The sequence below is a fragment of the Pelodiscus sinensis genome, chromosome 17, assembly GCF_049634645.1.
Source record: "Pelodiscus sinensis isolate JC-2024 chromosome 17, ASM4963464v1, whole genome shotgun sequence".
Taxonomy (NCBI): Eukaryota; Metazoa; Chordata; order Testudines; family Trionychidae; genus Pelodiscus; species Pelodiscus sinensis.
Window position 1 is genome coordinate 27,760,956 of NC_134727.1, and position 72,089 is coordinate 27,833,044.

Here is a 72,089-nt window from a genome sequence, read left to right on the forward strand (position 1 = left end):
ACTACTCATTTTTCTAACACAGTAGGTATTATTTTCCTCCTGGCTACTTATCAAAAGCTTTTCCTTCCTAAATGGCCATTTCACAGCAGCAGAAAAATAGCTTCTTCACACTTACAAATGGCTGCTTGAGTTAAATCTTCAAATTGCCTGCCTCATTATTTAATTCCTTTTTAAGATGTGGCCTTTTTTTAAAAAATGTATCTACTTGCCCATGGGGGGACAGGAGTGGGTAAAGTTAATACTTGTGAGCAGTACCAAAGAAGGTGGGAGTCTCTTGCCTAGTCATAAACCAGGTACAGCTTGGGCACCAGAAGTAGGAAATTCACACTGTCACATGAATGAAACTCAACCCTTCCATGGAAACAAAGTTGTCTCAGTGGGTGAGAAAACAGATTAGCCTCCATGGGACCAACAAAGTTACAACTATGCTGCAGAGTCTCCATGGCTCATTTATTCCTTGGCCTTCTCCAGCTGACCCTTACAGACCATTCTCCAAAATAGTTCATAGAGCATCTAATGCCCAACTCATCCTGTTCTTAGGATTCACCTTTGTTTAAAAAATAAAAAATAAAAGAACAGAAAAAAGTAACAATGCATAGGCCTGCTCAAACTGCATCACACAGTATATCTTACAGTGTCAACTTTTATCTGAAGGACCCCCAATGTTCGGTCCCAACCTACAACAGCTCCTAGAGTTCTTCCCTCAGGAGATTCACTCTCCACATTTATATGTGGGTGGGGCAAGAAGCCACCCACTTCCATTAGTCAGGTGGCTTCTGCTTGTAAGGAGGATCACCACCTGCTAACCAGCTGAAGAGAGCATGAGTCACACAAACACTTCCAGCCTGGGTGTAATCTCTGTCATTGCAGACTAGGCAAATCTAATATGGAATAGATGAGGAACAAGAGATAAACACGGAATCCTACAATGCTGTTTTCAGAGTAGAGCTGCATTTTCAGCTACCATGTTCCCAGTGACACTTCAGATATGTTATGCAACCAAGCAAAACCAATCAATAATCACTGGAGGACTGAGAGCTTAATTAAATGTTAGCAACATGCACACAAGTGAATAGTCCACTTCCATTTTAATACAAGTTGCAAACACTTTTGCAACAAGCTACCGTACATGCAGGAGTATTAGGTTCTCCTCTTTGCTGGAGACGGACGTGCAACTGAAAAATGCAACTGATGTATCACAGGAAACAATCTCTGGTACCAGAAGTAATGTAGCAAACCCAGAGACACTATCACAATCCAGTGATTAGGAAAAGAAGCCTGCCTTGTAACCGATTTCTGTTACTGCTGTTCAGAAAAAAAATGAAGATCACTTACCTGTTACCAGAGTTCCTTGATATGGACTTGGCCTAATCACTCAGAGGCTAGACTAGCAGTTTGTAATAGAGCATTCCAGACTGTAGTGAGGACAAGAGGGCTAGAAGAGGGTGATGAAAGGACCTGAAGAAGCAGAGGGTACCCTGCTTCCTTTGGTAGCCTTGCCCTCGATGCTCAGGAATGCAAAGGAGAGCAGAAGAAAAGGTTCAAGAGAGCTCTACTGGCACTGCTAAGGAGGTTTCACCATCTGAGCTACATCCATTGTGGTGTCATGAATGGGAACATGCAAATGACGCTCAAAGAACAAATGAGCTTTGAAGTAGTTTGCCTGCTACATGGGACCAACACACACAAAAGGGGCTTCTCTTGTAGCCCTGACATCTTCTCTGAATTTGTGAAACCCCACAACTTCCCATTCTCATTCCCTTCCCTTTTTGTTTTCAATGGAGAATTATCTGCTTTTCCCCAACCTCCTCCCCACAACTCTCCCAGTGGACATGTAACCCACACACCTAGTGTAGTTAACTGCCCCAAGTAGTGGCACTTAGATGCTTACAGTGAGAGTGAAGAAGGGGGGGAAACTCTACAGCTCAAGCTGTAGAGGCTCCTACACTGAGCTCCAGTGTGCCTAAGTTCAAATCTGCCCAGTGGTGATTACAGTCACATCTCTGGATACCCCTTACATAAGCAGCTCATTTTTTTTTTATTCCTTTCCTCCCCTCAATTAGTTAACAGTTTTTAAAACTGTCATTGCATTTGCATAGCACCTGGAGCCTTAAGAAATTGTAAAAATAAGAATGAATGATACATAACAAGCACCCTGGGAAGGGAAGTAATTTGGGATAGCTTTTGCAAAAATTGCTAAGTGACCTATGCACTATGGCCTAGATTCACTTAGGTGCCTACCCACAGATGCCAAAGTTTCGACTAGCTGGAATCCATAAAGCCACCTATACAAGATGGTCAGTACCCTAAAACAATGGGAACCCTCCTGGCCTTCAGATGGAATTTTCAAAGTACACAGGGTGGGAATACCTCTCACCCATAGGTCCATAATTCTGCAGGTGTGCTGCAAGCACACTGAGAGGTGAACTGTCCAGAAGGGCCTGATCCTAAGAGCTGCTGTCAGACCATGCAGACAGACCAAAAAGGATACATCTGCACTGCCACAGGGAGCACGAGTAGTAGAAAAACAGTCACTAGGTCTCTCAAGCTAGAGCACTAAAATAGTAGCATAGATGGAGTAGCAAGGGTAGTGGCTTAGGCTAGCAGCTTGCATATAAATCTGCCCCAACACCTTTGGTACATGCTGTGACAATTGGGACGAGTCTTCATTTATGCTACCCCTCAGCTATACTGCTATTTTTAGTGCACTAACTCAAGCCGAGCTAGTATGTGTGTCTACCCAAGCTGGAAAAAACACTCCTAGCTGCAATGTAGAGCTACCTCAGGAGGCAGAGAGGCAGCACAGCAGCCACAAAACAGCCAAAGGGTGAGTAGGCTGGGAATCCAGACAAAATACATGTGCAAGAGGCCTTCTAGCTGAAACTTGAAGACAGTGTCCACATCAAGGCTAGGGTTGCCAGGTGTCTGGTTTTGAACCGGACAGTCCAGTATTTGAGTTTTCTGTTGAGGAAACAAATTGAGAAAATATAAAATGTCCAGTTTTTTCTAAATAAGATGTAATGTAGATTGTTATATAATGTCAAGTGTGTCCAGTATTTTTGTTGAAACCATCTGGAAACCCTAATGAAGGCTGAGTGCCCTCTCTCCTTTCCGCCCCTCCCCCCCGCCCAAAATTTCTATGTAGCCTCTCCTCTAAGGTGTCACATAAGCCCCCTTTTCCTTTACTTGTCTCTGCTTGCTGTATTCAATATTTAGAGTGGTTTCTCCTGGCTCATGTAGGTCAGGTCCTCGTCTCCTTTTCTTGGCAGGCAGTGACTCCTCCCTGTGCCAGATAAAAGAGGTGCTACTGTCCACTGAGAAATCAATAGCATCACTGCTAGATGGCAAGGAAAAAGCCCAGTATACTGCTATCAGTAAGGGAAAATAAAACTAACTCCAGCAAAAGGATCATTCCAAAAGTAACAGCTGGAAAGGGTTAAGTAATAATTTATAAGAATTAACAAAACTAATTCCCTACATCTCCTAACACCTTCAAACTCTTTGAGCCTCAGTTCCCTCCCTAGCATCTTCTTAAGGCAGATGGCATGGTCAATGTTGCATGTTCAGAGGCAGAATACTGCAACACTGAGACACTGCCCACAAACATTCATTGTTAGAGAATATCCACAATAACTGTAATTCCATGCTCTTAGCAGAATTATTTGATAGAAAGTGAGAATCACCATTTTGACCAACCCAGGAAAATTTTAAAAAAATATTCCCATAATTAATGTAATGTGAACTCAAAACAATCTTGTAACATCTTTAGTACACCTGTGCATCTGAATTAAAATGCTTAATTGATTTCCATCCATGGCTAATATCATTTCAGCATTGTTTACAGAATTTTTATAAAGTTTGCTGATTAGCTCAGGCTTCAATTTATTCTATAATAAATTAACCATGATTGCTCTCCTACCAGAATAACATGACCTTGATATATTAATTTTAAGATAGATAAGGAATTGCCAAGATAAATTATTAACACCAAAAATTACTTAACTGGGCAATAGACCTTGTAATTAAAAATAAGTTTAAGGAGGCTGCTAAGTGATTTTGATAATGATTTAAGGACCAATTATAGAAAAGATCTCACTCTTCCCTTCCTAATTAAATATTGCAAACCACGCAAAGAGGAAGATTTGAAATTAACCATTTTTATTATATTGAGGGCATTTGCATACTAATTACACCAGAAAGGTTTGATGGAAAATGATATAATGGGATCCTTAAAGAATGTCATTTTACAAGAAAAAATGCAATCTAAAGGTTGTTCCAACTTCTGCTACTTTGTAATTGCCCAGTAGAAGAATTGCAAGAGTAGAAAGAGTTGCCAGAGTGCACTCATCTTCCAGATGTTCCTTTTATACCTACCCCTCAGGGACGAATGTAGATCCAAGTACACCAGTCATGCATTTCACCCATACTACAAAGAAAAGCAACACTTCCAGAAATGGAAGACTAATCCACTGATAGAAATCGATGCCTGAACTTGTGGATTCTCAGTATGAGATGCTTTCATGGGTTTTAGTGGGTGCTTCTGAAAATCAAGCCCAATGTACCTCAGTTGGGCACCAAAAACAGGATGCAACAAATTGCTGGTCTACGTTTTGTCCCACTCGGCCCACAACTTGTCTAATGTCACCCAGGAACTCTACTGCATATCTGGAAATTGACCCAATCTGTAGGGCCACAAATTAATCTTTCTTCCTCACAGTCTGTGTCCCCCTAACAATTTTTGCTATGCTTTATCTTACTGAAAGCATTGTTAATTTTTTTCCATCTTACTGCAACTGAGTTTCCTAAAACTCAACCCATCCCATTAATAAGTGATTGTCATTTCATCCTGCATACAGCTGAACAGGAGCCAAAAACAGGTGACTCAGCTGATCACACTAATAATGAAAATTAAACTACATATACTTTCATATATGTGATTTCCTATCAGCATAATGTATCATTTAATTAAAAAAAATCAAACCATTCATGAGAACCTATTTAAATAGACCATCAACTCATCTTGAAAAGTTTAACCAGGAAACTTCTGGAATTTTATTCCTTTTATCTGAATCCTGATTCACTTAAAATAAAGTTTCCTTACTTCAGAGGAAGAATTCGTTAAGACCTCCTGTACGTAAGATTTTTTTAATATAAATTTGCTACCATTTGACCTCAGTGCTTTTATGAATTTGATAGTCTGTTACTCAATTTCCAACTGGCAAATTAAATTAACACAAAGTAACAGTTCCCACCTGCTTATTTCATGAACAATGGTTTGATGATTTCACACAGAGTGATACACACCCTACTCTTACAGTGGTGAGTTGAATTGAAAATATTTTTTTTTATTATTGCTATGTTATGAGACCATCAATTTAACTGGTAAACATCAGACAGGTGTGACCTTATCCATTTAAAGCACTGTTTCCCAAATTATGGGCTGGGACCCAAATGTGGGTCACCATTACATTTCAAAAGGGTCACCAGGTGGCTCTTAAGGAGCCATTCACACATTTTTTGAATTGCCTTGGGTTACCAAGTCTTCCTAAATTGTCAAAATGGGTCCCCATCTGGCAACTGCTACATTTAAGTATCAGTCCAGGCAATATTGTGTCACAGAAAACCCCTTAATGTGCAGAGGGCTTTGTCTACATTTCCAATCTTTTTACCTCTTCAATTGTTTAAAAAAAATAAACAGAACCAGGATAAGAAAGCACCGCAACAAGTACTGCAGAATGGACAGTCAATGTCTAGTTTAAGTTAAAAGAAATTGTTCTCAAATTATTTATTCCATTTTCCTGCTTAAAACTGTTGCCTTGGACACAGTTACAATCCGATGGAATATTCTTGCTGCCTTGGAAATTCAACAGAATTCTCTTTTCCAAAGAAAAAGTTTTGGGAAACCAACTAACACAGTTGGTGCCAGTTATTAGCTATCAGTTAGGAAGTGAGAGTGAGGGCAATCCACTAACTGGTTTGTAATTTGTAGGATACCAGTATTACTTGATCTTAATTTGAATTAGTTTTTATTATGCCTGACAGCCACACAAAGCAGCAAAAGCTTTCTGCCACACTGCAGCAGCTGTCTAATCTTATATTTTCAAACCTCTCTCTTGGGACAGCAGACAGAAGCATTTGTCAATTTTATGAGTATTCACCCTGGTACATAATGCATTAAAATTCTGAAAATGAATGTCTCTAGTGATTGCCCAAAGTAAAACCTACCAGTATGTTATTTAAAGAACTTCAATCATTTCACATCCATGTTAATTTCTTGTGACTTTAAATCATACAAATAAGTACCCCTGAAGTACCATATACAGGAGCCTTATTTAATTTTTTCTTTAAATATTTGCACAGTTAAAACAAGATGAAAATGATCTATTACAGGCTCAGCTATATTAAAGGAAAGGAGCAGCACCTTTTGTCAATACATATTCCTATCTCTGGGTTAGAAGAGCCAGCCCGAGTTGTTCACAGAATGCTTTGTCAGTCTGAATGTCAGCCTTTGTCATAGATACTTTATAAGCCAATGTATTTTGTCAACTGCATAGAATAGGGAATGGGTTATATTTGTGAACTGAATTGAAGATGTCAAAGTCAGACACCTCAGGACTTCACTCCCCCTCTCATCCAACTTTAGAGGATCAATAAATACAAGATATTCTGTTTCTGATTTGAGGCCTATTCCTTCAAGAGAATTTTCAGAGGTGGAGACTGCAGAAGTGGATAGTAAGATTGAGGGACAAGTCTTATTGTCGAGTTCAATAAAACCAATAGAATTCCATTAAATAAACTTTACATAAATAATTTAAATAATCTCCTATGATGGGAAAGCTAGGGAATGTGCCTTTTACATTAATCATGGAAGTGCCTTTCCCATATATAATGCATGCACGCAATACGTAGAGTATGAACAAACATTACATACATATGAAAACACCACAAAAGCAAGGAAAACAAAAGGATAAGGCATCTAACAGTCCAGACATTCTACTTTTCCACTCAGGCACACACATCCCTCACCACTGCAACGGTCACCGTCACACAATTTTACCCTTCCCCAACTCCACAGGGATAGCAGCTTTCTGGAAATCTATAAACAGATTCAATGAGATGTGAAAAGTATGAGGAATTAGCAGTAACAATTCAGAATGCTAGCAAATAAACAACTAGGCAATAGCTAGCACCACAGAGTCTTGGTGGTCATGATGCACATGAATGGAATATCAGTATAGAAGTTACAACTTGCTCAGGAAAGACAGGCAGGGGGAAAAAAGGGAGGCGTTGCTTTATATATTAAAAATGGATACAGTTTGACTGAGGTTGACACAAATAGGACACAGACTTGTTGAACATCTGAGTAAAGATAAAAAAAGAGGCGATAAAGGAGTGGTAAAGGCTTTTTTAAACTAAATCATCCAAAGCACAGGACTTGATTGTGAAGTGGGGACTTTGACTACACAGATATCTGTTGGAAAACACAGATTATGCATCAAGTTATTGGAGACACATTTATTTCAGAAGATGGAGAAAGCGCTTGGAGAGGCTGTTCTAGATTTAATTTTGACAAATAGGGAGGAAGTGGTTGAGAATTTGAAAGAGAAAGGCAACTTGAGTGAAACTGATCATGAAATGAGTTCATGATTCATGGGAATGGTAGGAGGGGGAAAATCGCACACACACACACACACACACACACGTACATAAAAGGTGAAATTTTAAAAAGACCAAAGCATAAAACGAGCTCAAACTAGCTAGAGACATAAAGGGTAACAAGAAAAAATTCTCTGGATACAAAGGAAAACAAAGGACAGGGTAGAACTGTTACTTAATGAAGGGAGGAACAATAACAGAAAATAGGGAAATAGCAGAGTTGCTTAATGACTGTTTCAGTTTTCACCAAAAAGTTTGGTGGCTACTGGATGCCTATCAGTGAAAAATTGAGTACGATCAAAAGCGAGGGGAAAAGAACAAGTTAAAAGTTACTTTAAAAAAATTTATCAGGGTTGTTTACAACTGGAATAAATTACCTAGGGAGGTTGTGGAATCTCCCCCAATGGAGCAAGTTAGAAAAAATACCTATTAGGGATGGTCTAGATCAGTGGTTCCCAAACTTTTCGGCATCATGCCCCTTTTTGATTTTTGAAAAACCCTTAGACCCCCCAAAGAGCAAAACTTGAGCAAAAAAAGGGAACTGACTGGGGCAGCAAAACTTGATGGGGAGGGGGACTGGGTCCCCCCCCCCTCGAATTTTTTCATGCCCCCCAGGTTGGGAATCCATGGTCTAGATCAGTGCTAACTGGCCACTCTGGTGTGTTCATTTACCTCTATAGCTGTGGAGCTGGTAAATAAAACACACCAGAACAGCGAGTTAGCAGGTTTCTCAGAGTGATTTTGTAGACCACTCTGAGAAACTCATCTAGATGGTGCTTGGTCCTACCTTGAGTACAGGGGACTGGAACTTGACCTCTTGAAGTCCTTTCCAATCCTATTATTCTAGCGCCTCACCGCCCCCGATTTGAGGGCAAGAGTACTGAAGTACTTATCACAATGTGAGAGGCAGCCCTATTTGATATCAACCAGCAATTAAATTAAAAAGGCAGCTGTCAAAGGAAAAACCAAATAGGAAATGAAACAATGGCAAAGAGACCTGGGATAAACCTCTCAAAGGACTGAGAATAGCATCTATGGATTAAGTTGCAGCTAGCTAGCTGACTCCATCGAGGCTAAAATGGTTTACTCTTCTCAAGGCTAAGCCTCATATCAAAAGCTTCAGGGGGTAGTCGAGTTAGTCTGTACAGAAAAAAAACAAAAAACCAATAAATGGTCTGGTAGCACTTTATAAACTAATAAAACATGTAGATGGTATCATGAGCTTTCATGGGAGTGGGCTGTGCCCACAAAAAGCTCATGATGTCATCTACATGTTTTGTTACCCTAATATCAAAGGGATCCCTAAAGCTTAACTATGGGGCCTTCAGGAAGGAGAATGGGTTAGCTGTCAGCCTACAGACACCCCAAAGCTGACTCAAGATATGTCCACTCTACAGAGAGACTATATTGGCATAGCTATGGTTCTGTAGCTACACTGGTATAAATCCTACGCTATAGACAATTTACACCTCGAAGAAAAAGTTGTTCTGTCAGAACACCACCTTGAGCAACATCAGCTAGGCTGACAAGCAGTCTCCCAGAGTTTTGTCTACACTGAGGATTACTGGCAATACCTACGTCACTCAGAGGTGAGAATTTTCAAACCCCTGAAAGATTTGCCTGTTTGGGTAGAGCATTATCTCTCCCAGCCCAGAGATGAGAAGAAATTGGACTAAACTGAGTTACATGGCGGGAGAGGCTAAGCTAGAGAGATTTAGATAGGGAAAAGTGAATGGGACTCTTGCATTAACTTATTTTCCTAAATGCTGTGCTCTCTTTGACAGCAAAGTGTAACTTTGTTATAAAGATACTCTTGAGTCACTTCAAATGTCATACAGGTTGGACTTTCCTGATCCAGAATCCGAGTAGTCCCATACTAGGGAGTTTTCCAGACCAGCAAAGGTCAAGGCTCCCCTGCTGGCCATCAGCCCTACTCCCGGGCACCAGCCCTGGCCACTCCCAGCTGCGCTGGCCCCACTGCTGCCAGCCTCAGCTGGGGCTGCATTCCCCCCATTGTCAGCCTGGGCTGCGCGCACAGCCCTGCAGCGACTCGTCAGAGCTGCACTTCTGACCCTAGCTGCCCCTACTCCCAACTGGGCTCTCTGGTCCAGCAATGCACGTGGTACCTGCCGGACCAGGAATGTTGCTGGACCAGAGAGTACCAGGCTTTAGAGTTTCAACCTATACCCCAAAGTGAACAGTCTTACTGGTGCCAAATGCTGTTTAGTCCTTCCTGTTAATGTGGCTGGGAAAACAAGAGTGCTGAAGTCTTGAGATCCAGTTTAACAGTGGGTGGACTGCATAATTCCACAGAGTGAAGGATGCCAGGCTATCCCAACAGAGGTGCTCCTTGGAAGAGCTGAAAGGGTGTTTAAGGCACAGTTTACACTGGAACAGTGACAGATGCACACATCTGATCCTTCACACTTGAAGGATCTTTGATTTAATCAGTAACTCAAAGACACTGTAAATCGTGGTCTGTCAGCTAACCATTGTGCATAAAAATTGATTTAGAATGACTACTAACATTTTTTGTTTAATTAACAAGCCACCTCAGAGAATCCAGGTTCACTATGAGTACATTTTTGGCTTTCAATGTCTTAAGCTAGAAAGGAACAATTATGAAGTTCAGAATATTTTGGGAATGGGAAGAGCTTTTTAATTAACAGAACTTTCAGACTGACCAAATTTTCTTGAAAGTCATTAGAAGACTAGAGTTTTACTGAATTTGTGTGCTGAACATTTGGGACATACACTACATTTTGCACATAAAACAGAGGTGGTACACTCATACTTTAAACATGAAACTGAAAACAAATCTTAACTCCACAATGGAATAGAAAATAGTATTGTCAACTGTTATTGTTTTAATCATTTACATTTCAAGCCACCATTCTTAAGGACAAGGTGTCTCATTCTCTCCAGAAAGGATTTGCTAGAATACTGACAAAAGAATGCATATCTTGTAATACAGTATTGTTTTTTCAGCCCTTCTCAGCAAGAAATTAATTATAGGAGGCTTAATTAAAGCTACAGTTTATCAATGAAGCTGAAATTGTACTCCATAGAATTGAAAACTCAAATGGAAGGAGAAAGTACTGCATCCATAAACTCCACAAAGTTATAAACAAAACGAGAGATTTGGTTATCGTTTCAATACAAATTTATTACATTGGTGTTATGGCTTGGACCCTTTCCTCCCACTTCTCCCTCCCCCAATAGTCTATACAGTAGGGTAAAAATGGATTAAAAATAACCCACCTGACCATTTTTCTAATTTGTTATTTTTACATTCCTACTGTAAAAAAAATTAAGTGATCCTGTGCAAGGTGACATGAATTGAAAACCTGACTCCTTTACTAAACCGGGTTGAGATGAATAGTAGCAAAGGTGCTGGTAAGTGCAAATAGCTTGTCACATTATACAAGGCCTATTTAATGAGAGAGTATTCTACACAGGGTGAATCCACAAGAATGGCAAAAACAGTTGTTTTGAGACTCAAAAAATAGTTTGCAATGCGCTGTTCAATCCTAAATAGAAAACAAATAGCATATTCCAATAAAAATGAATAGTTTAACATGAAAATATTAAAGAACTGATCAAATTATGAAGACAGAAGCTATATTCTCCCCATTTATTTTAAAAACATTATTCAAAATATTATGAGATACAAGTCCAAATATGATAAAAATTACTGCAAGAAAACAGTTCTGGCATATTGTTTATGCTTCACTTTCTTATGGTTATTCAAAAGAAAGCATGTAACTAAGAATTCAGAAGTTGAACTATTTCACTAATATCATGCCATCACAACTCTTCTCATGCTAACATCTGTAAAGCTTTGACTATTTTCAAAACAGTACATTATCACTTGAATACCAAGTCTTAATTGTAGTTCTATTTCACCATTATTTACATATTTATCATCTCTGAAAAATAAATCAAACAATATACAAAAATTGAAACTATGAAATTGTATATTTTACAACTCGTGGAAAAACAATTAGTTGAACTGCATAGAGCAAGGTTAAAAAAAATTCAGCATACCAATAACTTGCTGTACACCTAATTCACGTGTAAAAATTGACAGAATTAAAGGATGCAATGTTGTTCAGAGACCATGACTATCCAGATGCTTTTAATTTCTACCCCACCTGCCAATGAGTTAGGATAATGTAAAAAATTAATTACTTTCATTCCCAGACCTAACATGTTTGTAGTCAAGAAGAAACCACACAATTGCATACCACAACTGCCTTAACATTTAGGGGAAGTTTTTGTTGCATTTACCTGCTAGATATATTTTATAAATTATACTATGAAGCTTATTTTTAGTTCACTAAATCTTTAAAAGATAATGAAGTTTCCATAAGTGTAGTTATAGTAAATCTTGGGCAATCAAGAAGCAGCAATATTTTCACACAAACCTGTGATATTTCAAATTTAAAGCATAACTTGAAATCAAGTCATCCTTGCTACATAAGTATTTTAAAATACTTTATGGAGAAAAGCATCTAGAGAAGAGTATCAGTATAAAGTTTGACTCATTAGTAGCCTAGCATAAGAGCCTAAGTTAGCCAAAAGATAGCTAGATGAAATTTTTGCAGCACTGTGCCAGTTATATATTATTCAAAAAAAATTCCAAAAATAATTCCAAAAAAAGTAAAACAGGATTTATGAGCCATATAACTGATTTGCAGAAAAGGACCATTGATCTGATTCAGTTATCGCAGACTCAATTTATTAGATCTAAAATGTTTTATCCCATATTTTTATATTAGCTATGTTGGCACTGCTCTAGCCAGAAGGAACGGAAGCACAAAATGAAACACAAGAAAAAAGTGAAATAAACTGATTAAATCTAGTTCCTGTACATGTGATTTGAAACTTAACTGTTGACTAAGAATTAAAATGCTAATACTACATGCCTTGTATCTTACAAGAGCTTCTATCTCAAACCTATCCAGGCAAGAGATCTCGCATTTCAACACAAATTCTTTATAGCAGACTCTGCACATTTTATATAAAGTCAGGCAAAGAAAATGACTAATACATCAAATTGCTGCTTTTAAAAAATGTAATCATTTGTTATCTTCAGTGAAGGCATTGCTTCATTAACATTTTGATCTAAACGATGATATTCCACTGTTCTGGAGCAAAGACCATCACGCCACCTTCGGCTCTGGACCAACAAGAAGATCTGGAAGCAAACACAATTTTGATACAGATGAAATTACAACATGATGCAAATGTTTCACTTTTTGTCTAAGGTAAGAGCTACGTTTGCAATCACACAGCAATATCCAGAGCTACCAACAGGACAGTTGCTAAAATTCACAATGCTAGCAACCTGTACTCTTGAAGTATTCCCCCCCACTCTCAATCCACTTGTTACTAACCCAGGTCTTGCCCACACCAAGAACTTCTCCCACAATTTGTTTTGCCATTATGGAGCTTCACCTGTGTTAAAGCATCAATATTAATAGCATACAAGCTTTCAGAAGTGAAACAACTGCTGGAATTTCAGTGCTAGAGTATTTTCTGTTGCTACACTCCAGCAATGAATGAGCATGCAATGGTAACCCAAGCAAAGTCTGCAGATTCTAAGCATCAAGCTGTAGCCATGAGAATTGTGAAGACAGAAATCCCCTGATCAGACAACCAAGATAAAAAGTTCCTTAGTTCAAGTGCTATTTTCAAAAAAGTGTCAGGGGCATTTTTAAAAATTGTATCCATATTCAATTATTTTTGGCAAATAATGTGTTATAAATTACCCATGTTAGTTTCAGAGCCAATAAAACTTAGGGCTAAATAATTAAAATTTAGTAAAGGGATAAAGAAAAAGAGCAAAGGAGAAGAAATAAATCTAAACTTCTTGGATCATTACATTAAGAAAATAGCTCACATTTTATGTTTAACTTGTGTGTCATGTTATATGATTTGTAGATTCTGAATTAAGACAGCTCTTATTAGACTGGAGAAAAATATTTCAGTGGAAGTGTGATTTTATCATCAATTATCTATAGTCAGAAATACCTTTTTTTGCAGTTCTAACAACTAATACAACATGTTAATTATCAAGTTGTGATAGTGCAAGGGTTAAATCCTAGGCATATCTACAGTTCAAAATGGTCTCAATTGTAAGCATTACCAATATATCTCTGAAACAGTCCCGCTTTACTAAAGATTAAGTTTTCCTTAAATTGCGGTATATAATCCCGTGCAGACCCAAAATTAGTTCAATCAATCACCTTCATTCAAAATTCCCTTGATCTTATTTCTAGAAATCATGTATTCCATCACAGCATATTACTCAACTGATTCCTGGTGTTATCATTTAATTGATTTTTACCCAACCTAAAATACTTGTACTGTATTTCTAAGTGAGCTTTCTTCTTTGTACGGATATTAATGACCTGCATATTAAGGTCACAAAACAGAATACTGTTTGTAAATGTACTTAGACCATTAGCACAACCAAGTAGTTTTTATAAAAAAGTTTTTCCATGTTTCAAAGCCAATTCTTGAAATATTAAAGAGGAATTTTGTGTCTTCCTTTCAGGATATACGTACCTTTCTCTTATTATGATATGTGATATAAACTACAGCTACTAAGAAGGCAATAATAACCAAGTGGAAAAAGAAATGGGTGTCTTCTTCTTCCAATTCTGAGACAGAGTCCTTTATCTTGGCATCAAGAGATTTCACATGCTCACTGTAGCTGTCAAAGGTATCAGTCTCCTCATCTTCTCGCAAATCCAGGTCTGTATTATATCTAGAATTGGATGTCATCTCATAATGGCCATAGTCATCCTGTCCATCAGATTCCATAGTTTCTTTTGCTGTTGGTGGTGAACTATTCGATATATCTTTGAAGTCTGTTAGGAGACCCTCTTCCTCAATTTTAGTATCTTCAGAAGCATCCACCTCCACTTGTGAAATGGGGCTAACAGATGTGGAATGAGCTGTAACAGATAAGGCTGACTCATCCTTCTCAGTCGCTGGTCCGCGTGTGACAATATTATTGGCCTTAAGAGTTGTTGAGAGCATTTCTTTTTTTGTTGAAGTTACTGAATTGGGCAGATTGACTGCTGGAATATGAGATGTATTTAGCACTGCACTGTCATTTTTAGAAGCATCTGCAGTAGTTAGGGAAAAGAAGAAAAGACATTTATTCTGTTTGTTGTTCTTTAGATTTGCATACAAACATTACTCTCTAAATCTCTTGATTTAATTTACAAGGAATTCTTACTTCAATGGACTACACCCACTTTGGAGAGCAGCAATATTATGCATTTTTAAGCCAGTGTATACAATCCTGCCAGTTCACAACTGAGAATAATGGAACAGGGACCATAAAATGTGATACACTAGTATGTTAAATCATTTAGTGACTTGAAATATAAGTTATGGTTACTATGCATTGTTTTACAAAGGTAAAAGATCTCATTATAGAGTTGACAATTCTTGCAATATATAAACCATCAGATTTAAATAAACATCACCCTAAAAATGTTATATTTTCAAATACTACATTCATGCCTCTTCTGAAAAAAATTCTAATTTATTTATTTGGATGGAGATAATCTGGCAGATAAACTTTCCCAATCTGCCATAGAAGTCACAACTGTTGGCAAATTAGATGTAGATGCATTTACAAATTCATGCTGGACCAATGTTCCCTCTAACTTTTTCCATCCATGAGCAGAATAAATTTTGTTATGTGCATCAAGACATGTGCAGATGTGTACCACCAATAGAAACGCATGATGCCAGCTTTGGGCGCTCTGCTTATCAGGTGGCTGGCATTTGAATCTCTTCTGGGTAGTTGCCCAAGTGCACTCAGAGTTTACAGGGAATGCTGCTTTGGACTGGTATTTAGAAAAGTTCTCAATATTAAATCACTTTTTAAAACAAATTTCAAATATTTATTCCCAACAGAACTAAAACCAAATCAATGTCAGAAATCCCTTTTCACCTCTAAAGTGAGAAACTGATTTAGTTTCAATAAGTCATGTTAAGAGATTCACGTGAACCAAGAGAAACCAGGAACTTGAATGCTCAGCCTGACACTATCTGCAGATCAAACTATTCTTTCCACAAGTGCAAATTACTGAAACCAGCATTAACCATTGAATGTCTTTATTTTCAGTTTGTCTCATGATACTGAAGGGAATATGGACAGTAACAAAATGACCTCCCCAGGTGTGGCAAAATCCCTCATTGGGAACCAGTCACATCCCAAGGGTGCAGGATCAGGGAAGTCCAACCTGTAGCATGCACCATGCACGTCATTCTAGTGGAGAATTGGAAGTACTCAGAAGTGAGTGATATTGCAGAACAGTCCATCCAGGAGAACAAAATACTATGACATTATCTCTGTAAGACTGGGACAATTTTGCAGTGTGTTGCATAAAAACAGGATAAGAATAAAAAGACAAAGCGGGGTCCTGGATTGTACAGAAAATGCAAAAATTGGGGATCGTAATGGTTACTCAGTTAACCAGCTAACTCAGGGTGGGGAACTTCAGGCCCAGGGGCTGGATGAGGCCCCTCAATTGCCTGAATCCAGCCCCCAAGGCAGACTTCCCTCCCCCCCGCCCCCCTGCACTGGAGAGCCTGTGCTGGTGCTCGCTCCAGTCCCCTGCTCGCTCCAGTCCCCTTCTCCCTCTCTCCCTCTCCCCCTCTGCGCCACTGCAGGGCTGGAGCACAGAAAATCTACTAGGCTGGGCCTCCTAGGCTCTAGTGTGGGAGAAGAATGTAGGGAGCGTTGTTCTCCTTCTCAGTTGGGTGCCACATCGGTGAGGATTTGTTTTTGGTTTTGTTTGTTTCTCACTTGTGTGTGGCCCCCTACTGATTTTTCTGTGGTTCAGTTGCCCCCAACCCAAAAAAAGTTCCCCACCCCGGGCTAACTGATAAGCAGCCACAGTTAACAGCAACACCATTCTCCCACATCCCATGTGCTCTGCATTTAAAACTTGGACCAGCAGGCTGGCTCAGTCCTAGCCCACAGGTACGAGTTTTAAATGAAGAGCATGCAGGGGAGCCACCTGCCACCCCGCACTGCTGCCCCTGTATCCCTAACAGAAACTCCTATTTTCTTCCCTAATGAAAAAAGCTCATAGGGACTAATAGGCCAAAATAATCAAAGTTCTCAAAACTCTGAAGGATCAGACCCTAAAACTGCTCATATGTTTACGGCACTTTATCTCTAACAAAAAAAACCCCAAAACATTCAGAGAATGCTTAAAAAGTCACATTACGCACTGCAGTTTGAAAAAGAATTTGGCATGTGAAAATTACATAGGAATGTACATTTTAAAACTATCATCATTTACGATTATTAATAATTCATTAATAGCTCCCAATTAGTTCTTTGGCATGTTGGAAAATGAAGAACTTTGGCATCCAAAACATCTAGTAATGAATCAGAGACAACCAGCCATTTTTGTCCAATTACTTATCAATAAAGCATTATATGGATGCTAAATGAATCAAGTTGCTCAGACTCATGTACATTTATAAAGGACTAAAGCTGAACAAACTATTCCTTGTTTAAATGGCAAATTTTTCCAACATGAAATAGGCTTTAACAGACTGTAAAAACAGGAAAACCTCAACTAACCCCAGTTGAGCTAGACATCATGGAGCCTTCCAGCAACTAAAATAAAGGAAAGTCACAAATAATCTAGTCTTCATTACAGAGGTACCATTTATCAAATAAAAATAAACTCTTTAACTACCACCTTCACTAATAGCGATAGAATTTTACATAATTTTAGATTTTTTTTTGTTTTTACTTGCAGAAAAAATACTTGGTACGTGATGCCAAGATAAACAATCTCCATGTCTAAAGCTACAGTTCTGCCAGGAAATCCATCAGTGCCTTCTTTCTGTTAGCCTCAAAATCATTCACGTAAGACATGACTGTCCATACAGAAAATCTTTCATATTCAGTGTCATCAGTTACAGTGCCAGCTATCATTAATACACGTAAAATGCTTGAACATAGACTTACCAGGAAGAAGTCTTATAAATTTTAATCTTCTCTGTCCATACACAGCCAATAAACAAAGTCTCCCAAATTGTTCCATCAGAATGGATGATTCATTCAACCAAGACATATACCATATAAATTTACAATAAGACCAAATGGTTGAGTTATTGGGACATTCACAGAGGTCACACGCTCAGATGAAGTCTGAACTCAGTATAGCCAGTGAAATTAAACTTTTTGTAAAGAGAAAAATACTGGTAAGTACTAAACATTTAATGGAGTGTTATATGAGGAAAACGGGAAAGATAAAACTGTGCTTATTGTGCAAGGCATTTCCTTTTAGATTTTTTTGCATATCCTTTTAAAGGATATACAAAAGAGGCACCATCAACTTGAAATCTAGTCAATAAAAACAAAAAGAATTCTTCCTTCTCTTTAGAACAAATATTGCAACCTTATGCAATATCTTTGGGTATTTTGTTTAAGTATCACTAACTCCAAAAGGACAGCTCTTGACACACCTTCACCAGGAACTAAAAACAGTGCGTGGAGGGATTTAAAGTGAATCACTTTGGCAGGTTATAAACACTGCCAGAGTACCACCACCCCTTCACAAGTCAACAGGAAAATCTTTTAATGTAAATATCTGGGTTTAAACTGATTCAGTAACTTCTGAGCCACTAAACAGACAAGAATTTCTAACCAATGCAAGCCCTGATCCTTGCAGAAGAGCTGGAAAGAGTTTGGCCTATCATAGCCTCATATGACTGAGCAGTGACCTCTGGTAAGCTTTTAGAACACATGTAGGAACTTTTATTGTTTTGAATATGTTTTCTTTTTAATTCTTTTAACCTTAAGAATAAACATTTTTACTTACAAAGAGCAAGATACCTTTTTCACCGCCTTTAGAAAATAAAGTATTAGTATTGACCTTTACATGGACAGCGGGTTTGTATACTTTTTGGTGTTGCCCCATTAGCCACGCCCCCTGGCCCGTTAGCCATGTCCCCGACCTCCATTAGCCACACCCTTGACACCCCCCCATTAGCCACGCCTCTGGAGGTAACACGCTCGGGGCAAGATGAACACATGACCAGAAGTAAAAGGTGTCATGTCACCCCTCTCGAAGGGCTTTTCCCACCATCCTCCTACCAAGAGAGATTAGTTTGGCCCCCCACCAAACACAGGTCTCCACCCAAGTCACAAGATTGCTGGGAGCCAGAAACATCAAGTAGGTATCTTTGAGGGACAACAGAGGAGGTATTCATGTGCAGTTACTCAAAAATGAGATACTCTTGAATCCCCCTACTATTTTTGAGAAGGTCTGTTTCCTATTTTTAAGTACCTTTCTCTGACCCTTGTGGTTTCTTTCATGCAAAGAAGGGGGGGAACTGACTATACACAAATGTTGGACACAGTAAAATGGAAAAAAGCTCATTAATTACTTTCAACTGCAATGTTACACTACATGTGACAATAGTATACAAAAAAATCAGAAAGAAATGTACTGCTAACGATGTCTCTCTAAGGGTGCATCTACACTGCACCTGTAGGTCAAAATAAATACACAATTTGAGCTATGCAAATTGAATATCTTATTTTGATATAATTTCAAAATAAAGCGCTATTCTGAAAAGTCCCTTAACCATTGTGGAACAAGAGTTACGGGGTTGCCAAAATAGTGCAACCATAATTTCAATTTCAAAATAACAGGAGTGTTTAAAGACACAGAATAGCTACTTCTGGTATCCCAAAATAGGACCGCTGTCTAGGTATAGCCTAAGGCTGTGTCTACACTGGCCGTGAGTATTTGCACAAGAACACTGATGTTCTACTGTATGAAATCAGTGCTTCTTGCGCAAATACTCTGACGCTCCTGCTCAGGGATAAGTCCTCTTGCGCAACTCTATTATAGTCCTAGCCTTCACAGCCTCCTCTGGCAAGGAGTTCCACAGGTTGACTACACACTGTGTGAAGAAGAACTTTCTTTTATTAGTTTTAAACCTGCTACCCATTAATTTCATTTGGTGACTTCTAGTTCTTCTATTTAGGGAACTAATAAATAACTTTTCTTTATAAGCCCTCTCCACACCACTCATGATTTTATATACCTCTATCATATCCCCCCTCAGTCTCCTCTTTTCTAAACTGAAAAGTCCCAGTCGCTTTAACCTCTCATCTGGGACCCGTTCCAAACCCCTAATCATTTTAGTTGCCCTTTTCTGAACCCTTTCCAAGGCCAAAATATCTTTGAGGTGAGGAGACCACATCTGTATACAGTATTCAAGATGTGAGCGCACCATAGTTTTATACAGGGCAGTAAGATATTCTGGGTCTTATTTTCTGTCCCTTTCTTAATAATTCCTAGCATCCTATTTGCCTTTTTAACCACCGCTGCACACTGTGTGGAAGTTTTCAGAGAACTGTCCACGATAACTCCAAGATCTCTTTCCTGATTTTTCATAGCCAAATTAGCCCCCCATCATACTGTACGTATAGTTGGGGTTATTTTTCCCAATGTGCATTACTTTACACTTATCCACATTAAATTTCATTTGTCATTTTGTTGCCCAATCACTCAGTTTGGTAAGATCTTCTTGGAGTCCCTCACAGTCTGCTTCTGTCTTGACTTTAAAAAAAAAAAAAAAAGAACAAGTCAAAATCACTTAGAAAAGTTAGGTGCCTACAAGTCACCAGGGACTGATTAAATGCATCCTAGAATACTCAAGGAGCTGATAGAGGAGGTATCTGAGCCTCTGGCTATCATCTTTGGAAAATAATGGGAGACAGGAGAGATTCCAGAAGACTGGAAAAGGGCATATATAGTGCCAATTTATAAAAAGGGAAATAAGAACAACCCAGGAAACTACAGACCAGTTAGTTTAACTTCTGTGCCAGGGAAGATAATGAAGCAAGTAATTAAAGAAATCATCTGTAAACACTTGGAATGTGGCAAGGTGATAGGGAACAGGCAGCATGGATTTGTAAAGAACAAATCATGTCAAACCAATCTGATAACTTTCCTTAATAGGATAACGAGTCTTGTGGATAAGGGAGAAGCGGTGGATGTGGTATACCTAGACTTTAGTAAGGCGTTTGATACAGTCTCGCATGATATTCTTATCAATAAACTAGGTAAATACAACTAAGATGGGGCTACTACAATGTGGGTGCATAACTGGCTGGATTACTGTACTCAGAGAGTAGTTATTAATGGTTCACAATCCTACTGGAAAGGCATAACAAGTGAGGTTCTGCAGGGGTCTGTTTTGGGACCGGCTCTCTTCAATATCTTCATCAATGATTTAGATATTGGTATAGAAAGTAAGCTTATTAAGTTTGCAGATGATACCAAGGTGGGAGGGGTTGCGACTAATCTGGAGGATAGGGTAATAATTCAAAATGACCTAGACAAATTGGAGAAATGGTCTTAGGTAAACAGGATGAAGTTTAATAAAGACAAATGCAAAGTTCTCCACTTAGGAAGGAACAATCAGTTTCATACATACAGAATGGGAAGCAACGGTCTGGGAAGGAGTATGGCAGAAAGGGATCTAGGGGTTATAGTGGACCACAAGTTGAATATGAGTCAGCAGTGTGTTGCTGTTGCAAAGAAAGCAAACATGATTCTGGGATGCACTAACAGGTGTGTTGTGAGCAAGACACGAGAAGTCATTCTTCCGCTCTACTCTGTGCTGGTTAGGCCTCAGTTGGAGTATTGTGTCCAGTTCTGGGCACCGCATTTCAAGAAAGATGTGGAGAAATTGGAGAGGGTACAGAGAAGAGCAACAAGAATGATTAAAGGTCTAGAGAACATGACCTATGAGGGAAGACTGAAGGAATTGGGTTTGTTTAGTTTGGAAAAGAGAAGATTGAAGGGGGACATGATAGCCATTTTCAGATATCTAAAAGGGTGTCATAAGGAGTAGGGAGAAAACTTGTTCATCTTGGCCTCTGAGGATAGAACAAAAAGCAATGGGCTTAAACTGCAGGAAGGAAGGTTTAGGTTGGACATTAGGAAAAAGTTCCTAACCGTTAGGGTGGTCAAACACTGGAATAAATTGCCCAGGGAGACTGTGGAATCTCCATCTCTGGAGATATTTAAGAGTAGGTTAGATAAATGTCTATCAGGGATGGTCTAGACAATATTTGGTCCTGCCATGAGGGCAGGGGGCTTGACTCGATGACCTCTCAAGGTCCCTTCCAGTCCTAGTATTCTATGATTCTATGACTCACTTGCTGACTCTTTGGAGAGACCAATACAAAGGTGGACCTCACTGCAGCGACAGAAAAAACCATCACATGCTCTGGGAAAACACAGATTGTGACAAGGGCACAAGACGACAAAGAATCATAGAATTCTAGAATTGGAAGGGACCTCAAGAAGTCAAGTCCAGTCTCTTGCCCTCTTGGCAAGACCAAGCACCATCTAGATCAGGGCTGGGCAAAACATGGCCCAAAAGCCGGATTCAGCCTGCAAAGCTACCAGATCCGGCCCCCAGACCACCCTGCCAGGCTCTCAGGCACACAGCTGCCGTGGGTTTAAAGTGCAGTCAGGCAAGACTCTGCTCTGGAGGAAGGGGGAGGCTTCATGCAATCTCCCTGTCCCCAGCCCAATTCTCCGCTTCTATTGGCCAGAAACAGCCAGACAACTGGAATTGACCCAGCCTGTCTCTCCCCCTCCAGTAGCTGAGACCCACATTGGAGGAAACAGCCTGCAGCTCTAAGTGACCTGGGGCTTCAGAAGGCAGGGAGCCCAGCCTGCCTTTGGGGGTGCTGCAGGCCAGGAGATATTTAGGTAAGTGCCTCCCAGCCAGAGCCTACCCCTCCCACATCTCAACTCCCTCCTCCAAATTCATCCAAACTTTCTGCACCTTCCCCCCCCTCCTCCCCAGGTCATAACTCCCTCCACCTTATACTCCCTCCTGCACCTCTCCTCAGGCCAGAATCCTCTCCTGCACTCAGACACCCTCCCAGGCCCTGCACTACAATCCCCTGACCGAGGTCACAACCCCCTCCTTCACCTAAACTCCCTCTCAGACCTCACATCATCTCCTGCTCCTCCATCCCTTACCCGTGCATCTTTCTGTACCCTGCTTCCATCCTAAACCCCACACTCACCTTCACAGAAAATTGCAGCCCTTGACCACTTTCCAAAATCTTGGCGTGGCCCCCAACCAAAAATTATTGCCCACCCCTGATCTAGATCATCCCTGACCGCTCTCTAACCTGCTATTAAATATCTCCAATGTTGGAGAGTCCACTGGCTCCCTAGGCAATTTATTCCAGTGCTTAGTCACCCTGAGTTAGGAAGTTTTTCCTAATGTCCAACCTAAACCTCCCTTGCTGCAATTTAAATCTATTGTTTCTTGTCCTATCATCAACAGACATAAGGGAGGTGCTTCCGCAGGAGCTCCCACCTCCCCATTTCTACCTGTGTTGCTGCCTCAGTATCAGCCAGCTCCTGCCTACCACCTCAGCCTCGGCTACACGGTCAGCTGTGTGTGACCGTGTATATTAACTGATGAGCCCAGAGTCATCAGTTAACTGAGTACATGGTTACACTTTCATATTCCTAGTTGCACTTCAGGAATTGGTTCAGTGATCTACCTACTATATATTTGCATTTCTCTGTGAGTCGGTTAGTTCAAGAACTCCTCCTCCATGGTAAGAGCTAGAATCACCAAATTCAGTGTACAGCTTTCTCTTAACTTAAAGCAAGGTAAAGGTTTGGTTCTACCAAGAAGATGGAATGTGCCTGGAATGGGATTACGTCTCAGAAAGCCATACAGAAAAGAGACAATCATCGGCAGTGAAAGAGGCTGGATGGCACACTCCCAAACCCATGGGGGATTTCTCAGCCCTGAGCCTCTCACACCCCAAGAAGCGTAAGGTTGGGAGGGGAGGGCTGAAGCTCTCCCCTCCCCAATTCCTACAGGAACATTGCTGGCCGTTTTTCTTCATCAGGGAGTGAGGAAAAAGTGCAGAGTTTACTGCATTCTTCACTGGCTGGGGAACACACAGAAAAGATGAACCTACACCTGCCACAGGTCTTTAAGGGAATGGCCAGTTAGATTAACATGTTGACTAACAGGTTTTTCTGTGTGGAGATGTCTGACAGCTGATTTGTGGGCATTAATAATTTGGCAAAGTGACTGAGCAGTTTGTTCAATATACTGGCCAAACTAACTGGCCATTCCCTTAAAGACCTGAAAACATGTGTCTGTCTTCAAAGAGATTTTAATACCTGATTGCAGTGGGAGACTTTAGAACTTGTATTTTTGCTTAAATTCAACAAGTTGCGAATGAGCCTTAATAAAGATGCTAATGACCTTACACATTACAAAGACAGCCTCCCCACCTTTTGACATTCATAGTAACTCCAGATTAGCCAATTATTGACTTACAATAAGCTAGTTCCTTCTTCCTTGTTTCTTCCTCACCCCCACCTTCTGTTCTAGTAGCTGATTTGTTAGTTTATAATTTGTTTACTTTCTTCATTGTATTCCTTTCTTATATATGGTTATGCCCAGGGCTCGCCGAACCGCGGCGAGCCCTGCTCGCCAGCCACGCTGTCCGGTGATCTGCACATGTGCAGATCGTTCTGCGTATGCACAGATTGCCCGAAGCCAGCTCTTCCAGGTTGCAATCTACTCGCCACAGGTGAGTAGATTGTATTATTTGTCGAGTCCTGGTCATGCCAATTCACTTTCAGAATATGATCTGAAGAAGTGGGTCTGCCCCATTAAAGGTCATCACCTAATAAACTATCTTGTTAGTCTTTGAAGTGCTACATAATTTTTTCCCTTTTGTTTCAGACAGTATGCCAAACATACTGTGAAAAAATGTTAAATCTGCCCTAAAAGTAGGTATGGGGGATTCCCATCATAAAGCCCTCTATCTCTAGAAGGAAAACAGCAACAGGAATCCTCCCGATTTCAACGGGACAATATCAGCAGGTAGTATTCACACAGCTTCCTGGGTTCTTTGCCACTCACGTGGCTACCGGAAAAGGGCACCTACGGCAGATTGCCAAACGTCGGCATTCAGAAACGCTACATTAAAGCCCTGGCTTAGCGGAAGGAAGGAGGGAAATGCAGAACTGGCTTCGCACGGGACGTGGGGGAGAAACTCCTCATGAAGACACAGTGGAGGGAGACAAATGGAGACGTGTCTCCTCGCCTTAAACACTTTTCCGTTAACAGAAAAGGCGCCCACTCAACCCCTGCCCCCCAAACCTGACACGTCCCCCTCAACCCCTGCCCCCCCCCAAATCTGACAGGTCCCCCGCTTCACCTCGAGCCCTTCTCTGACTTCTACTCAGGTGACTTCCCAAGGTCCCATTTACCCACCACAGCCCTCCCAGGCGCCTGCTTCTGGCCCTCTCACCTCCGACCCCAGCGCCCCCCCCCGCCAGGTTTCCCCCTTCACACTATCCCCCGCCCTCCCAGCCCAGGCAGCGCCTTCCCCAGGCTGCTCTCTTCCGCGGGCTGAGCCAGCGCTCACCATCGTCCAACTGGGTGCAGGCCGACAGGGCCAGGCTCACGAGCAGCAGCAGGAGGGCGAAGGCCCAGTCCGACGGAGACGCCTCTCTCACTGCGCCCCGTCTCCGTTCCCTGGTAGCAGCCATCTTTGCAGGCGCGGAGGTGATGGGGGTTCGCAAAAATGACGTGGCGAGGCTCCGCCTGTTCGTTGCTAGGATGTGAGGTTCCGCCGCGATGACGTATGCCCCAGACGCTCGCTACGCATGCCCGGCGCACGCGGAGTAGACTCCTCCTCACGCCTTCGTGTGAAGGGGCGGGAAGACTCCGCCACGGCAGCTGGACCACGAGTGCGCATGTGTCAGACAGGGCAGTACGCGGCGCTGATTGGACCGTTCTTAGGTGGCGCGCGCGGCCCGCCTGTGAGGGAGTTTGCGTCGGGGTAGGCGCTCCGGCCGCCGCTCCGAGAGGGCTGTAGCAGCCGTCTGGGAGCTGGTCCTGGGCTTCGCCTCAGGATCCTGGCGCTCCGTGCATCTTAGTGCTGCCCCGACAGAGTTGTGCCTTTCCGAGGTTGTAAGTGTCCGCTCTCCCCTCCCCGTCCACGCTGCCAGCTGGCCTGTGGGGCTGCTCCCTTCCCGTTCTCACCGGTGTGACGGTATCTTTCAAAGGGAAAGGGGACAGCACGTGGGCCGGGGCTCAGTATTCTCGCCTCTCCCCCCCCCCCGGGCATTGTGCCCAGTGTAGGGCTGGCCCAGGTCAGTAATACTCCTCCCCCCCCCCCCCCCACACACACACTCTCCTGCACTCCGCTGATCCAGTTAGCAAAAGCAAACAAGACAAATGCCAAAAAAATAAGGGTGGATAGGACGGGGCTTAAAAAGGGGCTGTCCCAGCCCAGCTGGACAGAGGGAGCGTCCTCATGCTTGTAGCTCACAGGCTGCAGGGGTAGACTTGGGGGGAGCAAGGAGAGATTCATGCAGCCTGTTGCCCTTCCCTTGCCAATAAGGGCTGAGCTGCAGGAAGGAGAGGTCACCTGAGCACAAAGTTACGCATACGGGTATGCTAAGTCACTGCAGGACTGAGGCCCTAATTTTACATTGCACCTTTTACAACCCTCATCTCGCCAATGCTAGGGATAGATTTGCAGAGTAAAAAAAATCAGCAGACAGCTGAGGCACTGTAATCAAAGGACAGCACAGCTGTTTTAATCTAAAAGGTTCCTGTGCAGGTTTTTGAAGTGATCCCTCCACACAAACAGAAGAAGGAACTGGAGAGAGTGAAGAGAAACACAGGCTATGTTGAGAAACAGAAGCAAGCCCCCGAAGCTTTATAAAACAAAACAACTTTATATTGAGTCTACACATACTGAAAGCAAATTCACTACTTTCCCCTTGAACTAAGCAAGTAACACTCAGCCTTACAGTCTTCACTAACTGTTACATGTAAATAGCATATTAGATGTATAAATGGCAAAAGACCAGCTTGGCTTAACAAGGAGATCTTGCATGATCTCAAAATAAAAAAGGAGTCATATAAAAAATGGAAACTAGGACAACTAACAAAGGATGAATATAGGCAAGCAACACGGGAATGCAGGGGCAAGATTAGAAAGGCAAAGGCACAAAATGAGATCAAACTAGCTACAGGCATAAAGGGAAACAAGAAGACCTTTTATAAATACATTAAAAGCAAGAGGAAGACCAAGGACAGGGTAGGCCCACTGCTTAGCGAGGAGGGAGAAGCAGTAACAGGGAACTTGGAAATGGCGGAGATGCTCAATGACTTCTTTGTTTCGGTCTTCACCGAGAAGTCTGGAGGTGTGCCTAACGTAGTGAATACAAGCAGAGAGAGGGTAAGTTTAGAAGATAGGATACACAAAGAACAAGTTAAAAATCACTTAGGAAAGTTAGATGTCAGCAAGTCACCAGGTCCTGATGAAATGCATCCCAGGATACTCAAGGAGCTGATAGAGGAGGTATCTGAGCCTTTAGCTATGATCTTTGAAAAATCATGGCAGACAGGGGAGATTCCAGAAGACTGGAAAAGGGCAAATATTGTGCCCATCTATAAAAAGGGGAATAAGAACAACCCAGGAAATTATAGACCAGTCAGTTTAACGTCTGTCCCAGGGAAGATAATGGAGCAGGTAATTAAGGAAATCGTATGCAAACACTTGGAAAGTAATAAAGTGATAGGGAATAGCCAGCATGGGTTTGTGAAGAACAAGTCATGCCAAACTAATCTGATAGCTTTCTTTGATAAGATAACGAGCCTTGTGGATAAGGGAGAAGTGGTGGATGTCATATACCTAGACTTTAGTAAGGCATTTGATATGGTCTCGCATGATATTCTTATTGATAAACTAGGCAAATATAACTTAGATAGGGCCACGATAAGGTGGGTGCATAATTGTCTGGATAACCGTAGTCAGAGAGTTGTTGTTAACGGTTCTAAATCCTGCTGGAAAGGGATAACAAGTGGAGTTCCTCAAGGGTCTGTTTTGGGACCCGTACTGTTCAATATCTTCATCAATGATGTAGATATTGGGATAGAGAGTACTCTTATTAAGTTTGCAGATGATACCAAACTGGGTGGGGTTGCGACTTCTTTGGAGGATAGGGACATAATTCAAAATGACCTTAGCAAGTTAGAGAAATGGTCAGAGGTAAACAGGATGAGGTTTAATAAAGAGAAATGCAAAGTGCTCCACTTAGGAAGGAACAATCAGTTCCATACATACAAGATGGGAAGCGACTGTCTAGGAAGGAGCATGGCGGAAAGGGATCTAGGGGTCATAGTGGACCACAAGTTGAATATGAGTCAACAGTGTGATGCTGTTGCAAAAAAAGCAAATATGATTCTAGGTTGTATCAACAGGTGTGTTGTAAGCAAAACTCGTGAAGTCATTCTGCCGCTCTATTCTGCACTAGTTAGGCCTCAGCTGGAGTACTGTGTCCAGTTCTGGGCGCCACATTTCAAGAAAGATGTGGAGAAATTGGAAAGGGTACAGAGAAGAGCGACAAGAATGATTAAAGGTCTAGAGAACATGACCTATGAAGCCAGGCTTCATGAACTGGGCTTGTTTAGTTTGGAAAAAAGAAGATTAAGGGGGGACATGATAGCGGTTTTCAAATATCTAAAAGGGTGTCACAAGGAGGAAGGCGAAAATTTGTTCCTCTTGGTTTCTGAGGACAGGACAAGGAGTAATGGGCTTAAAGTGCAGCAGGGGAGGTTTAGATTGGACATTAGGAAAAAATTCCTAACTGTCAGGGTGGTCAAATATTGGAATAAATTGCCAAGGGAGGTGGTGGAATCTCCCTCTCTGGAGATATTTAAGAACAGGTTAGATAGACATCTGTCAGGGATGGTGTAGACGGAGCTTGATCCTGCCTTGAGGGCGGGGGGCTGGATTCGATGACCTCTCGAGGTCCCTTCCAGTCCTATTATTCTATGATTCTATGCAAATATGTGATCAGCAGTCCAGGATTCTGACTTAGGTGAAAGCTGCATTGGCTATCTAACTGTTAATAGTTGCTGAGAGAGCCCTGAAATTGTGAATCTAGTGTAACTGATTTAGTGATAACCATAGGAATTTCCATTTATCAGTGATCACTAGCTGATATTATCACTATCATTGGCTGACAAAGTACTATTTCACTGTTCATCAAAACATGTAAGAAAGGATATGTTAAGTTCATACAATCTAAGGTCATATCCCCTTTAGGCAGCATGAGATGTGCAGATCTGGGAGAGTACAACTTTTCCTTAGCTCCCAATCAAAGAGCTTTCTAGTTCAGGAACCCTCTACTGTCAATTACAGAAAGCAAAACTCAAACCCAGTGGAATATGCAGCAAGCCTCACTAAGAGGAAGCAAAGCAGAAGACCAGCAGAACATATTTGAATCACATGAAGAGAGAGCAAGCCTAAAGACTCCAAAGAGCATCTGTTCAATCTGTTGTGATCAGTGTCCATTATGGGTAGAGTTTATTTTGTGGGCATAATTTGAAAGAGAATCACCACCTTTTTTCCTCCCCCATCTGAATAATAGATCAAGCTATATCAAATATCCTTCAATAGCTAGTAAAATGACCTGAAGCTGCCAGAAGTATTTCAGAGTTTTGAATCTGTCATTAAGACATGACACTACTTTTTGTCTGTTATATTTTCCCTCAGTACGTTTTATGACTCTTGTGAACATATCCTCTTCTGCTCAAATGATAACATTTTCTATGGCAACTAAAGCATTTATTTATATGGGAAAATATTTGGGATGCATTTCAGCTTCATACGTACAGTAAAACTCCAATAGTCCGGCACTCCTGATAGTCCGGCATCAAAATGGCAAGAGCCTAGTGAGTGAGCTTCGGCAAAAAATGAGTCACAAGGTAACAGCGGCAGCAGCTGAACTGAGCAAAAAGGCTTAAAAAAACTACAACATTACAGTATACTGTATATAGTATGTACAATAAAAAGGGTTAAGAACACGTTATATACAGTATATATATATATATATATATAACCATCTCATAGTACCTCCTGATAGTCCGGCATATTTGATAATCCGGCACCACCTAGGTCCCATAGGTTCCGGATTATCGGAAGTCTACTGTATTTTGTCCTTTTTGGAAAGAGTTAATCACACTATTGGCTTTTGCTTTTCATTCCATCTTCTACTCCATTGTTTCTTTCAGACAGAAATAGGGAAGAGAGCTGGCTCATACAACCAGCCACCTTTTTATAAGTGAGCATCAACTACCCCCTTAGACCACTTTGTGTCAAAATCCCAGGAAGACAATACTTATAATATACAAAAGGAGTAAGAGTTTATTTGGTGGCACAATTCATTTAACTTTTCCTTTAAGATCAAAGAGGTTACAAGTTGGCATTTGAAAATTGAGGAGCTGGTCATGACATTTTCAAAAGTACTGGAGATTTTCATTATTATATTCTCCCTGGGAAAAACTGTATCTGATCTTTGCTAGGTTTATAAATGGAGAACCACAGGAAATGTACTGAATTCTTAAATATTTGCAGTCTTATGGAAAATAACCAAGAATAGCAAAGAACTTTTCTGAATGAGGTATTCTAAATTGTTAAATCTCCCACACAGTTTATTCATAACATACATTGGAGTGGACAATAATTTGTGAAGGGGGACCACTTCAGAAATTCCTGAAGTGGTCCTGGGCTGCCCGGAAGGAGCAAAGCCAGGAGACTTCACTGCCCACAAACCCTGATTGGCCTAGGGGAGCAAGTGAAGTCTTAGTCCCCTCCCCTGTCCCCACTCTGCCAGGGGCATGCAGCACCTAGAATTGCCAGCTGCTTTGAACATGCACCTCTGTCCCCAGGTCCTGACTGGCCTGGGAGTCAGAGCAACAGGGCAGCTGTGGGCCAGGAGCCCTTTCAACTGCTGCTATTTAAAGAGTTCCCAGCTCTGGCTCCAGGAACTGAGAGCCCTTTAAAGAGAAGCAATTTAAAGGGTTTGTGCCTGTTGGGCAGCTGCTACTATGTGGCCTGGCAGCCCCCTGGAAGGTGTGAGCCCTTCAAATAGAAGCAACTGAAAGGGCTCACGCCTCCCTGGCTCTGCTGCTAATGCGTTGCCTGGCAGCTACCCACAAGTAACGAGCCCTTTAAATAGCAGCAAGTGAAAGGACTCGCCTCTACCCCACAGCTTCCAGGCAACGCATTAGCAGCAGAGCCGGGAGATGCCACTGGCCGGATCAAAGTGCTAGGCTTGCCAAATCTGGCCCACTGACAGCCTCTTGCCCAACCATGACATACAAATTAGATACAAATTAGAAAAAAAACAGCAATAAAATAAGATGATGTAAGCCTGTTTTGTACAAACTAAGGAATTAATTTGAAGTGACTTTTAAAACTAATATAATGACAAAATAAAAGGTGAAGTTTCAATATTTTATTCAAGTTGGAGTTTGTTTATTTCATTGTAAAGTAGTGTCAAGTACAGCATTTTGGGGTCTAATTCCACACAAAATGGAAGACTCTAAAAATGTACCCATTAAATTGCTAAAAAAAAAAGTGGTAATAAAACAAAAGTCCATTTTAAATTCAAAGTGATGCCACTATGTGATGACAATTACAAGGACTCTTCCCTGCTTATGGCTCTATTTTACAAGCTTTTCCATATTTAGTGCAAGGGAAAGGAACCACAACACAAAACAAGTATTATTGACTGAGTCACATCAAACCTTTCCCATATCAAAATTATACAAGGTGAATAATCTAAAGCATTCTGAAGACAATAGGTGTCAAATAACTAAATAAGACAAACAGTTAATGAAATAGTTTTGCACACTCCATCATAGACTGAAACTTTGATAAGTTAATATCCAAAAACTATGCTTCATGAATTAAGTGTTCACTATGGTGAGTTGCAAGTTTCAGTCACAGTTTCTTTATACCATTTGTCTGTCATTATATAGCCATTATTCTGGAACAGGTAATCAATACCTGCATATCCCTTGTAAACTCATAATTAGCAGCTGTGATGGGCAATGAGCCTGGAATTAGGAATTTTTTTAAAATATTTTCTTCTCAAAGAACACTTTAAAGCTTAGCTGTCTTTAACCAGGTTTTACATGACTGATACATAACAATACTTGCATCCCGGACATAAAACATTGAAAGGTTCACTAAATTTTGAAGGTAGCTATGCCGTAAAGTATTTTCAAATTAGTAATCATACAATCTCTTTTTATGCTTCAAATTCCAATCCTAGACCAAGTTTGTGTCCACCTGCATTGACATTCTTGCCATCCAACAAAGCCGACAATGTCAGTTTGATACCTGAATAAAAAATCAAAGAGAGAGAAGATAAAACCTGGAATAGAGGTACCACATAAAATATGATGTGTATATATTTTCCTTCTTTGATTTGTTGGCTGGTTATGGTATTTGACTGTATGGTACAGTATTTGACTACATGTAAGGACCGTTCTTAAAATAAACTGGTAAAAATGCATCCACTGCTACAGGCAGTCTATCAAAAGAAATAATAATGAACAACAACAGAGGACTAAATTCTGATGTTTATTCATCTGTATGGTACTTTGAGTAATTCTATTGATTTCAGGGGGACTAATGGCACAGTAAGGTGTACTACTTAATGCGAGTGTGAATGCCTATTATGTCTATCCAACTTTCTAAAACATTTTTAGAACTATGGATTAATCGTGCAAAATGCAAAAGTTATAAAAATTTGTATCAGTCAATTTAGTATTCCAACAGAGGCATCATTGTGCTTCAGTAATTCTGTGATCAGAAGCACTGAAGTTCTCATCTTTGAGTCAGTGGAGCTCAAGCGTGTCATGCTTTGAATCAAAAGAGAAGCTTACAATAGGAGAGCTTCTAGTGACTATGAATGCACTTGCTAAATCAGGTTTTTACATGTACAAAAGGCCTGTTTGTGTGTCTAACTGGTCATCTGAGGTGCTGCATGCCTCTGGCAAATCTGCTTCTCACTGAATATCAAAAACTTTTGAAAAAAAATCCAATCCTAAAAGAGTCAGTTCTTGTGTTGGCAAGTAGGACAACGTTATAAAACCAAATCACTTTTCTACATAAAAAACTTCGTTGCTCCTTTAAAACAAAAATGTATCTATCTTTCGCAAATTCTGAATTCCTTCTGTTTATACTTACCTGGCTTCAAAGTCTGAGTATACCCTAAGCCAATCAGACTGGAGTTGTTCACTTTAGCCTGAAAAAGAAGCACCACACTTAATAATCTGGTATACTTTTTAAACAGCAAAAACTTTGAAATTGTAAGTGGCTTATTTTTAAACTTAAAGTATTTCAGATGCCAAATCATGAGCAGAATATAGACTAAATTTTTCTGCTACTTACATCTATATTCAACTCCACTAAATACTTTCAATACACAAATATATTTTTATTAACCAACTTAAAAACTATTGTAATGAGTCATGAATACCACAAGATACTAGATCAATTCGTATATACCAGCCTGCTGATAAGACAACAAGCAAAAGAGAGAGAATGGGTCAGATGCATCCCCTGGAATTATGTAAAGGATGTATTTGACCCACCAATTCCAAAACAAATATGAAATGTGGAATTATTACAGACAGTGCAGACTGAGTTGTAGTTTCTCCATTTCCATTTTAAAAACCTGTTTTCCATTGCTTATAAGTGAACATGTACAGTACTCACAGAGAAAGATGCATCTGGGTCAATCTGATATTTGGCTGCTATTCCAAAGCGAGTGTTGCTATTTCCAGCTGTCCAAGCAAGATTAACAGCAGTTTCCAATTTGTCATTCACTTTCTGGTAAATGGAGCCTCCAAATTCTGTGCCATCATTCCTGTAATGAGTAGATTAATTTTAAATTGCACAGGAAACTTTAGGTTCTTTATCAGGATCCATGTAAGTAAAAGCTTCATTAATAACTCATTTAATAACTCTGTAGCAAATCATGTAGAATGGATACAATGGGCCAGATTGATTGAGAAAGTCATGCGCATTACTGTTTTTTTAAACAGCAAATTTCATGAATTGCTTATCATATTTTAATAAACCCATGCATGACCTAAAGAGAAGCCAGGAGAAATAACTAGGGATGTAAAAGTGTAACTGTGTATAATGCCCTCCTCCCTGCACAAAGACCCACATGTATCCATGTAACTACTGAAATTTTTCAGCAGTTATACGGTTAAACAAATGCATTTTAACATCCCTACTTATAACATGGTTTTCAATTTTACTTCCTCAGTGGTTGAAATTTTTGCAGCAAACTGTGTCCATCAGGCTCATTCTTATCTATTCATCTGAGAAATCTGTTTCTCTAACATATATACCTTTTTTTAGTGCTTATAGAAGGAGTTACAATGACAATCCTGCAGATTCAACCTTCTATTTATCCACAAAACAGGTGTAACACTAGCAGTGAAATTTCCTCCTGCCACCTCATCAACATGACTTTTACACAGATATAAAAATGCCATCTTTAAGGATAAAATGCCAGTTCAGTTTCCAAGTCCATGCAATTCTTGAACTTCCCTCCCGTGAATGCAAATTAGTGCCATTTGCAGTAACAACAGTTTTGTATTGTAGACACTTCTGCATTAAAACTTTATTTTGATTTCATTCGGGTACCAGATAGAATTTTTAATTGATACTAGCTTAGCTTAAACTAGCTCCATAAAAGAGGCAAAAAAGGTTCCAAATCTCATTCACCAAATATATGAACCCTCATAGCAAGACTGGAGATTTTAAAACAGCAAACTACTTTTACTGTATCTGGCTTCTGCATTTTCAGTATAACTCATTCTGCTAAAAGAGTGTGCAAATATATTGCCCAGAACAGGCAGCACATAGGAGTTTATGAACCACCTGAACTCCTTTGCCAATAATAGGTCTCTGATCATGAACTTAAAAAAAAGGATTACTGCAGTTGAATTTTAAGTAAATAAGGCATTTTGGGATGGAAAAAGATGGATTGACTTTAAAAAAAAAAAAGCTTAACAGTGGTGGGCAATCTACCTCCCTCCCCCATGCGCCACTTTCATACTGGAGCACCAGATCTCTGCACTTCTTGCTTCTCCTCCTTCCTCCCAGAGCTGGAACACCACAAACAGCTGATTCATGGCTGTTTAAGCTCTGAAAGGGAGAGGGAGGAGTAGGGACAGAGTGCAAATCAGGGGATTCACGTGGTCCAAAAGTGCTGTGTGGGAGGAGGATGAATAGGAAATATGTGGCTCCAGTGCACAAGAGACACATGGAGGAAGGGGGCAGTGGGTGGAACTTTAGTAAGCCACAGGCTGCTGCAACCCAGTGAGGTGAAGGAGAGCCACTCATGCAGCCCACTCCTTGTTCTTGAATGTCCATAACTGCCTTACAACCTGTATAAATCCAATGTAATGTTTATGGGCCATATGAATGCCTCTTAAATTCAAAGAATAGCATCAGCTTTTTAAATTATCAGTACTGTTTTCCCAGCCAAGCACTAAATATACTTCATATACAACTAAAGGTCATATACAGTCAACTCATAACTGACTTTATTTGGCACACAGGAAAGGGAGGGATTACAAAGCACTGAGTAGAGTTGGATATACAAGCAGACTTTCTGCAAGGTTCCCACATAGCTCTATCAGGATCTACAGCAGCAGTAGCCCAAGTGTACTCATAAAAGACAGGAAAGAAATAGTTAAGATACAAACTAAGGATGTTAAAGACTAGTTGAGAATCCGATAAGCAAATGCCTCTATAGAGGCAGCCACAGAAGGCGGGGGGAAGAAAAAGGGGTCCTTCAAAGCGGCAGCGCTGCACAACTGAGTTCGGGATCCATGCAGCACTGCCCCTTTGAAACGCTGCCGAGGTGTTTCAAAGGGGCAGCACCGCATGGAGCCCGGGTTCAGTTCCATGTGGCACTGCTTTGAAATACCACAACTGCATTTCAAAGCAGCAGAACTGCGTGGAACCCGGGGTCAGCTGGGTTCTCCCCAGCTGATCCCGGGTTCCATGTGGCATTTCAAAGCGGAAGCGCCAGCATGGAGTCTGGGGTCAGTGGGGGACCCTGAGACTCCCGCTGATCCCAGACTCCATGCTGGCGCTTCTGCTTTGAAATGCACAAGATCCCCCACTGGGGACTCTTGTACATTTCAAAGCTGGCACCTGCATGCAACACAGAGTCAGTGGGACTTCCCACTGGCCCCAGGCTGCATGCAGTTTCGCATTCCTCCTTTGAAATGTACGAGAGCCCAGTGGGGGCTCTTGTACATTTCATAGGAGGAATGCGGAAGTGCCTATCGACTAGTAGTGTAGTCAGTGGAAATTCCATCAACTACTCGATTTGTAAATTAATCGTTAGTTAACATCCCTAGTACAAACCATGTTGCCCTACCTAATACCTAGACACTATACATAATATGTGTGTTATTTTACATCACCATTTTGAAAATACTGAAATATCCACATGTGCAACGTAACATATTAGGAATGAAATTCCAGCTATAAATCAATTCCCTGGATGCTGTGGATAACAGAGACCTTTGGTGTTATTCTGATGTGGATACTGGTTTACATTTTTTTAATATACAATTTCTTAACCCTCTACACAAAAAAAGTGTGATCAATTTACCCTGGGATTCAAGGCTTCTTCAGATCTGAAATCATGTCAAAGGACCTATTAACCAATACCAGGAGTTAACATTTTTGCCTTGCACATATACATACAGTATTTTTGTGTACTACAGACTGATAATACCAAATCCAAAATAAAAATCCTCCTAGACAGTATTAACTCAGTAATTGTTCACTAAGAAATACAATTCCAGGAATCCAAGAAAGGGTGGTGAAGTCCGAAGCATTATTTAGACATTTCTTCATACTGTAGTCTTCATTTTAAAAAATCCCAACAATATTTTATAGTAATGGGCCCACGTACAATATTTTGTACTACTACAGATTACTGTAGTGGAAAGCTATTTTAAATGTTGTATGGGATAGCTCATAACTTTTGATCATCTGTAGGGACCAATGCATACACTTTAGATTAGAGTTCTCGGTTAATGCATCCGCAATTTCCCAGTCCTTCCTTTCTAGATTGCATGGGTTCAGCCGTTGTTTATCACAATCTGAGCTTCCTAAATCAGATCTTGCAGAAGCACTGAAAAGGAGTAGCCTTTGAATAAGCACCTTGTAGAAGGCAGAACAATTGTTCAATTCTACATGGGAATGGCTTGCAATAGCCCTGTTACATAGAAGGGTGAGGACAAACCTGAAGACTTCAGTTAAATTTTGTCCTCTTTGTGTATTTGTACATAAACAACAAGCACTTGTGTAGGTGGATTATTAGAAAATACAATTATGAAACATTCCAGGGTTAAAGCTATATGAAGTTTGATTAAATTTTCCTTGCTCCAGGATTTCATTTCCTTTTGTTTCTGTTCTTGTATATTGTTGTTTATATTCTCTCACTCGCAAACCATTAGTCTCTATTCCAATGTACCTTGAGTAAAAGCTACTTTTCTCTATTTTCTTCTGCATGAAGTGTGTGTAATTGAATATGTTCACTTGTTTTATTTTTCTAGTAAAAATCTGTTACAAAATTATACAGCTGACTGACAAGCCAATCAATGGCTCACAATCCATATTTATTCCTGCAAAAATTGAATGAGTGCTAAAGGTTCCTTCTGTCTCTCACAACCTCACCCATATACATCCAACAAAAGCCCAGAGCAAAACAGCATCAGAAGTCTTTAAGTCTCCAATTTCTGGAGACTTCTATTAAGCCTTTTCAGTATGTGTCGAATCCATACCAACTTTATCATTCTCCCTCTTATTAACTTTTGACAACCTTTCCCTTCATTACTAAACTAGGGAGCAATATACATTAATGCTCATTTGCTGGTACTTACACATTAGTGTGAAGCTGGAATTCATCCGTTTTATAGCCAACAGCAAAGTTGCTCTGGGTTACTCTGGATTTAGTCGTCTCAAAAATCATTTGATAACCTGCCAACCAACCTTCATAGCCGAACACAAAGGCTCCACGTATTGAAGGTCCAGCAATATCAAAATCCATGTCGCAGCCAAGGTTGATGTGTTCCCGTTTATATCCGGTCTTAATTTTAGCATTTTTTTTCCTGAAGGAAGAGGGATGGCAACAAAGTTTTATATCAGAATGACTCGTATGTAGCAATTTTATCAATCAATTGTTACTTTAAATGAAATGTAACAATGCCAGAAGACAAAGTACACATATCCAGAGACCCATACTTTAAATATATGTCACATTTATTTGCTATTATATGCAATAATGGGGGGGGAGGACCCCACATTTGGAATACTTGAGACTTACATCAGAACTTGAAACTAAATTATTATATACGAAAGTTGCAATGAAAAAAGCACAAAACTATACAAACCTAATACATACTAATTTTTTTTTCAATTGAAGACTGAATTATCTAGGATCCTACTTAATTGCTTTGTAAATTGGTGTAGGTGAGAAATTACTTTACTTATTTTTTAAGTATAATTTTAAAAGTTTATTTCACTGGAAACTCCTAAAACTGGAAATTTCTAGGACATCATGAAACAAAAAGGTTGCTTAGCCAAGTTTCATCTACAGGCTGCTGCAAATCAAACTGAAGTCATGCTCTGGGTTCTAAATAGGTGGAAACTGTGTCAAAAAAAATCCATTGTTAACCATGTAGTAACAGAGAGCTCTACCGTATCTTACTAGCTACAGCCCTAATTCAGCAAGATATTGAATCTTATCCCTAACTTTAAATAGCCGCAACTGGGCTACAGGTGTCCTCAATGGTACAGAAGTGCTTCACTACCTTGCTGAATCAGGTCCTAAGGCAGAAAGTGAATCTTTCTCTTCCAAGAAATATTGATCGACTGTATGGCATTAACAGCAGTTACAATCCCATCTAAGTGTGTTCAATTTCCAAGGGGATCAGCTATATATCAATTTCTGCAAAATTACGGCTTGACACAATTGTGCACTTGGTGATTTACTTCCAGTTATATTAGGATGTAATTATTAAAAGTGTATTACCCCGTGTTAATTCTTTGCAATGATAATTGATTTATATATAATCCTACCTATTTGCTTTGAAACTTGGTGTAGATGGAGAGAGATGATTACTTTGCATTAGATAATTCATATTTGAATATACACTTAAAAGATTGTTTCATTGATTTCCCCTAACAACCTGAAACTGAAAAACTTCTGAGAAAAACAAGAAGTAAAAAGTTGGCTAATCAAGTGACATATGCGGATCGCTGGTTACCTAACAAGTTCACACAAACACTTTCATGCAGTTGAATGGGCTCCCTTTCATACAACCCCGGGATGAAGGGCTTTCTCCTGTCTAGTCTTTCTATATACAAGTATTAATCTAGGGCAGGGGTGGGCAATAACTTTTGATTGGGGCCATGCCAAGATTTTGGTAAGTGGTCAAGGACCATGTCTTTCTATGAAGCATCTGCGGGATCAGGGATGGAGGTTGAGTGCAGAAGGGAGCTCAGTATAGGAGACTGGGCTGCACAAGAGGGTGTGGGGTCTGAGAGAGCGTTTGAGTGAAGGAGGGTGCTGTGATCTGGGGTAGGAGATTGGGGTCCAGGAGTGAGTATGGATGCTGGAAAAGGAATCTGGCCTGGGGGAGTGTTTAGGAAGGGCACAGGATCTGGGAGTGAGGGGCTGGGGTGCCAGAGGCATGCTCTAACCAGGAGACACTTACCTAAGCAGCCCCCAGCCAGCAGCACTCTCAAGCAGGCTTCCCTGCCAGCAGCCCCCGACTGCTGGCTGGCTGTGCATGTGGCTCTCTTCACTTCCAGAGGTGGGTAGGGAGGGAGAGGCTTCACACACTGCCTCTCCCCCCCTGCAAAATTTCTCAGGAACTGAAGGATTTTGTTGGGGGTGAGTGGGAGCAGTGTGCTAAAGCTTCTCCCTCTCCCTGCAGCACAGAGAGCAACACAGAGCAACTAGCTGTTTTGATCAGCACCACTCCCTGTTGCAGGGGTGGGCGCGGGCCAGATCAAAAGGTTTGGTGGGACGGATCCATCCCACGGGCCATATCTTGCCCACCCCTGATCATAGAATCATAGAGCTGGACGAGACCTCAAGAGGTCATCAAGTCCAGTCCCCTGACCAAAGCAGGACCAATCCCAATTAATGTCATCTAGGGCATTAATTCCCTCTGTACCTACTAAATGAATCACCTATTTGCCTATCACCCAAAAAATAACCAAATGCCCTATTCCCCATCCTGCTCAATTTCTATTTACAACAATGAACAAAATCCACAAAAACAGGAGGACAACAACACTTCTAAGGATTAATTATCAACTCTGGCTAATGGCCTTGCAGCTGCCACATATCCCTCTGCCCTGATTATCAGATATTTACATCAATAGCATTTTGGTCTCTAAAAAATAATACAAGACACAAAGAATCACAATTTTTCATAAGTTCAAATAATCAGACTCCTTGCCCTTTCCATCCTTATAGCTGTTCCCATTATCGTACAGCTGGGGCCCGTCCAGTGATTTAAAAGGGCCCAGGGTTCCAGGCCACCATTGCTTCTACTGCAGCAGCAGCAGCATTGAGGGGTCCCAGGCCCCTTTAAAAATCACCATCAGAGCCCCAGGAAGAGCTGAGAGCTGGATGGGGGGGGCTAGTTGCACCCCCATCCCTTCTGGAGGGCCTAGAGCCAAGCTTCCCACACATGCACATTGCCATGGGCCTGGCAAAGCCTGTAACCAATCCTTTGAACAGCCACCCTGAGCTATGGCAAACATTTTTAATTTGAACATTGCCATTAAAGATGAAGATGGAGAGAGGAAAGTGGGAAGCGTGTAGCTGTTCCATTAGTGATCTCTCAGGAGAGGTCAACAGAGTATTGCAATAAGGAGCTGCTGGCAACTAAAACAGTGTTTTCCAATCTTGCCCCCATATTACTCACAGAAAAACCTCCTTTTCCATAAACTAGGAAAGTTATGAGTAGCAAGAGTTTTTGAGCTAGTCTTTGGAAACAAATTTATCACTTTTCTTTTACAGTGACTATTAGCCCTTCAATTTACTCCTGCTTTGGAGATCCTCACAGAGGTCGTTATGCCACAGAGCCATCTGTGTAGCCAGTCTAGTTTTTCAATGATTAAGTAAAACTCTGAAGTGGAGGAACTTGAGTCTTGTGGCAGCTATGCATTTCTAGTGCAGAAATTCACCACCATGTGCTAAATGCACTAGGCACGAAATGCAACCTCAAAATTGCATCATCTTAATCCACAAAGCATCTCTTCTCCATCACTCCTTGATTTAGTCATTATTACTTAGCTTTTCTTTGTATTTACACGAAATTATGCTGTCATTCTTCCACACCCATTACTGAGGGAGGCTTGCCCAAACAAGGTGCGTTATGCATCATGATCTAAAAATAGGCTCAAGCTCATTTGATCTTCTTTGGGAGGTTATCTTTCAAGACCAACACTACCCCTGGAAAGTTTCATCTTGTGCTCTCTTATCTCAGAGGGTCAGAGAGGAAGAGGCATAGTAAGCCCTAATCAGTGAAGGGTTTTAAAGACTAGCACCAGGACAAGCAATAACAGAATAGAAAATGAAAAGGAGTGTGCTGAGCTCCCCTGTACTTTCCTTGTAGCTTTCAACATGGAAAAACACCTACAAATGAACCTGCTGCCTAAAATCACTTGTTCCTTGCTACAGTCTTGTCCAATTCATAGTATTTATTTTACACTTCCTTGGTTGGTTTACATTAAGGGAGCAGACATCTAGTGGACTCACACAGAGAATTTTTGACCGTCACTTTTTCAGATCTTTTCTTTCCTTTAATGTTACAATTTTATTCCATCAATAACCTTAATTTTGGGGAAAATTGTATCAAAGTGTTTTCTGTCACTTGGTAGCTTTCCCAAGCCATCCCAAAAGTATGGCTCAATCTAAATGAAATTTCAGAGTAATGCTCTATTTCAGCTGAAAAAGCAAAGTCTTTCACTTTAATAGCTTCAATCTTGCCTGTATCACACTTCTATAGCGATTGCTCCCTTCCTTCTACTTTGCATTGCTCAGCTGATGTTCACTCCCAAAACCATCTCCTCTACAACAGTGCAGGAAGTGAAAGTTAAAGACTGTCAACAGCACCCACACTGGCCTAACAGTGCTTCCACTGAAGTCAATAGTAAAATTTACAATGACTGTAACAGGAACAAAGACAGGCCAACAAAAGATGTGTCAGTCTCATGTCTGCGGTAACTCTACTCAACTCAATAGAGTTGCACCTGATTCTAGCCCAGTTTATTCAGATAATTTTTAATGGCACTCCACAGAGGAATACCCATTTCATTTATAAGGCAGATGGTATAATCTCTGGGAAGCTGCTGAGAGATAACTGTTGAGTTATAATTTCCCATTCATGGGTGGTTATTTTAAAAATCTGATGCTGTAATAATTCATTTTCAACAAAATTACAGATTATTATGCTATAAAACTGGAACTGACTGTACTACCTGAAATGTAGATATGAGGTCTGCAACTTAGGGTGAAATGGTCACTGTGATTACAGCCTTTGTCACTTGCAATGCCATCTGCTACTTTCAGAAGCAAATCTCCATGACCGTCTCAATCATCACAACATTTCTGAGTGGAAGGGGAGGGAAATCAATCGGGGGGGAAAAATCAACCATCTACTCTTACTGCTGCCTAATCCTTCTGGCTCATGTGCAATGTCAGTGTCCAAACACACCAACCAAAACATTCATCCAATCCCAAACCATAATACAGCCTGCTAGAATTTAAATGCAGGACAATGTAGCACTTTAAAGACTAACAAGATGGTTTATTAGATGATGAGCTTCGTGGGCCAGACCCACTTCCTCAGATCAAATAGTGGAAGAAAATAGTCACAACCATATATAGCAAAGGATATATGGTTGTGACTATTTTCTTCCACTATTTGATCTGAGGAAGTGGGTCTGGCCCACAAAAGCTCATCATCTAATAAACCATCTTGTTAGTCTTTAAAGTGCTACATTGTCCTGCATTTTGCTTCAGCTACCCCAGACTAACACGGCTACATTTCTATCTGCTAGAATTTAGACTTTTCATTCAGTTTGAAAGGAGAATTCAATTACTGAACTGAGTTATTAGGGCAGTCAGCCAAATGGTTTGCAGTGCTCATTAATCAGCACACTTCAACTGATTTTAGGGTTTTTCCTGTTCAGATGGTAGCCAAGTATGCATCTTATGATATCACTATATTAAGTCACAAAGACCAAAACAAAACTGTTTCACCTGACACCAGTTTTGAATATAATTTTCAAATTACTCTACTTAATCCTTTGCATCCTACAAATTACGTGAAGAAATGGATTTTCAGTTCCAAGATCTAATAAGATGTGACATGATTTGATCAGAGAATAGCTGCAAACTGTTCTTATACTTCAGTCTGGAAGGAACAAAAGTATAAGCCAGTGTTCTACAAATAAAAACAAGTAAAAAATTATTTTGTGTTGCCCAAGCAAACTTACTCACTTCTTACCCAGTATTAGGAGAGAACGAGGAGTCAAAGGTCAGCTTCAGTCCACGTGCAAGCTGAACAGAAAAGAAATTCACCAGTTGCATTTATAATTAAAAAGGAGACTGTGATAAGTGAATTGGTAAACTGTGACTTTTGAACTAGAAGTTACCTGATCTTCAATAGTAATCTCTGTGCCGAGTGTATTGTCGGTGTTCCACTTCTCTGTGAATGTCAAGCCATATTCTGCCCATTTGTATTTTGTTTCCAAACTGCCAGTAACTTTACTTGTCTCTGAGTTTGCTGAACCTGAGCTTGTAAATTCCTAAAGTAAAAAAAATAAAGTGCAAAATATACTAATTGTAGTAAATTGGGGGAGCATACAGCATCACAATGCTCTCTCAAATGGCTGCTCTATATTTGTTTCTTTGTCATTAATATCACACATACTTGCCTGGACAAATCTGCAAAATAAGAATACTTCACAATTAAGGAATGCACTTATGATGGACGTGTGAATAATTTTCTCTGCTGACATAAGACACTATTTTATGTGTTACTATGCAAGATAAAACCTGTAAAATAAAATAATTTCTCAAGTCTGCAACATCATCTTTAATCAGGTATTTCAATCATTAGCTCAGTTATGCAATGAAACAGCTAATGCTCATTTTGTAGCATATCCTAAATGAGACAAATGCGTAAGGTCATATATTTTGTGAGCAAATACATTTCAAAAGTTCTGACAGAGAGGAAGAGATGCTGCAAATCACAGCAGCAGTAAGGGTACGTCTACACTGCATCCCTAGTTCGGACTAGGGATGAAAATGGAGAAGACCAAAGTAGTTAATGAAGCAGGGATTTAAATATCCTGCACTTCATTAACATGATCTCACAGCGCGCTAGTTTGAATCACAGCTGATTCGAACCAGAGGAGTAACGTTAGGAGTAAAGTAAAGGCTTTAGTCCGAACTAACGTGTCCCTGCACACACTTCCTGGTTCGAATCAGCTGTGATTCGAACTAGTGCGCCGGTGAGATCATGTTAATGAAGTGCGGGATATTTAAATCCCCACTTCATTAACTACTTCGGTCGTCTCCATTTGCATCCCTAGTCCGAACTAGGGATGCGGTGTAGATGTGCCCTAATATACACTTTATTTTAGAACAGGTGACTGATAATGCTGCCAAAGAGCACTCAAGCATAGGTTCCCCAAAGAGCAATGGCTCTGGCCCAGTGGTTCTCAAAGTGGGTTGCAGGCCCACCTGGGTAAGCCATTAACAGGCCCTCACAAGCCACTGACAGGCCCGTGCCGCTTTGTTTGCCTAAAATATTCTTAGCCACAGAGCCTCGCAGTTCCCATTGGCTATGGTTTGCCATTCGAAGCTCCACAAATATGGACACTTTAGGTAAACAAAGCAGTAAAGGCTCATCAGTGGCTTACCCAAGTGGGCCTGCAGCCCACTTGGAGAAGCACGACTCTATCCTGAACACTTTACTCAGCCAAATCAAAGTGCCGAAAAAAAACCCAGCAGCCTTTGTAAGATGAAGTGAATGCAGTTCTCTACTCATCCTATTCATCGGGGCAGAAATGGAAAGACTAAACCCTCATCATCTGGGTAGGAGGCCTAGCCTAAAGAAGAGTACAGACAGAGAGCACACCTAGGTCCCATGATAGGGCAAAATTCGGCCTTTTTAAGGAGGGCTTGGGAAAAGAGGGACTATGCCTATGACGTCCCTTAGTGGGATTACTAGGAGGAGGATGGGAGATGATAAAGACGGAGAAGTGAGAACAGAGCTAGTCTAACCGTAGGGAACAAAATTCATGAACATTTTCATAAAATGTGTGGTTTTGTTTGCGGGGGACACAAAGTGAAGTGGCAAATTATCAGAGGAGTTGAAATTTTCATGAGCTTTTTTGATCAGTGCTAGGGGGAATGTACGATATCCTGGGGTGTGTGACAAAGAAAAGGAAATAAAAAGCCCGAGAAGTTTAGAAGGGATTATTACTCCATTTTCTGGCTCCCATTTTTATTCAAGTCCACTGTACATGCTCATATTCTCTACAACTTGGTTGGGGAACCTTTTTCCAGCAGGGACCCACAGAAAAAAAATGAGTCATGGCCACACACAGTATGGGAGGAAGGGATGCGCAAAGTCTTAAGGCTTCCCTTAGGCTCCAGGCTGAGGCCAGAAATAAAGGGTTCAGGGTGCAGGAGTGGGCTCCCATCTGGGGCAGTGGATTGAGTGGAGGATTATGGCTGGTGGATGGGCTCTGGATTGCAGCTTAGGAGTGTAAGGGCTCCAGGCTGGGACCAAGGGGTTTGGGAAGGGGCTTGGGGCTGGGCAGAGGGGATTGGAGTGTGGGAGAGGATGCAAGCTCTGGCTTCAGGGAGGAGACGGCTGGGGATGGGTCGGGGGTCAGAGTGCAGGATGAGGTTCGGGGTGCAGGCTATTGGAGGGAGTTTGGGCGTGAGAGGGGGCTCAGGGTTGGGGTGTGCATACCAGATATTGGAGGGGGTGCAAAAGGAGGTTCTGTAAGAGGGCTGGGGAAGTTAGGTGAGGGGTACCATTCAGTGCTTACCTTAGGGCACTACCAGTTGGTGGTGCACTGGGGCTAAGGTAGGCTCCCTGCCTCAGCTCCTTTGTGGTTCCCAGAAGTGATTGCCATGTCCAGCTCCTCTGTGGAAGGGCCAAGCACGAATTGGAGCTATGGAGCTGGTGCTTGGGGCAACACACAGAGTTTCCCTGATTGCCCCTCTGTGTAGGAGCCACAGGGATAGGCCAGCAACCTAATGCTTGCGTCTCCTTCCCCATGGGGGCCACCAAGGCTAAGAAAGATTAGCTATGGGCTAGATGCAGGCTGGTTCCCCACCCCTACTCTATAGATTACACACTGCAATAGTTTATATAAAAACAGAGAGAGAGAGTCCTGCTGGGTCAGACCATGGTCCATCTTGGCCAGTTTCCTATCTGCAACAGTGGCCCATACCACAACTTCAGAGGAAACAAAGAACAGGATAATTACATATATGGAGATATACCTCTCTCATAGAGCTGGAAGGGACCTTGAAAGGTCATCAAGTCCAATCCCCTGCCTTTACAGCAGGACTAAGTACCATCCTTGATAGATTTGCATCAGATCCCTAAATGGCCCCCGCAAGGATTGAACTCACGACCCTGGGTTTAGCAGGCTAATGCTCAAACCACTGAGCTATCCATCTTCCAGACATAGTTTCCTGTAGTCAGAGATTTGAAGTCACTGTGAGTACGGGGTTGCATCCCTGACCATCGTGGTAAATAGTAGCTGATGCGCTCCTTTAATTTATCCATTTCTTTTTCAAATGGTTAGTTGTGCATTGTCTGTACTTTCTATTGTTCATATTGCTCTCTTGCTTGCTGCCAATTAATTTCAACAAGCAACTTCAGGTTTTTGTATTGTGTGAAAGGGCAAATAACACTTCTCTGTTGATTTTCTCCACACCATTTATGATTTTATGGACATCCAGTCTTTTTTCTAACATGAACACCCCTAATAATTTCCTCACATGGAAGCCATTCTACACCCTCAATCTTTGTTGCCCTTTTCTGAACTTTTTTCTGTTGCATTATTCACTGTAAGATAGGGCAACCAGAATGGACATAGCATTCAAGATGTGGGCATAAAAATGGATTTACATAGTGGAATTACGGTATTTTCTATCCCACTACAATAGTCTCTAAAAAAATGTTAGCCTTTTTGACCCTTGCTCCATATGGAGCTGAAGTTTTCAGAGAATATCCACAATGACTCCAAGATCTACTTGATGGGTGGTATTACTATATATGTAGAATTGGGATTTTTTTCCCCCCAAAGTGCATTATAGTACACCTTCTCTATAACATCCTTCATAACAACAAATCTTATTACTATGAAATCTTAGCCCATAAGGAGCTGTCAGCTACCTCTCTCCTTCATCTCTTCCCTCCTCCCAGCCAAGTGGTGGAGCTCTCCCTCTATCCCAAACCCTGGGCTATAACAAACAAATAGCTTGGATCCCAACTGGGGATGTAAATCCCGTTTAATTGGCTAACCAGTTAAACATTTATTTAACTGGTTATCCAATTACAGGGGGGCAGGCAGGAGAGCTGAAGCACCTCCAGCCCCTATCACAGACAAGGGCTTCTCTGGCCAGTCAGCCCAAGCAGCCCCTGCCTGCAGTGGGCTCCACAGGGCTGGGGCTACCCCCTGCCTGCAGCAGGCAGGGAGCTGCTTAAGCCCCTACTAGTTAACCAGAACTTGTAAGCCTGACCTGTTATGGTTTGCCCATTCACATACCCAATCCCAACATGTTCATTATAGCAAGGGTGTACTGTATTTTGCACTTACCAATACTGAATGGCATCTACCATTTTGTTGCCCAATCATGCGGTTTTGTGAGATCCCTGTGCACCTCTGTGCAGTCTACTTTTCACTTCACTATCTTGAACAATTTCGTATCATCTGCAAACCTTGCCACTTCTCTGTTCACTTCCTTTTCCAGGTCATTTATTAACACGTTGAACAGTCCAGGTCCCAGTACAGATCTGAGAGTGACCCTGCTATTCACATCTCTTCATTGTGAAAAACAACCATTTAGTCCTATCCTTGTTTCCCATCTTTAAGCCGGTTGCTTCCCTCCTAGCCCACGACTACTTGGGTCCCTTAAGAGTATTTGGTAAGGGACCTTGTCAAAGACTTTCTGAAAATTCAGGTACACTATAAGCAATGGATCATTTTTGTTCACATGCTTGCTGACTCCCTCAAAGAATTTTAATAAATTAGTGAAACATAATTTCACTTTATAAATGCCATGATGATTCTTCCTCAAGAAAACATTTTCACATATGTGCCTGGCAATTCTGTTCTTCTCTATAGTAGGGATGTTAAATTTTGATCAACGAATTGAGTAGTCAATGGAATTTCCATCGAATACTCGATTAGTCAATAAGGGGGCACTCGCTATCCTGCCTTTGCCTCGCCCTTTGAAATGTACAAGAGCCACCACAGCTCTTGTACATTTCAAAGGGAGAGGCACAGCAGCAGGGATGCCTCTGCCCCCCCTGCTTCTTTCAAAGATGGTGCTCAGGGGAAACCAGCTTTTAAGCCAGTTCCCGCTCCCCCTCACTTGCTGCCTCTCTCAGACAGGCAGCGGGGGGGTGGGGGAGAGAGAGAGAGTCTAGTCGAGTGATTACTCGACTATCCGATAAGCATATACTTATCGGAAAGTTGACTAGTTGCTTACATCCCTATTCTATAGTTTCTATCAATTTGCCTGGCATTGAAATTAGGTTCACCAGCTTATTATTGCTAGAATCTCCTCTGGAGCCCTTTTCTCCAGAATTATTTTATAGAAAGATGGTGTGATGTATAGTACGATGTTCTCCAGCAAATATTAAACCAAACTACAAATCTACTCACCAAAATTGCATCCACTAAAAGGGAGGAACTTTTAAAAATGGCAAAATAGAAGTGATAAACTTAACTTAAACCATTTAACTGCTTTCATAGAATATAAGGTATAACTAGGATTTTATACAAATGATGCATAGTATTGAAAATGAACATATCTATTATATATTATACATCCCTCATAACAGAAAGATAAATGCATTGCATAGTACAGCCAGATTATAATATATGTAATCCAGAGTATAAAAAATGTAAAATATGTATTTGTCCATTTTTAGAAATGGCAATATAAAACGCATATAGTTGCTAGATATTAATATTTTCTTTCCAAACTCACCAGTCCATTTTCAGATTTGGTTTTCAAATCAAGTTTTATTAATCCAAATCCTAAAAAATAGCAAAAAAACAAGAATTGTACATTAGTTTAAAACAACAACATACAGAAGCAGCATTTCTGTTTTAGTTCTTACAGCTCCCAGCTACATCTCTTTGAACCATCTAAGAAAATAGGATTTATTTAAAAAGTCAGCAGTTGATCCTCTTACTTGTTTGCCAAGAGACAGATTTTGCCATTTATATTCATATTAGGTAGCACCTTCATACACTAGTCCTACTGATTTCAAAGGTACTTCTTATACAAGGCTAGAATAGAATATCTCTAACACCAAGGAATACTTTGGTCCACAAGTAACTCTAATTACTTTACTGACACTATGAATGAAGTAAGGTACATTCAATATGAGTACGGGGGACTCATAATCTGGCCCATAAAAAGTTACTATACACCAATTTCCTTCAGACCAGAGCGCCCTAAGGGAGGCACTGATGCGCCAATCATAGGAACCCATGGAATGCAGTTCCTCCAACACCCTGAAACTGAGGCAGAAAGTTCAGCCTGAACCCAGATACTATTTAGGGATGTATGTGACTAGTCGAGTCATTACTTGATTAATCATTTCTCCCCTGCCTTGCTGCCTCTCTCAGAGGCAGCTGAGGGGATGGAGGAGGTAGAAGCCAGTGCGGGGGGGAACCAGCTTAAAAGCTAGTCCCTCACCTCCCATCAGAGTCTCCGTGAAGAGACAGGGGAGGCAGAGGAGCAGCAGGGGACTAGGCATGAGCTAGTGATAGCTAAGTCCTGGCTCGTGCCTGGTTTCCCTCTGTGCTTCTGCTTTTTAAATGTAGTAAGAGTCGCCCGTTCCCCCACTGCACCTGGCTCTTATTACATTTAGAAGGCAGATCCACAGCGGGCTAGCTTCCAGGGCCAGGAGCTAACCCCTATGCGGCTCTGCAGTTTCCCCCTTTATCAAAAAGTCAATGGAAATTCCATCGACTACTCGATTAACTGATTAAATACAATTTAACTTCCTTTAATACTATTATCTGCAAAATAACTTAAAATGTCTTCATCACAGAAGGCATTTAAACTAGCAGCCAAGCTGTCAACAGCTCAAAATAAACCTGAGTGAAAATTTCAATCAAGATTTTTTTTTCTTTTGGTTCCAACTTGGTTTCGGCTAGTTATTAGATTTTGTAACAGGTCTCCCGGTTAACCAGTTGCTTGGATTACTGGTTCTCCATTAACAACCTATACAGGTCAGAGTAGCAGAAACCAGATGGTGGTTTCTAATAGACTGTAGTGACATTTCTAGTAGGGAAGAGAATAAACTTTTAACAAGACAGCTTCACAGGAGTTGGTTATTCAGTAAAAGAAAAAAAACCTGAATTCCTCTTGGTATTATTTACCATAGCCCTTGGTGAAAACATCTCTGGCAGATTTTCCTAGATCAACGTAAGCAGGGGGGACAGCCATTTTCTGCAAAAACAAGAGATTACATTATTTAGAATCATTTTTCTAGCTGATCGTTTAAGCACATCTTCCAGCAGGGGTGGGGAACCTTTTTTTGGTCAGGGGAGAGTGAAAAGCAAAGCTTTAAAAGGGGGGGAAAAAAAAGAGAGAGATTGAGAAGCAGAAAGATACTTCCCACATTCCCCTCACGCATCAGAGTTCTAGTGGGACCCAGACAAGTAGATGTGGGCCCCTCCTATTCTCTGGGGTGGAGCCAAAATGAGGAGTTCAGGGTGTGGGATGGGGCTGCCAGGAAATGAGCTTGGGATGTTGGGTCTGGATGGGATGCTGCAGGGCTGGAACGCAAGCTCATGAATGCTGGGAGGGGTGGGGGGGCAAACCTCGGGGTCTATATCCAGGCAAGCCAGGGATCAGATGTGGCCCCCAGGCCATAGATTCCCCACCTGTTATAGTATGGTCACTTTCCTTTTTCCAAACATAAGCTTTCAATTAGCTGTAGAGCTAGATTAGGCAAATACAGCCCGCAGACCATATCCAGCCCGCCAAGCCACCGGATCTGGCCTGCAGAGAAGTAGGGAGCCCCAGGCAGACTCTCCTACTTGCCCCGCATGCTGCTCAAACATGGCTGCAGGGCACTTTCTCTTTGAGTCCGGAGGGGATGGGAGAAGATTCAGCTGCTGCTCCTGCCCCCAGCACAATCCCATTGGCTGGTTTCTGGACAGATACTGGCCAATGGGAGCTGCCTGTATGAATAACAGGCAGCCACAAAACACAACCCTCCTGCTCACTTACTCAAACACACGGCCGAGCAGGCAGAAATATTTTAAGCTCTGCAAACCTTTAGCTCTGCAGACAGGCAGGCTGGTAAGTCTCCTGGTGAGAACTTGCCTCTGGCATTTCAGCCTCTTCCTTCCCCAACCTTCTGCCCCACACTCCTGCCCTGTGACTCCACATGCATCCATACCCCCTCCCAGATCTGGCACCCCAGTCTCCTGCCTGAGATCACAATCCCCTCCTACCCTAGGTCACATCCCAAAACCCTGCACCCCAGTTCCCTGCCCTAGGTCACAACTACCTCCTTTACCCAAACTCCCTCCCAGACCCCATTCTCCCTCCTGCACCCCAATCCCTTACCCCAAGCTCCTTTCTGCACCTAAACTCCATCCCAGATCCTGCACCTCCTCCATTAATATCATGCAAGAGTGCAGACCTTGATCACTTTCCAAAATATTGGGAGTGGCCCCCATAAAAAATTATTGGCCACCTCTGAGCTAGATAAAGTAACTGAACTGCAGCCATATTGATATTTTCTTTAGTGGCCAGTATGTAGTCAGAGACATATATGCCATGTTGAATCAGAAACCATCTGTACAGAGGAGCGTGAGGAGAACTGGGGCAAAGGATGGTGATGGGGTAGGCAGAAGGGAGAAAGTGGGTAAGGAGAGCAGGGGCAGTCAGGGGAGGGAGAGGCACCAGGAAGGTGCAGGGGTAAGAGAAAGTGCAGGTGCCACAGGATGAAGCAGAAGGGCAGACTCTGGAAAGGAGGGACGGGCCCCTGAGGAGAGAGGCAGGGCAGGTGGGTAAAGGGAGGTGTTAGGAGAAGGGATGTGGAGGGGTAGCTACAGATGATCAGAGTGGGGCTAGAAGAGGAGTGGGCACGGGGGAAGACAAGGGCTGATGCAGGAGAGTGGGGCAGGTCCCAGGAGGGATGAGGGGAGTGAGAAGAGCAGGAGTCAGGACAGCAGAGGGGTAGGGGGCAGCAGGCATCAGAAGAGCAGATGGGGAGAGGGGACATGGCAGCAGAGGGAAAAGGGAAAGGTTTATAAGATATTTATTAATAACTTGGATGCCACAGTGGCACACATCCGAACAAGTGCACATGAACTCAATACTTGTGCACCAGACAAAAGTCACTCCACGCATGGGAGGAAAATCTTAGAGGGAACACTTCCCCCAGCTGCTCGCCCCGAGTTAATGCAATGCAAATTGGGTTAGCAGGATAGTTGCATGGGGGGCCCTGTGGGGGAAAACTCATCCCTATTGGTAGGAGGACAGTGAGAGGAGTTCTTAGAGGGGGTCACACAACACCCTTTACTTTGGGTCACATGTCCCTCTTGACCCCAGAAGTACTACCTCCAGGGGTGGGACTTCTTGTGGCAGGGGGAGTGGCTAATGTATCCCTAATTTTGGTTCAGAAAATATGGTCACCATATCTCTAGCATTGACCTATGAGCTTTTACTTATTTGTTAATCCACTAACTATAACATCCTTAATTACAGTCAATAGGAGCAGCGGGGAAAGCCTCCAGGTAGCACATCCACAGGCTGCTGTTCCCCCAGGCCAGCGTGGGGGAGGGAAAGGGGGAGCAGCAGCGCACTGAGCCGCTTCTGGCTGCACTTCTTCCCCATTAGCTGGATCCAGCAGCGAGGCTCAGGGCTTCCTCCCCTACTCCATGGGAAGCCAGCATTGGTGCTCAAACCTTGGGGGGGGGGGAGGAGAGCAGTGCAAGGCTGGAATGCCAGAGCGGGCTCCCCTCTACAGGGACAAGGGAAGGGGACAGGATGAACTCAAGCTGTGGCCCACCACAGATGTCAGTTTGAGAAACACTGCCTTAATGTAAGGCCCAAAGCCCAAACAAAACGCCACCCATCACACACACAAAAGGGTACTCCTTTTCCTTTCTTTGGCTTCAGACTTGGATGTAATTTGTTTCAACATGAGCTCCACCACCCATTAACACCTTACAGGCACTTTTAAACAGCCATTTAAAACCTCAAGCATCCACTTCAACAAGTTGTTGCCTGGCAAAGAAGGATCTTGCTGTTACATAAGTGAGGAATCCCTATCCTAGGGCATACAAAACTGACTTGGTGGCTAAATCAAATTGAACTGTCTTCTCAGATTACACAAAGTAGAGAGCGTGTATATAGTCATTTTCAGATCTAGGTTCAGTTACTCAGACTACATTTAGGGTTGCCAGGTGTCCAGTTTTGAATCGAATAGTCCAGTATTTGAGCTTTCTGTTGAGGAAACAAGTTGAGAAAATATAAATGTCCGGTATTTTCTAAATAAGATGCAATGTAGATTGTGATGTAATGTCAAGTGTGTTTGGTATTTTTGTTGAAACCATCTGGCAACCCTAACTACATTGTGTCTGGACATATCAAAAGACTCAGAGTCAAGATGGAGCAAGTAATAATTTTTACTATATCAACTTTTGTTGAATAGTGATAGAAATGTAGCCGTGTTAGTCTGGTGTAGCTGAAACAAAATACAGGACTATGTAGCACTTTAAAGACTAACAAGATGGTTTATTAGATGATGAGCTTTCGTGGGCCAGACCAGAGGAAGTGGGTCTGGCCCACGAAAGCTCATCATCTAATAAACCATCTTGTTAGTCTTTAAAGTGCTACATAGTCCTGTATTTTGTTTCAACTTTTGTTGGTGAGAGAAACAAGCTTTCAAGCTCTCTCACCAGCAGAAGTTGGTTCAATCAAAGATATTGCCTCAACCACCTTGTCTTTCTAACATCCTAGCACAGCTACAACCACACACATCTGAAAACCCTTGCAATTTCTTAGTAGGGCACATCAAAAAGTATCTGACATCAAGCAGCTAAATGGTTAATAAAAAGTCCAAAGGATTTGAAGCTGCTTACATTAGGGCTGAATTTGGTGGGGGGGGGGGGGGGGGTAGTGCGGGTGCCAGCATAAAACCTGGGATTTAATTTTGCATGCACTTCTTCCTATAGAAGAAACATTTTTTTAAAGTTGGTCAGATGGGGTTCTGCAAAAAAAAAAAAAAAAAAAAAAAAAAAAAAACACACACACAACACCACCACACACACACACAGCAATCACATATGCACACACACACCACAGCTTATAAAAGCTATTATTGCTTTTACTTTAAAAAATATTTCTCTGTTCTGCAGACCACAGCACGTCGTCAAATTTAAAAACACAGCACAACTATGGCCCTCAGTGCACAAATTGAATGACACAAAATAAAGTCAAGGTGGGCCTAGCAAACTCCAGACATATTGGCTACGTCTACACTGGCCCCTTTTCCGGAAGGGGCATGTAAATTTCACTAGTCGTCGTAGGGAAATCCGCGGGGGATTTAAATATCCCCCGCGGCATTTAAATAAAAATGTCCGCCGCTTTTTTCCGGCTTTTAAAAAAGCCGGAAAAGAGCGTCTACACTGGCCCCGATCCTCCAGAAAAAGTGCCCTTTTCCGGAGGGTCTTATTCCTACTTCAAAGTAGGAATAAGACCCTCCGGAAAAGGGCACTTTTTCCGGAGGATCGGGGCCAGTCTAGACGCTCTTTTCCGGCTTTTTTAAAAGCCGGAAAAAAGCGGCGGACATTTTTATTTAAATGCCGCGGGGGATATTTAAATCCCCCGCGGATTTCCCTATGACGACTAGTGAAATTTACATGCCCCTTCCGGAAAAGGGGCCAGTGTAGACGTAGCCATTGAGCTAATCCAGAATCAGGGCCACTTGCCATATAAACAATGCCACTTTCCAGTCATAGCAGCCAAATCTCATTAGAATTCAGTGAGGGGTATTCCCAAAAGAGGAAGCAGTATCAAATCATAGTATTAGAACTCCTCACATTTGAAAACAAGGTAAATATTGCTGTGAAGGAAAACCCACTCTGATATTCTATACAAGCCTTAACTGCTCTCAGTATAAGCAGCATTTTCAACAGACACCTAAAAAAAAAATCACATTGATTCGGTGTGCTCTCTTAAAATTTTACACTAACTTGTTTTTTACGAAGACCATGTGCTAATATTATTTTATACAGAAGAAGTATTAAAAATATATAAATAAAACTCCAAAGTGCCAAATTCTGCTCTCACATTTGTGCACCTCCACTAACAGCAATACAGTTACTCTGAATTTATACAAGTGTAACAGAATGGAGGAAGGCCCACAGTTTCAGTTCTAAGATTTTACTGCCTGCAAGCCATCAGCAGGGAGAGTCAGCCATGACTGTGTGATGAATCAGCTACAACATGCTTCTCCAATGCAGCAGTTGTCTGTGGTTGTAGGGCAGTGGCAAATGCCTAGTCTCCTCTTATGTAATCACTATAATTAAGAAATAGCATAGTAATGCTAAATCTATGTCCACTGTGCATCTGTTTGCAAGGCAAATCAATTAAGTTACACAGAAAGAGGTGTCTGGTGAAAAACATTCTATGAATAAGCTGGTGGTTAAGCTAATTATTGGTAGTGACAAAAAAATAAATTATTTCTGTTCACATCAGCTTGCCAAGAGAAGTCTACAGTATTACAGGAGAAAAAATGAACTCATCACATCATTTACGACTGTAGCATGTTTAACCAAAATAAAGAGCCAGACACTAAAGACATACCAAGCACATGCCCTTGTCTTTCACGTCAAGAATTCCAGGAGGTGAACTCAGACTAGGTCACAACTGAAACTGAAAGTGTTGGCCTTAACCTCATGCTGCTGTGTCTACAGATCATAAAACTACCACAACTCAACCCCTGCTCATAGGAGGCCAAGATTTAAATACCAGGAAATACTCGAGTTATTGAGGCACCGACAGAGAACTACTTGGGGAAAATCTGAACCGAGCACTGGGCTCATAGTAGAGCTACTAAAGTGAACTCTAAATTCAGAATTGTAAGGAGAAAAAAAAATCTTCCTTCAGAGAGTGCAGTAGCCTCCACTTAAGTTATTATAGACAACAGGGATCAAATTCAGCCCTGGTTAAGAAAACTCTGTTACAGCCACCAGAGTTCCACCTCTTCAAGAACTATTAAAGATAATTAAATGGCATCACAGTATCTGAGCAATATCCCCACAATATTCTTATGAAGTAGGGAGGTACATTTAACAGGAAATTGAGGCATGGAGTTTAGGAGACTTGCCCAAAGCCACACAAATTATCTGTGGCAGCACAGCCAACTATCTAATCTTACAAACCCAAACACTCTTGCACTGCTCCCTGTGTTGCCCTGCCTCTTCCCAAGGTCATGCCCCTTCCCAGAAGCCACAGCCATGTTTACTCCACCCTCCATCTCCCTCCCTTGCTCTCTCTTACCCTCACTCACTTTCAACAAGATAGAGCCTGTACCCCGACACTCTGCCCTATGCTGGGACCAAGGGGTGTGGAGTGTGAGAGGGAACTCTGGGCTGAGCTTGGGGCAGGGATGCAGAGCGCAGGTTCTGGGAGGGCGATTAGGTGCAGGAGGGGGCTTCAGGGCTGGGGTGAGGGGTTGGGGAGTGGAATGGTGTGAGGGGTGCTGGACACTGGCTCTAGGAGGGGGCTCAGGGCTGGGGAAGGTTGGATACAGGCTCTGGCCATATGGTGCTTACATGGGTGGCTCCTGGCTGGTGGAGTAGAGGGGCAAAAGGCAGGCTCCCTGCCTATCCTGGCTCCTGTGCAGTTCTCAGGCATGTACCTGCAGACCCTAGGGGCAGGGGGCCAAGTGGCTCCATGTGCTGCTCCTGCCATTTCTATTGGTTGCAGTTCCCAACCAATGGGAGCTGCAGAAATCAGCATTTGGGGTGGGAGGGCAGCCAGGGGTGACCCTCTCCCCTGCCTAAGGGTCACAGGGACATGCCCAACAACCACAGACAAAACCAGGTTTGGCATCCCTATCCACACTGAGTTTGTGGAACTCTTTGCAGGATAAGGGCCTTATTCTTTCTTCACTGAGCTAATATTATGCATTTTAAACCCTCTCAAACCAGTTACATTATCATCCAAATAAGTAATGCATTTAGTTATTAAATACTGGTGTATTTAAAATACTCTAGCAACTCTTGATTAATCAAGCAATAAACATTTTCAAAAACCCTTCAGTGCATATTTACAAGACCAGTTCAATGATCTTTGGGTTCAGGATCCGACTTCCATGGCTTTAAATACAATTTTAACGTAGACAGTTTTTATTATTGTTTGTAAAATTTAAGATACTTATGAAATACAAAACACGGGATACAATTCTGCCCTCCCCGTTGTGACCATCAAGCTAACGAAGGTTGTGAAAGCTAACCAAGTGCCAAAGATCCTATTATTTAAAAATAAAATCACAAATTAATCTCTAATTGATTGTGCAAATACATGTATAGGAAGCAGTGAGCAATAATGTGACCATTGGAAGCAAGGATGGGAACAGAATTAAGACAGTGATTTATTTGGCCAGTGATATCTGAGTTGCCAGTTATATGACCAATGCAGGACAAGGTAACCAGTTCAGAGGGCACAGTATGCCTGGGCAAAGCACTGAAGAGCAAACCATATGATACTTCTATTATTACATCAGCACGCCCTCAAATTAATGGGTCTGACTAGTTAATATTGAGGGTAACAATTGGTTCCCCAGTGTATTTTTGTTTGCTAGTTCCTATCACACTACAGGAAAATGGCTCCCTGAAGCAGCCAGCTTGTACCTGCAGCGGTTAGGGGCGGGGGTATAGGTTAAATCCATTTTCTCCTTCTATGCTTTTCATCTGTCATTTTCTCAAAATATGTATGTCTGGGCTTTGCAATCTCACTACTTAGATTCTGTTTGACACCGTCCTGCAGGTAAGCCACAAGACTGAATCGGGGATATCTTTTTGGTTTCCATACCCAATTCAGACTTTCTTGCACTACCAGACAAATGCTATAGCAGGATGGGGGGGGGGGAGGGGGGAGAAACAGGAGGAATACAGAAAATGACGGGCCAAACAAATGACTTGTTATGTAAAAATGGAGCAGGTCTTGTACTTTAAAGAGTTTTCACACTGCGAACATCCTTCTTCAAAGAGATTCTGACAATTCCTACCAGGGAATGAACAAATCTTCATTTCTGACCCTCACAAAGCAATCTGGTATGCAACACAGAATCATTATCACTGCTCCTTAGAATTGTATCCTTTGGTATATATGGTTGTGACAATTTTCTTCCACTATTTGATCTGAGGAAGTGGGTCTGGCCCACGAAAGCTCATCACCTAATAAACCATCTTGTTAGTCTTTAAAGTGCTACATAGTCCTGTTTTTTGTTTCAGCTACACCAGACTAACACGGCTACATTTCCATCACTATCCTTAGAAATAACTCTACTCAACAGCATGGATACCTTCCACTCCAATTTTACTTTAACTGATGGCCAGTGACAGAAAATACATGGAGACAGAGCTACTTTACACCAACAAAAATTGTTCTTCCAGATCACACGTGACAAGACAGTGTGGAAAAACTTTCATGGCTGCTGCACAAGGCTGAGCCTGATCATAGGTTAAATGAATTCAGTCCCTAGCATTCTTAAACTGGTCCTTTACCCAGTCTTAACATTCAGTTAACATATAAATAACTTCTTTTTTAAAAAGTACATGTATTTTGGGAGTTGGGTGTGTGTGTTTTATTGAATATCTCATGCTGAATTTCTCTCACTTCTGGAACTCCACTAAACCCTACAATTCATTCCCACTTTTCACAAGAATACGGAAAATAACAGGCTGGAATGAGCCAGTTAAAATAAGGTAAATTACTGGCCAAAGATTCTGTGATGAGTCATGCTATCATATAACAATATAAGCAGACATATAGCCAGTGACCTTTGCTTTATATGAAAATGAAAAATTATAAAAAGCTGCACATATCTCAGGAAGCATGCTTTCAGAAACATGTACACGTCAAGGGTTAAAGGATAATTACCTTAAAGACAATTCTCAGACTGATTAGCAGCTAGTACTACCACTCCATTAAAGACAATGGGATTGTAGGGAGAGTTAATGGCAGAATTTTGTCCACTACATGGAAGTATCCTCATATAACCAAAATTCTGTTACCTGTTATTGCTCACATTTATATCAGTCACATAGCAAGTCATGCTTCAAAGGATCAAAACTCATCTGAAATGAAAGATTATAATCTACACTATTTCAGAAAAAGTTTATATAGTAAATTGTTAGCAAAAATATTCTTATTTTGCCTCCACGTACATTTTAAAACATGCAAAGCTTAGCTGCTATGGAATTTCCTCCTATCATTCCTGAGACCAATTGAAGCAGTTCACATTTCAGGATCCTGCAGTTTTAACAGCCTGATGGACAAACAGCAAATATGTTTTATTACTGTCAGGCCTCAAAAAAAAAAAAAGAAAAAAAAAAGGTATGAAACAGGCATTAAGGGCATTCAGAATGCAAGGGGAGGAGGAGGCCCTGGAAGTATGAGCACCCAAAATCCAACCAAGAACAGGGATGAATGCAGTCCAGATAATGCACAATAGTAAAATCTGGTTGGTGGAGAAGTTACAAATTGTAGGCACAATAATTTACATCCCTCTCCTGGCTATGAGAATAATCTACATATTGCATCAGCTAGTAGAGCCCTGCACTGCGATGTAACCCGTCCTAGGGATTCGCCGGGGGGAGGACAGCAGACTCGCATGTTCTAGTCGGGGCCTGTATGAGAATGCGGTAGGGTAAATCTTACACGCCTTCCCCAGAGAGAAGGTCACCTACAGACTGGCTCTGGGGGGATGACGGGGTGGAGAAGGAAGCGGGAGATGCCATCCTGCAAACCCCTCCCTCTCTGAGCCAGCTGGCGGCGGGCATAAGCCGGGGGCGCTGCCTGAAATAGGGACCACGCTGCCGAGAACATCCGACGCCCTCTCCGCATGGCTGCACCACCCCGAAGGTGACTGGAGGAAGACCGGCTCAGCCCAGCCCTTTGCATCCAGGCGCCCGGCTCAGGCTCCAGGGCGGGGGAAGGGAGGCAGCTGCCAGGGCCTGGCCGCAGCACAGAGCTCCGGGCCTTTGCAAAAGGCACCGCCCGGCCCCATCCCTCCTGCGGGCCGCCCCCTCTCTCCCCGGCCGCCGCCCGGTTACCTCTGCAGAGCGGCCTGCTCGGAGACAGGGAGGAGGCTGCGGAGCGGCGCCGCTGCCGGCCCACGCGCTTACCTTGCTCGCCGGGCTCTGCGGCGGCTGTAGCCGGGCTGAGTGACAGCTGGGTGGGAGGGAGCGGGGCGGACCTAGGAGCCCGGCCTAGGGAGAGACCGCGATAGCAGCCCAGACACTCCCTGACAGACGGGAGACGGGACTCCCGCCCCCTCCGGAGCGGCTGGGGCTGCCTCGCCCCGCAGCTGGGTGGGGAGCTCTTGCAGGGCTTGGCAAGGAAAGGGGGTTCGTCAGATCTCCAGCAGCTGCCCAGGGGTTTAACCCGGTGCTGGGCAGAGCCGCGCTGGGCTCAGCCCTGCCCTGGCAGCGGGTGGGGAGCATGATACCCAGAAGCCTCGTCCACCTTCAACTTCTGGGATGCCGAGTCTAGGGCACGCCGGGGTGCTGCAACCCGCACCTCTGGCTCCAACGGGTTTCCAGCTGCTACAGGAGTTTATATTTGGTTCAGTGGTTTTTAGCCTCCCCCCCCCCCCCACACACACACACTATACAAATTGTTCAGCGCCCCCCTGCTTTTGTCACGTTAGAGCAGGAGTCTGCAACCTTTTCAAACCGAAGAGCCAAACTACATTAAAATTCAGAATAAGTGCTCAACAAAGAGCCCTCTAAAAAGGCCCATTTGAATGACTGAAAATATACAACTTAATTTTATTAATAATTGACATGATGACTAATAATGGCATAAAGGAAACATTGTATTCAAGGACTTTCTTACATGGGACTTCTGCTGCTGCATATTTTTGCACATTTCTTTTGACGTTTACAAGGAGTGGAGAGGATGGATGGTTATTAACATGAACAGTTAAAGGTGAAATAGACAAAACAAATTCTTGACATGAGTAATTACACTTTTTTAAATTTTGAATTAATGTTTCATTTACATTTAAAAAGTTGTGTGTATTTGGGATTTGCAAAAGAGCCATATTTGGTTCCGTACTGAGCCATATTTGGCTCTAGAGCCATAGGTTTCAGACCGGTGCATTAGGAAAACATTTCAGGTCAACTATAAATCTAATAAAACCCATGTCTGGAACTCCTTTATAGTTCTAGTTCTGTGGTGTCCAACCAGTTCTGCTATAGTGAAGTATATAGTGAAGTAGCTACACTCAACTGGCCAAATAGTGGCTAGTGGCTAGCATGTTGGACATGGTTCTAGTGGAAACAGAGCGTGTATTTCTCACTTCTATTTTTAACTGAAGAAATATTCCCTTGCCCTTTCTGCTTCCCAGCTGTGGTATCCAATGTTCCCTCTAATGTTTTCCATCCAGGTGCAGAATAAATTTTGTTATGCAAACCAAGGCATGTGCAGATGTGTACTACCAATAGAAATGCATGCTGCCAGCTGCGGATGCTCTGCTAATCCATTGGGAGGCACCTGTATCTCTCCTGGGTGGCTGCCCAAGCTGTCAGCTTACAGGGAACACTCGGGTACCCTAGTGCTGTGGGTAAGAGAACCAGAAAGTGAAACATATTCTCTTAGGGTATGTCTAGACTACATGGCTGCATCGACGGAGCCATGTAGATGAGTTTACTAGACATAGGAAAATAAAGCAGCGATTTAAATAATCACCACTTAATTTACATGAAAATGGCCGCTGCGCTTTTTGGCGGCACAGCGGGGCAGTCTGGACACGCCACAGTCGACAAGGGAAGCCTTTGTCAACCGCTCCGGTATACCTCATTTCATGAGGCATACCGGAGCGGTCAACAAAGGCTTCCTTTGTCGACTGCAGCGCGTTCAGACTGCCCCACTATGCCGCCAAACAGTTGATCGACACAGCGTGGCGGCCATTTTCATGTAAATGAAGCTGCGATTATTTAAATCGCCGCTTCATTTTCTTATGTCTAGTAAACTCATCTACATGGCTCTGTTGATGTAGCCATGTAGTCTAGACATACCCTTATTGACTATAGCACTGTATGCAGTGTAGAGGAAATATGCTTCCTGTCCCAAGGACTTTACAATCTAAGGCCCTTATCCAGCAAACACAAATATATGTATCTTCATTCCCAGCAGTAGTCCTAATGTCGGTGGAGTTACAGGAATAGAGCTTTTCACTTACTTAAGTGTATGTAGTGTGGTGGTCAGTACTACACTCAACAGTAAGATTGTGCTGGCTCAGACATGGAAGATAAAGTTAAAAGCTGCAAGTTGTATGAACTCTGGCAAGGTGTACGTCAGGGAGACCCATTATGCTGAGGTTGCAGTAATCAAAGACCAGCATCACCAAGGCAAGACATAAGTGTTGGAACTAGGGATGCCAGGAGTGCTACTGCACCCTTTGGCTTGAGGTGGTTTGCATTCTACACTGGGTTTACAATTTGGTTCAGTGGCTCTGAGAATCCCCATTATAAAACCTGCTCCAGCACCCCGGGACAAGATGTAAAGCCAATGCACTGGTTGTCCAATTCCAATCAGTGCAGGATAGCTTAGCAACATTATTCCTTGAAACAATAATAGTCCCCTGAGAAAGGGGTGTTGATTTTGGTACTGTTAATATTTCTGGCCTGAGCCATCTGCAAATATTTGGGACCTTGCATTAGGAGGAGAAACTGGTGATACAGTCAGGTTATTTCTTTGATACAGTCTTGTTAATTTACAACGAATGTACACAAAATCCCATTTCCTTGAACCTGGTAGGAGCAAACAACAGAAGTCAGGTTCCTTGCTCACAATCTCAAGTCTCCTTTTATAGCCGGAACTCTGCCCAAAACACTTCCTCTTGGCTTTCTCTTAGGGCCACACTATCTGTGCTTTGCTTGCTGTTTCCTGCTGCTTTTTCTGCTGCTCTGTGCCTGCAAACTCTGGGGACTCACTTTCACCCCTTTCTTCCTTGTAGATTTCTTCTATACCAGTATTTACTAGATCCACTGATTTTTGTTTTGCAGTTGTGGTTCCATTTTCTAATATTTGCTGTTTTCAGAAACATTTAGTAAACGAACAGGAGTCCATTGCCAGTCCCACCCTCAAGAATCTTAACAGCTACAATCCCTCTGAAAATCTAGATCTTAAAGCATGTCTCAGTCACTCTCCATCCTCCTTTTGCTTAAAAGCTATCCCAGCATGCTGCTGGAGGCAAGACAACTTGCTCACTGCAGACCAAATGCCTAAAATTATATGTCTTTCTTGCACCACATCTTTAAAGGGAATTTCCACAGAGTGAATTAATAGGTTGCTTTTCCTGGCATTTATTACACAATTATTAGTCATAATGAAATCCAGACCAATTATTGCCTCATCCACTGTCCCGCTATTCAGAGTTCTTGCTCTAATTATAGAAGTCTAAGTTTCAGACACAATTTCCCCCATTTTTGGATGGGTGCAAATTCCCGAGTCCCTGTCTTCTCAGGAAACCAAATAGGTGATTTAATTTTGGATCCCCTCTTACCTAAAATGTTGCTAGAAGAAATGAGGTGCAGGAGGAATTTACGGAGCTAAAAATCACTTTGAGAAAGAAATCAAAGGATCACAGACCACAGTGGAAGTCAGTCATCTGGATGAGGAATTGGGCCAGCCAATAACAGGACATTTGCAACAGTTTTCTGCCCCATCTTTAGCCGGTGTATATCTAGATTATATCCTGGTGGGATCTAAGCCCTCTGAATAGGAACTCGTATAAATGGTTTGTGGTAAGATTCAGACTGCCAATTTGAAATTGAACCCAAAGAACTATGAGTTACTCTAAAAAGAAGTAGTCTACCTTGGGATGACTGGAAAGGCATACTTGGACATGTGAACAAGGACATTGCCTCTCATCATTTGATCTTATTGTGTTCAGAGAAACAGGACTTTGTGCACGTTCTTTGTAAATCAATAGCACTGTTAAAGAAATACCTCGCTCTATTTCTCCTCCTACTGGAAACAACCTGCAGGACCCCAAATATTAGCAAAGTGCTCAGGTCAACAGGGTAACTTCTTGACTACATTTACATTGGCATAATCTTGCGCAAATAGGCTGTGTCTACATTGGCACCCTTTTCCGGAAAAGGGATGCTAATGAGACACTTCGGAATTGCAAATGCCGCGGGGGATTTAAATATCCCCCACGGCATTTGCATGAACATGGCTGCTGCTTTTTTCCGGCTCGGGGCTTTTCCGGAGAAAAGCACCAGTCTAGACGGGATCTTTCAGAAAATAAAGCCTTTTCCGGAAGATCCCTTATTCCTGATTTTAAGAGGAATAAGGGATCTTCCGGAAAAGGCTTTATTTTCCGAAAGATCCCGTCTAGACTGGCGCTTTTCTCTGGCAAAGCCCCGAGCTGGAAAAAAGCGGCAGCCATGTTCATGCAAATGCCGCGGGGGATATTTAAATCCCCCGTGGCATTTGCAATTCTGGAGTGTCTCATTAGCATTCCTTTTCCGGAAAAGGGTGCCAATGTAGACACAGCCATACTCTTTAACGCAAGAGTTCTTGCGTTAAAGTATTTACGCAAGAGAGCGTCTACACTGGCATGTGCCTTTGCGCAAGAGATGTACTTTTGCACAAAAGCATCTGTGCCAATGTAGATGCTCTCTTGCGCAAGAAAGCTCTGATGGCCATTTTAGCCATCGGGCTTTCTTGCGCAAGAAATTCATGTTGCTTGTCTACACTGGCTTCTTGCGCAAGAACAGTTGCACAAGAGGGCTTATTCCTGAGTGGGAGCATCATAGTTCTTGCGCAAGAAGCACTGATTTCACACATTAGAACATCAGTGTTCTTGCGCAAGAACTCCCCGCCAGTGTAGACAGGCAGCATGTTTTTGCGCAAAAGCGGTCGCTTTGGCACAAGATCACGCCAATGTAGACACAGCCCTTGTGTACAGTTTGGTCCACTCAGATAGAAAAGTGTTATTCACATTTAGATGGTGCCTAAATATTAGTGTGATGGGTGCATTATAAATACTAAATCAGATTAGATTAGAAGAGGTGAATTTACTTAAAATGTGGCACACCAAAGAGTTCTCAGACCTTGCCAAACTGCTCGACATACTCAGACCACATTTTTTTTTTTTTTTTGGTTTCTAACAGAGCATGAAACCAGCTGAAACTGGGTTAGGTTTTTATTAGAAAAAGTTTGGCCAAGTCTAAAAATAACCTCAGGAAAAATGGAGAGTAAAGGAGAGATTGTGGATGGATCAGTATTGCTGTGAAGAGTAGCCTCCTTCAATTCCCCCAGTTGAGAGCAGGATTCAAAGTAAAATTTTGGTTTTTTTAAAAGCCTGTGGATGGTAAAACAAAAAACAGGACTATGTAGCACTTTACAGACTAACAAGATGGTTTATTAGTGGGCCAGACCCACTTCTACAGATCAAATAGTGTAATGTAACAGGATTCTGGGGGCACCACTGAAAGGATCAAATCAGGGTGAATTGGTTAAAGACAACGCTACTTACAGCCCAAGACTGGGGGTCCTCCACTATAAGGCACCAAACCAGTCACAAAGAGCATTTCTGCTTGCCACACTGGCCCAGCAAGAAGTCACACAAGCAATCCCCTTAGGCACACCAGCTTCTCCTGTGCCACCACCAGTATCACAGCTTACATGGATGAGAGGGTATGAAAACTACTCTCACTAAATCTGACCAGGTTCTCCCAATCCCAAAGGATCAGCCACATTCCCAGATCAATTTTACCCAAAAGAGCATGCTGTGCCAATCCTTTAGAATCTAAAATTGAATGGTTTATTAATAAAGAAAGAAAAGGTTGAGAGTAAAATTGCTAAAGGAATCAAATTACACACACCAATTATAAAGTTCTTGATACAGGCTTGTAGGAGAGATGGAATAAACTGCTATTTTAAAAGTCCCTGGAATACATTCTTCGTTAGTATGGGTCATTAGGTCCTACTAGGCTCAGTTCATAGCATAGATGCTCCTGGAAAGAAGACAGGGACGAAGACAAAGATGGAGGAACCCTACAGGGTTTATACCTTTGCCCATATGGAGGGAATTTCATTATTCTCCATGTGTGAAAGGACCTTCCAAAATGGAGCTTGTCACATGAGCTAGTCACCTGTCCATGCATGATTCAGTCCCTTTTTAGACAACAGCTGGTCTGAATGTTCACAGCAATGTTCCTCAGATGTGGATTGGCACTGCTTAAAGTCCATCATCAGTCAAATACTCCGATTCACTTGACTAGCAACCTTTTTACACTAGGTGTGCAAAGACTGTTGATAATCTCCCAGAACTAAACATGTGAAATACAAATACATACCCAGTACTCATAACTTCCAATACAAAAATGATACCTGAGCATGAATAGTATAAACAGAATCAGAGAATCATAAGCTTTCTATAGACATCTCACTTGGCCCACTTTGCACAAGATTTGGTGCAAAGATATGAGAGTGGTTGCAACAAGTTTTGTATGTTCATCTCAAAAATCCAAAAACATCACAGGGAGATAAGTGAGAGCAGCTGATTTTAACTCATCACAGCTACAGTTGCCACAGCACTAGGTTTGCCTATTGCCAGTAGCAATGCCAGCCCTGGGTAGTAGGCACCAGCCACTCCCACCCAGTTGCCTCCCTGCCCGGACTCCTGCACACCCACACCCACAGCCTCATGCTTGATAAATCTAGTTACTTATAATCCTAGAACTGTGAGGATATGTCTACACTACAGCACTAATTCGAACTAACTTAATTCAAATTAGTTAATTCAAACTAAGCTAATTCGAACTAGTGCATCTAGACCTAAAAACTAGTTCGAATTAGCATTTTGCTAATTCGAACTAGCATGTCCACATTGAGTGGACCCTGAACCGAGGTTAAGGCTGGCCGGAAGCAGTGCCAGCAGGGCATCAGATTAGGACTTAGAGCGTGGAGCTGCTGTCTCAGGCTAGCTGAGGGCTGTGCTTAAAGGGACCCGACCTCCACCCCAGACAGACAGTTCTCAGGGGTGCCCTGCTTGCAAAGCTGTCCTGTCTTGGAGTGCCCTGAGTGCCCACACTGGGCACATCACAGCACTCGCCATCAGACCGGCTGCACTTGCCTCAGGCTGCCATCTGGGGAGAGGAGGTAGTTGGGGGGCTGCAGGAGAGCTTCCACCCCCAGAAGCCCACAGAGCCAGCCCAGTCCTCCCCATCAGGGGCTCGTACCCCATTCCTCCCTCACCTCCTTCCACTTACTCTTCCCTAGCCCCCCTTCCTGATGTACAAAATAAAGAAAACGTGTGGTCAAAAATAGAATCTCTCTTTATTGAACAAAACTTGGGGAGACTGGGAAAAGGAGGTGGGAGAGGAGAAGAGAGAGGGTGGGAGAGGGGAGGGCAACTAAAATGATCAGAGGTTTGGAAGAGGTCCCATATGAAGAGAGGCTAAAGAGACTGGGACTTTTCAGTTTAGAAAAGAGGAGACTGAGGGGGGATAGGATAGAGTTCTATAAAAGCATGAGTGGGGTGGAGAGGGTGCATCAAGAAAAGTTCTTCATTAGTTCCCATAATAGAAGGACTAGAGGACACCAAAGGAAAGGAATGGGTAGCAGGCTTCAAACTAGTAACAGAAAGTTGTTCTTCACAAAGCAAAGAGTCAACCTGTGGAACTCCTTGCTGCAGGAGGCTGTGAAGGCTACAACTAGAACAGAGTTTAAAGAGAAGTGAGATAAAGTCATGGAGGTTGGGTCCATGGAGTGGTATTAGCCAGGGGGTAGAAATGGTGTCCCTGCCCAAAGTTTGTGGAAGGCTGGAGACGGATGGCACGAGACAAATGGCTTGGTCACTGTCGTCGGTCCATCCCCTCCAGGGCCCCTAGGGTTGGCCGCTGTCAGCAGATAGGCTACTGGGCTAAATGGACCTTTGGTCTGACCCAGTACGGCCTTGTAAGGTCAGGGCTCAGGGTTGGGGGTCTCAGTGGACCACTTTGTTTTTCATGCAAACCTGCTCCTGGGTGGCCAGGCTGGCAGCTATCCTGCCCTAGACGTCCACTTTCCTGTGCCTAGTGCGGACGTCGTGGATGAGGTCCACGATCTCCGCACTAGACCAGGCAGGCGCCTGCCTCTTGCGGCCCCGGGCAGGCTCCTGGGAGCTGCCAGCCTGGTCCCGGGAAGAGGCGGAGGGCTGGGTGGCAGCGGGTGGCTGGCTCGTGCCGTGCCAGGTGCATGGCCTGCTGGCTGGGTGCTGGCAGGCTTGCACCTGGCACGGGCACCGTAGCCAGACTGTGCCCCTTTAAGGGCTCCGGGGCCGGGAGGGGGGCAAAAGAGTTTCCCTGGTGGCCACTCTGGGGAGGGCTAGCCTCCCACTAGTTCGAATTAAGTGGCCACACAGCCCTTAATTCGAACTACTTAATTCGAACTAGGCGTTAGTCCTCGTAGAATGGGGTTTACCTAGTTTGAATTAAGCGCTCCGCTAGTTCGAATTAAGTTCGAACTAGCGGTTTGTATGTGTAGCGCCTATTAAAGTTAATTCGAATTTATGTCTGTTAGTTCGAATTAACTTTGTAGTGTAGACATACCCTGAGACTGGAAGAAGCTTAAAGAGGTCATTCCTCTACTGCATTCATGGCAGGACTAAGTATTATCTAGATCAGGAGTAGTCAAGAAGCAGACAGTGGACCAAATTTGGACTGCCAGCAATATAGAATCATAGAATACTAGAACTGGAAGGGACCAAAGTCCAGTCCCCTGCCCTCATGGCAGTACCAAGCACCATCAAGATCGTCACTGATAGATGTTTATATAACCTGCTCTGAAATATCTCCAATGATAGAGATTCCACAACCTCCCCTGGGCATTTTATTCTAGCACTTAACCACCCTGACAGATAGAAAGTTTTTACTAATGTCCAACCTAAACCTCCCTTGCTGCAATTTAAGCCCATGGCTTCTTGTCTAATCATCAAAGGTTAAGGAATATTTTTCTCCCTCCTGCTTGTAATACCCTTTTAGGCATTTGAAAGCTGCTATCATGTCTTCTCTCAGTTTTCTCTTTTCCAAACTAAGCATATTCAGTTCTTTATTCTTCCCTCATATGTCATGTTTTCTAGACCTTTAATGATTTTTGTTGTTCTTCTCTGGACCCTCTCCAATTTCTCCATATATTTCCTGAAACATGGCACCCAAAACTGGACACAATACTCCAACTGAGGCCTAATTAGTGCAGATTAGAGTGGAAGAATACTTTTTATCTGTTACTCACAACACTCCTGTTAATTCATCCCAGAATGATGTTTGCTTTTTTTGCAACAGTGTCATATTGTTGACTCATATCTAGCTTGTGGTCCACTATGACCCCTAGGGAATGTCTACACTGCATTCCTCTTTCAAGAGAGGAATGCAAATGCAGATGAACGAAATTGCAAATGAAGCACGGATTTGAATTTCCCGTGCTTCATTTGCATAATCGCATCCGGGTGCTATTTCGAAATACCCTATTTCGAAAAAAGAAATGTTGTCTAGATGCGGTTATTTTGAAAGAAAACCCTTCTTTCGAAATTACCTTTAAACCCTTAATTATAAGGAGGAAGGGTAATTTCGAAAGAAGGGTTTTGCAAATGAAGAGCGGGAAATTCAAATTCGCGCTTTATTTGCAATTTTCTCAACTGCATTTGCATTCCTCTCTCGAAAGAATGCAGTGTAGACATACCCTATGTGAAGTACTTTGCATTTCTCCTTATTAAACTTCAGACCATTTATCCAGTTTGTCCATATCATTTTGAATTATGACCTTATCCTCCAAAGCAGTTGCAACCCCTCCCAGCTTGGTATCATCTGCAAACTTTATAAGTAGGGTTGCCAGATGGTTTCAACAAAAATACCGGACACACTTGACATTACATCACAATCTACGTTACATCTTATTTAGAAAATACCGGACATTTATATTTTCTCATTTATATTTTCTCAATTTGTTTCCCGAACAGAACGCTCAAATACTGGACTGTCCGATTCAAAACTGGACACCTGGCAACCCTATTTAAAAGTGTATTCTGTATGCCATTATCTAAATCATTGATGAAGGTATTGAAAAGAATCAGTCCCAAAACTGATCCCTGAAGAACTCCATTTGTTATGCCTTTGCAACAGGACTGTGAACCATTGATAACTACTCTCTCTGAGAATGGTTATCCAGACAGTTATGCACCCACTTTATATTAGCCCCATTTAGGTTGTATTTCCCTAGTTTATTGATAAGAAGGTCATGTGAAACCGTATCAAATGCTTTACTATAGTCTAGGTATACCACTTCTACTGCTTTTCCCTTATCCACAAGGCTTGATATCCTATCAAAGAAAGCTATCAGATTGGTTTGACATGATTTGTTCATTACAAATCCATGCTGATTGTTATTTATCATCTTATTATCTTTCAGATGTTTTCAGATAGTTTCCTTAATTCAGGGGTGGGCAATCTAAGACAGGGGGGCCAAGTGTGGCCCCGGGTTTCTCTGGATTGTTCCCCCAAGGCTCAGCACTAGAGAGCCCGCACTGGTGCTCTAGCCTCCCTGCTGCCTCACCGCGGGGCTGGAACATACAAAATCTAATAGGCTAGACCCCGTAGGCCAGGGGTTGCTTAGCTTAAAATGTTTCTGCCTGCTCGTCCATGTGCTTGAGTGAGTGAGCAGGAGGGTTGTGCTTTGTGGCTGCCTGTTATTCAAACAAGCAGCTCCCCATTGGTCAGTGTCTGTCCAGAAACCGGCCAATGGGATTGTGCTGGGGATGGGAGAAGCATCTGAATGTTTCCCCCTCCCCTCTGGATTCAGAGAAAGTGCCCCACAGCCACATTTCTGAGCGGCCTGCCTGGGGCTCCCCACTGCCTCCGCAGTCCAAATCCGGTGGCTTGGCTGCAAACCACCATGCAGTTACAGGCAGTAAACTTAAACAATACGCACACATGTGCACATGTAATAGCACAAGTGGGACCTATTTTGCCAGGCCTGCCTTAGGCTCAGGTGTGCGAGGGGAATGCAGGGAGTGTCTTTTCCTTCTCAGCTGGGGGCCATGTCAGTGAAGATTTTTTTTTTTTTTTGCTTCTCACTTGACTGCAGCCCCCGACTGATTTTTCTGTGGGTCAGTAGTTCCTGACCCCAAAAAGTTTCCCCACCCCAGCCTTAATTATTTGCTCCATTATCTTTCTGGCACAGAAGTTAAGGTGACTGGCCTGTAGTTTTCTGGGTTGCCCTTATTTCCTCATTTTGAACAGACCATGACATTTTTTGAAGCTTTTGACCAGACTGCAAAATCTTTTTACTGCCCTATTATTATAGTTATTATTTTTATATTGTTTTCTCTGGAGCCTGGACTTTAATTATACCTTGACCAAGCATTGTGGATCTTGACAAAAAATAAGTGATGACCCCTGATCTATACCATCCCTGATACATGTTTGTCTAACCTGCTCTTAAAAATCTACTGTGATGGAGATTCCACAACCTCCCTAGGCAATTTATTCCAGTGCTTAACCGCCCTCCTTGACCTAAGTTTCTGCTGAGCTACACAGCCATGCGGCTGCACAGCTTCCCATTAAGCACTGTGCATGGGCTCAGGGCTGCAGTAGAGAGAGAGACCACTCTCCAAGCCCTGAAGCTGCTGCAGCTGCTGGGGAAGCACTCCACCAGTGGCTCCAAATAGTGGCTAGAATACAGCAGCATCACATCCAGTCATCTATGGTGAGCTGAGAATCATAAAAGGCAGGAAGGGCAGTCAATACAAACGCTTCAGAGACACGCTTAAGTGTGCTCTGCTCATGCATCATGGCTATGTCTATACTGCACTGTTTTGCTCAAGAATATGCAAATGAGGCTAAGCGTAGAATATCGCCACGCCTCATATGCATAATTAATGAGCAG

General features: G+C 42.3%; 2 protein-coding genes across 5 annotated transcripts; both read right to left on the minus strand.

The window, feature by feature from the left end:
• Positions 1-11,276: 11,276 nt before the first annotated feature.
• On the minus strand, positions 11,277-25,374 carry C17H5orf15 (chromosome 17 C5orf15 homolog). Its single transcript, XM_006116068.4, has 3 exons — positions 25,160-25,374; positions 14,230-14,795; positions 11,277-12,856 (listed from the first exon to the last, which is right to left on the minus strand). Exons 1-3 carry the CDS (start codon positions 25,281-25,283, stop codon positions 12,725-12,727), a joined length of 822 nt encoding a protein of 273 aa, XP_006116130.2. The 5' UTR covers positions 25,284-25,374; the 3' UTR covers positions 11,277-12,724.
• A 5,663-nt stretch (positions 25,375-31,037) lies between these two features.
• VDAC1 (voltage dependent anion channel 1) lies at positions 31,038-60,458 on the minus strand. 4 transcript variants are annotated; one of them, XM_006116064.4, is made up of 10 exons: positions 60,332-60,437; positions 59,372-59,472; positions 50,333-50,402; positions 48,927-48,976; positions 43,331-43,483; positions 43,183-43,235; positions 37,534-37,761; positions 33,326-33,476; positions 32,795-32,852; positions 31,038-31,942 (listed from the first exon to the last, which is right to left on the minus strand). In XM_006116064.4, exons 3-10 carry the CDS (start codon positions 50,397-50,399, stop codon positions 31,851-31,853), a joined length of 852 nt encoding a protein of 283 aa, XP_006116126.1. In that variant the 5' UTR covers positions 50,400-50,402; positions 59,372-59,472; positions 60,332-60,437; the 3' UTR covers positions 31,038-31,850. The 4 variants fall into 4 exon arrangements, with proteins under 4 accessions (XP_006116126.1, XP_006116127.1, XP_006116128.1 ...); XM_006116065.4 differs by having other exon boundaries at positions 60,260-60,376; XM_006116066.3 differs by lacking the exon at positions 59,372-59,472 and having other exon boundaries at positions 60,332-60,458.
• Positions 60,459-72,089: the final 11,631 nt, after the last annotated feature.

Coding starts and splice junctions, on each gene's coding strand:
- C17H5orf15 (XM_006116068.4), bottom strand. CDS start 25,283: ATGGCTGCTACCAGGGAACGGAGACGGGGCGCAGTGAGAGAGGCGTCT. Junction 14,796..25,159: donor CTGCACCCAGTTGGACGATG/GTGAGCGCTGGC, acceptor TAACTACTGCAG/ATGCTTCTAAAAATGACAGT. Junction 12,857..14,229: donor CATATCATAATAAGAGAAAG/GTACGTATATCC, acceptor GTTTGCTTCCAG/ATCTTCTTGTTGGTCCAGAG.
- VDAC1 (XM_006116066.3), bottom strand. CDS start 50,399: ATGGCTGTCCCCCCTGCTTACGTTGATCTAGGAAAATCTGCCAGAGAT. Junction 43,484..48,926: donor CCAAATCTGAAAATGGACTG/GTGAGTTTGGAA, acceptor TTTTTACTTTAG/GAATTTACAAGCTCAGGTTC. Junction 32,853..33,325: donor ACCCAGATGCATCTTTCTCT/GTGAGTACTGTA, acceptor CTTCTTTTTCAG/GCTAAAGTGAACAACTCCAG.